Consider the following 72,089-nt stretch of genomic DNA (forward strand, 5'->3'; position numbering starts at 1 on the left):
TTTTTATATTACAAGTACCCCATGCCATGCTAGTTAGGGTGTAAACCTTGGAAAATTCTTATTTGCATGAATATTAGAGAAAACATAGATCCAAGGTTTATAGGGTTGCATGTACACCATAGGAGTGTTAAAATGCTCAAAACCCGTCAGTGGTATCAGAGCCTAGGCTTGTTTTCTTGATATTTGATGCAAACTGCTTGAAAAAGTCGAGAATTTTGCAATCTGTACAGTTAACTTGCCGATTCCATGGGGGGACTCGATGAGTCCATGACAAAATGCATCCTACTCGTCGAGTAGGTTCTTGAACTCGACGAGTAGGAGCCCATGTGTGCAGAATTTCGAGTTTTGCTGCTGGAAATGGACTAGAATCATTACCCTAAACTATTTTGGACTTATACAACCTGTTTTTTGATGTGGTAATGATTATACTAATCCATTTTCAATGGTTATTATCAAATTTTCAAGTTTTATGTATGTTTATATGATTCTTGAAATTGTTGATATGAATGTTCATGCTTATGAGTTTTAGTAAGATCATAGAAATTATTTGCAAATTGTTTGTTTGTTAATTGTTGATCTAAATGTTTTTTAATGGAGTCCATAATTTGTCCTCAAGTTATGGATTACCAAAAGTCATTTCTTTTAAAGATCCATTAAAGAGTCTTACATAATTGAAGAGTCTTTCTCATAAATAGTTTTATGGACTCCATAACTTGTCCTCAAGTTATGGATGTTCAAGAGTGTCTCCATTAAAAGTTTTTAAAACCTTAATTAAACTCATAAGTTATGAAAATCCAAAAGTTTTTGAATTGTTCAAAACTTGCCCTCAAGTTTTGGAATATGTAAAGTCACTTTAGAAAAACTTTAATTCCAAACCCTAGAGTTTTAAAAGTTAAAATTCAACCCTTATACTTTATAGTATTATAAGTTAATAATGTATATATGTATAACAACAAGTCAGTCTTACCGTTAGTAGGCCTCATTCACGAAGCCGGTCTATAAGGGGGGTATAAGGTTGTTGCCTATAAAATGGCAGCTTAATGGGTGTCCACTCTCACCCACCGCTTCCTTGACTGGTGGAGGGTCGTTAGTCGAACGGGTTTGACAGGACTATAATTCTCCCTTCATTAAAAGTATAATGATAAATACTAAGTAACTAAACACTTATAAATTCTCAATCTTAGTTACTTAGGAAAATGTGAATTTGGTGCTAACCCATGAAATTGCACTTTGTACCTTACCAAGTCATTGGTGGAGCGTGTGTGGGTAACCGGCACACTAACTTGGACTAGTAAGAGTGTCAAAGGGTGACTTAATGTTTATCATAGATCGGTGGAGCGCGTGTGGGTAACCGACACATCGATTAGGTGATAAAATTAAGGGTACCAAGTTAATTTGCATGGTTACTTACACCTTGTTTGTGATCCTCGGCATCCCAGTCACAAACTTGAGAGGGCACAATCGAGATTTAAACATGCCATTGAAAAGTTCAATGAATCTCAAAAGATCTAGGAGTTTCAATCCAACTAAAACCTAAATTCCCATTTCGTTTTTCATGGTGAAAACTGGTGAATCGTCGTTCGCCTACCTTCAAATATTTTGTAGCTTGGATTACAACATCCCTCTTCCAAGTTATAAAATATTGTGTTGGGTCCTAGCCTTAATATTTCATATTGGGTGTTCTATTAAGGACTTAAATCAACTAACTTAAATTTCTCCCATTGTAGATGCTTAGATCAGACAACTATGATCTTCCCAAATCTCTTGGAACAAGCTTTCCTAATGAAGATGATGTCCCACGATTGGATCATGGAAATCATACTTCTCTTCCTCCACCTCCTCCAATTATTCTCCCTGGCCCACAAGCTCAAAGACTTGAAAAGTTCAAGGTCACTCAAGCCCTACTTGCAATGAAACATGAAGATGGAAGCCCTGTGTGTTCTCACGTCTTAGAGATGAAGTCACATATCGACAAGCTGAGAGTGTTGGGTGTCGAAGTCTCAAGGAAGTTGGCTGTTGACTGGGTTCGTCAATCACTTCCTGAGTCGTATAGTGAGTTCATTAAGAACTACTATGTGACAGACCACGACATGACCCTTATTGATCTTACTTATTTGCTTGTTGTTGTTGAATGAGAAATGCTTTGGCGCACTGGAAAAGTAAAATTGGGTGGAAGATCTACTTCTCAAACTTTCATGGACATTGACAATGGTAACATTGGAAGTCCGGAAAAGCTTTCTCTTCCCAATGGAAAAGGATCAGCCTTAGTCAACCCGGTTGACCAAAAGGTAAAGGGAAATGCTAAGTCTGTGATAGTCCCGTGTACCATTCCCAAAGAGTCTATATGTTTTTATTGTAAAGAGAAGGGGCATTGGTTGCAAAGCTGCCCTGACTACTTGAAATATCGGAGAGAAGGAAGAATCAAAAAGTTTGACTCTGCTTCAGGTAAGTACACTATCAAACTCTGTTAAGTTTCTAATTGTTGATTCTTAATACATGATGTGACTAGGTTGCATTTTGATGTTTGGCAGGATCAAGCAAAGGTAAGGAAACTTAAAGGAAGAGTATGCTGAATCTGATCGCGAAGATGGATTTTAATCGCATGGTTCGAAGATCGGATTTTTGAGCTGCTACTTAGGAGTTATGATAGATTGCTAGGAAATATGTAATAGCATAGTTTTCATTTAAAGTTTCATTGTAAGGAAAAAGTTTTTTTCGCATTTTATAAATAAATAAGATTTTGTTTTATTTTATTATATCTCATTGCAACGACATTTATGAAAAATTGATGTTTGTATGTTTCTAGCAATATTGAAAATATGAATTTGATTCCTTATTTTTTGGTAGTGTCTAAATTTACCAAATAAGGAAAGATTCTCTTCACGCAAGTTTCAATTGGATAGAAACTTGGAATCATGCAAGTTGTATTGTATGATGCATGAGAATTTTCATCTTTGGAAAATCAAGACTAATTCCTTGTCCACATGTATATGTGAGTCAAGTCAAGGACTAGAGGATCGAGTACACACTCTTGTGCACTGGTCAAGTCCACCACAAAAGATTGATAAGACTATTCGTCATGATTTACTAAAGTTTAGTAAATATGGTTATACTTACAAGTTTAAGTATAATTCTGAAACGTTGGAAAAGTTTCAGTGTATGGCAGAACGAACGAGAAGAATCAAATGAGACAGAAAGATAAAAGTTTCTCAAAATCTAAAAAGATGGGAGAGTACTTTAGTATCATGTTTTATGATCATTTTAATGATTATGAAACCATATCAGAATTGATCCTCTAAGGACATCTTAGTGCATTCTTATGGCTAAGAAGTGGAGTCATGAATTATTGAAATAGTTAAATTAAGAAGATGAGTCATACTTCGTTCCAAAAAAATTCTTAGAGTCATACTCCAAGATTGTAACTTGAGTGACATATCTTAAAGAAGGTTTAAAACACTTGTCAAATGTAGAGTAAAATGTTCTCTACTCTTGTGCATTTGAAATGGGCAAGTTGTGATGTTTTGGATAAAGCAAAGACCAACTAAGGCCAATTGTGTGAAGTGTTCATATTGATAAGTATCCGCACTAACTCTTAAATATTTGTTTTGTCAAGGAATGGTTCTTGACAAGAGAGTCTTATATGTCAAGAGGACAGTGGGAGTCTTAAAGATCCTGAAAGAGTTTCAAGAACGAATCAAGAATAAAACCTGTAGTTTATCACTAGCACACGACTTGAGGTTTATAGCCTATCGTGGTGACATATTGTAGTTTTTGTGCCCATTCCAGTTAAAGTTGGCTTTGCATATGAGTTCTGAGAGTTCTCAATTGGTTGCATAACAACCTGGAAGCAATGGTAGACCCTTGTGCTGCCAGGTGGCAAGAAATTAAGAATGAACAAGTTCAGTCCATATGAGTTTGAATTTGTCACTAACCTTGTCTTGTGATTTTGGTTTTGGCAATTTCACATGGATAGGAACACATACACCATAAAATCTAAGTGTCATTAGGTTTCTCTCCGATTCATGAAAATGATGGTGAGGAAACGCTTTCACTAAGTAGATTTTAAGTAGATAGCAATTGTGATATTTGCATTCTCAAAGTCGTTAGTGGAGCGTGTGTGGTTAACCGGCACACTAACATGGACTTGTGAGAAATGGCAAAGGTCTAAACAATTGAGACTATGATTACGACATCCCTTTTCATAGTTCTAAAAATTGTTTAGACACACATGTGAGCTATCTAAGGAAAGGTGTATGATTTTGATAAAGTCTTATCAAAGCATCTCGTATCATAAATCTGAACTTTGGTAAGAAAGTCAATAACGTATTAATTTCTAGAAGTCCAGCTGATTTATGGATACATGTCAAAGCTAGTGGGAGCATAAGCGTTATGTTAATAGTAATTATTATGCTAGTGGGAGCATAATCAATTATGATAGGTGTTGCAAGTTAGCAATGTTAGTTATAGAAAAAAAGGCTTCAATTGGAAAAAGTTGTTTTGCTATAATTAAGGGAGAGGAAATTATACTTCATTTCAATTCTAAAAGCTTAGATTGAGATTTTAATCATCTTTAGTCAATGATATATGAATTTTATGTTGGAATGGTTCAACATAAGCAAATTCTATATATATTGCGTTCTCAAAATTCGATTATGATTACGACATCCCTCTTCATAGTCAAATCATGAAAACATGGAAAATAAAAAAATATTGTAGCAAAAGACTGGTCTAGGATCATGTCTTTATGTGAGACATCATGAATCGTTTCCCATATGCTTCGGATATAGGATCGATTACATGTGCTATAATATTCATCATTTCTAAATTTTCAAAATTCCTAGGGCATTAAGAGGGGAAAAGGTCTAGAAATGGATATGACTAAAATGATTAAGCAATTGTTGAGGACAATTTGAGGTTTACCGAAGATTGGTTACTCATGGATAGTTGGAAGTATGGTGTTAAATTTTGGAGAGGAACCATACTGACATATTCTGAAAGGAGGCGACTCTTGTTCAGAAGTGATAGTCAAAATGGAATATGGAAATGTTTCCATAGGTGGAAGTTATTCATTAAATCTGTGTAAGATTAGAAAAACTTAAAGCAGGAAGGATGTTCAAAGGAATGTACTTTGAATTTGAGACTTCGTTTCCATGGAATTGATCTCCATTGGAATACTCTGTAATGTATGTTGACAAGTCTTTGTGACTTTGTGCATAGTCATTACAAGAGGATCAATGCATATAAGCTTGGAATGTAACAGATTTCGGTAAATGGTAGGAATTTGGAATTCTCACATTTACGATAATGATTTAGATTGTGAAATAAGCATCATTGGAATCATGTTCAATTGGTCTATTTCACAAAGTAATGATCAGAGACAAACATAGTGTGCATGCTTGGAGCATGACATGACTATTGTTTTAATTCAAGTATTAGGTTGATAAATCGAAACATTATACAATGAATAATGTGTAATCAATATGGTGTTTAAATAAAAGGATGTTTTATTTACTCTCAAAGGTGCTTGGGGCCATATAGGATTAGTATTATTCTTGTGTTTCACTTTGCATGTTTTGACTTCCCGAATAACTAGTTTATTCAAACTCTCCACAGTCAGTCATATGTTGGAAGTAGATATGAATCAAGACTGTCATGAATTGGGTTTGTTGATGTCTAAGATGTTAGACATGGCAAAATTTGCTACAACATTCACGAGTGCTCATAAGTTCTAAGTATTGGATTCAACCCACGCTCACTTGTATCACTTCATGAAATTTATCTCGAGTGATCGTGAGACGGTAATATCATATAAGTCTTCAAACCTAGAGATATGAGTTGTTGATTATGAGTTGGTTGTGCATTGATTGTACGAAAACGAATCGGTAACTCGATGTTATAAAACGTACCTTTGTGTATAATTCAACAAGTAGTAGAACAAGCATATGAGTCAAAGTTTATCTGTTCCTTCTAGTCCTTAGAGGATTAGAAGCGATATATGGTCCCCTCGATGATTTTGTTTTGACCTATGTACCGGGCCCGGTCAGAACCAAATTGATGTGTTCAGTTTAGTTCTATGTCAAACAAATCGGAAATCGGGAAACAAACTGCTGGACAATAAGTACGACATTGTTCCATGTATTTTTCCGACTGATATCTAGAACAGAGGATTATATGGTCACTTATATTAAATGGTGCATCATCATCATAGTTCTGCGAGACTTTGAAAGAGTTACGATTGCTGGTCGGTTCTTGAAGTCATACATATAGTTATTAGACTTATCCAAGTGGGAGACTGTTGGATAAGGTGTCTAAGTCCATAACTATATTTAGTATGTACTTGACCCGATTTGGCATGGTCCATTTGGGTTGCATCTTCATCTCAGCTGTTGGATAGACAAAATGAGAATAAGGACACTTATGGTTTGTTAATATATTATAAGTTCTAATATATTAATATGAAATCATGTTATTTAATTAGTATTGATCAAGAATTAATTTGGAATTGATTATGTGATCAAAAAGAGACTAATTAAATATATGGGGATTGATTTGTAAATCATTCATTCTCATATAGTGGGCTTATGGTCCATGATTCACTAGATTGGGTTAGGACCCATTGGGTGCTCCATGGATGCTCCATGGAGGTTAAAACCCATCGATCATGGGAGAAACGAAAAGCCATGCACATTAGGGTTTACATGGTATAACCCTACATGTGTCACACTATATAAGAAACCTCATAAGGAGCAAAATCGGGACACTAAGACAAGAATAAGAGGGCTAGCCGATTTTGAGTGAAAGTGTTCTTCTCTCAAGTTATTCCAAGAGTTGTGGTGTTGTGTGAAACATTTGAGGTACTAGGCTCACAAGGTCTTAAGGAATCCAAGCAACTACAAAGGTATGTCATTACACTAGTTTTTATATTACAAGTACCCCATGCCATGCTAGTTAGGATGTAAACCTTGGAAAATTCTTATTTGCATGAATATTAGAGAAATCATAGATCCACGGTTTATAGGGTTGCATGTACACCATAGGAGTGTTAGAATGCTCAAAACCCGTCAGCTTTGCATCAACAAAACCCTCTGGCTGACTCATGTAAACATCCTTAGCCAACTTCCCATTAAGGAAAGCGTTTTTGACATCCATCTGCCATATTTCATAATCATGAAACGCAATTATGGCTAGCATAACCCTAATAGACTTTATATTCGCAATTGGTGAGAAGGTCTCATCATAGCCAACTCCGGGAGTTTGAGTAAAGTCCTTCGCAACCAATCACGCCTTATAAGTGTGTACTTTCCCATCCATGTCGGTCTTCTTCTTGAAGATCCACTTGCACCCGACCGTCTTACGACCCGGTACATTTTCAACCAAATTCCAAACTTGGTTGTCATACATGGACTGAATCTCGCTGTCCATACCCTCTTTCCATTTTGCAGACTCCGGGCGTGCCATGGATTCCTTGTAGCTGCTAGGTTCATCCAAATTTACTAGTGTACTATCACTAATAAACGTATCACCTTCAGTAGTAATAAGAAAACCATAAAACTCCGGTGGAACAGTAACTCTACTGGAACGTCTAAAAGGTAGGGACTCGTCAACAGGTTCAACAGGAGTTTCCTCCTCAGGTTGAACGCCAGTGTTGGAGGTTCCTTCATCGTTCGATTCTTGAAGCTCTTCAATATCGATTTGCTTCCCACCGTCTCCTTGGCTTATGATTTCTCGCTCTCGGAAAACCCCTCTCCTCGCAACGAAGACAACATTGTCACTCGGTCTATAGAAGAGATATCCATAGGACTTCTGTGGATAGCCGACGAAAATACACCACTTACTACGAGGTTCGAGTTTGTCGTGAGTCTCTCGTCTTACGAAAGACTCGCAACCCCAAACCTTGATATGTGCCAACGAGGGAGCTTTCCCTGTCCACATCTCGTGAGGTGTTTTGGCAACCTTCTTTGTAGGGACTAAGTAAAGGATATGTGCAGCAGTCTCTATGGCATACCCCCAAAATGAGATAGGTAACGAAGCATGACTCATCATGGAACGAACCATGTCCAACAAAGTTCAATTACGCCTCTCAGCCACACCATTCAACTGCGGTGTCCTAGGTGGCGTCAATTGCGAAACGATTCTGCATTCCTTGAGGTAGTCGTGGAATTCAAGACTAAGGTACTCACCACCTCGATCGGATCGGAGCATCTTAATTTTCTTGCCTAGCTGATTCTCCACTTCCTGCTTAAACTCTTTGAACTTTTCAAAGGTTTATGACTTGTGCTTGATCAAGTAGATATAACCATATCTGCTATAATTAGGCCTGGCAATGGAGCGGGTTTTGACCCTGATCCGATCCAAACCCTTAACAATTATACGGGTTTGGAGCATAGTTTTTGATCCGTTTACCCATTAACGACCCGTACCCGCTAACCCTTTTATTAAAAGGGTCGGGTATGGATCATCACCGATCCGCTCCATTTATAACCCGCCCCATATAAACTTTAGAATTATACATTTATATTTTATACTGCCTAAATTTTACTTTAAATTCCAATCAAAAGTCCAAAGAGAAAAGGCCAAAGACTAAACTATTTATACATAGGACTCGGGGACTCAACTTCTAGACTTCCAGTCTTCTCCCAAGAATCATGATGTCATTTCATTTATATGTCATCATGTAATCACCAATTTCATTTATAAATCAATAAATTCATTTATCAACTGGAAGAAAGTTTGTAATTGTTATTCTCTATCAATGCAATCGAGGGTCAAAAACCAATTGGAAGTAACTACAATAATGATTTTAATTCTAATCGAAAGTCTTCGAGTACATAATGTGTTTTCTAAATTAACATTTGTTTTATTTAACAAATGTGATTTTATGATTTAAGTAAAATGTGTTTGATTATTCAAAAAACCTACGGGTTACGGGGCGGGTTTGGATATCTGCTGATTCGGTGGATAAGGGTATGGGTTTGATTATTCAAAACCTTGCGGGTTATGGAGCGGGTTTGGATCGGGTTTTGGAATTTGTTAAAAGGGTTTGGATCAAGTTCGATTTGCTCCAAACCCGCTCCATTGCCAGGTCTAGCTATAATCATCAGTGAAAGTCACATAGAAGCGGCTTGCATCCCTTGTGGTGGATCTAAAGGGCTCACACACATCGGTGTGTATGAGATCCAATAAACCCTCACCCCTTTCACATGTACCCGTGAAGGGTGACTTGGTCATATTTCCAAGTAAACAAGACTCACACACTCATCGTCCCTAAGGTCGAATGACTCCAATACTCCATCCTTTTGGAGTTGGGCTATGCGTTTCTTGTTGACATGTCCAAGACGACAATGCCACAAGCATGCTTTATCCGAATCATTGGAAGAATCGATATACAACACATCATTTCCTAAGTTGTCTACAACCATCACAGTTTCATATATTCCATTACAAGGCAATGCTTCAAAAAAGAAAACACCATTAAAGAAAGCATTAATAGAACCCTTTTCATTATCAAACGAAAATCTAAAACCTTGTTTACATAAACCATGAAAAGAAATGATGTTTCTTGCCTTTTCTGGCGAAATAACAACAATTATTCAACTCTAGTCCTAACCCACTACTAAACACTAAAGAGTAAACACCAATCTTGGTGACATGCGACACTCTTCTGTTCCCCATGATCAAGTTTATCGTCCCATGATCCACATCCCTACTTCTTCTTAGGCCCTGCAAATCTGAATAAATGTGAAAACCACATCCTGTATCGAGAACCCAAGAAATAGCATGTGATGAGTTATTAGATTGAATAGTATAAGTACCTGCGTAGGATGGTTTTATCTTTCCATCCTTGATGTCCTGCAGATACTTCAGGCAACTTCGTTTCCAATGCCCTTTGTCATGGCAGTAGTAGCACTCTGCATCCTTCGGGTTGGAGGAGGGCGCAGTGGAACTAGCCTTGGTTCTACTAGAAGAGGTGCTATATTGGGACTTTCCCTTGTGGTGGCTCTTGGAAGGAGCCTTCCTCTTCTTACCCTTCCCCTGTCCAATAGCCAAGACGGGGGCAGCAACAGTAGGAGTTGATGCAACAGATTTGTCATTGAGGTTGCTCTCAGCAGTCCTCAGCAGGCTTTGAAGCTTGCTCAAAGTGACATCCTCCTTGTTCATGTGGTAGGTCATGCGGAACCGGTTGTAACACGGAGGCATGGAGTGAAGAATGATATCAATCGCCAGCTCCTCATCAAAGTTAACATTTAACTTCAGCAGGCGGTCGACATATCTCTGCATTTTCTACAGATGGGTCGTGACGGACTCTCCGTCCCTCATCTTAGTAGTGATCATCGAAGTGATAATCTCATACCTCTCCTGCCTGGCACTTTGGTGGTACCTGTCCAGCAAATCCTGATGCATCTCATAGGGGTATAAGTCCTCGTAGGACTTTTGGAGTTTGGCAGTCATAGTCGCGAGCATGATGCAATGGACTTTGGTATCATCGCGCTCATGTGCCTCAAAGGCAGCGATCTCCTCGGGAGTAGCAGTGTTGACATTCACTTCATTCAACTCCTTGTCGAGGACATACTCCTTGTCCTCGTAGCGGGTAACCATTCGAATGTTGTGGATCTAATCATTGAAATTGGTCCCATCGAAAATTACCCTCCCACACAAATTCAAAGTGAGAATGAGCCCGAAGAGTTCGAGCCATAAGCGTTGTTGTTGTTTGAGTTAGACATCTGAAAAAGAAAAGAGACAAAGCTTGATTAGATAAAAATCCCCAATTAAACACCCAAATGAGAAATTAGGGCTAGGATCCAACAACATTATTCACAATTTAGAAGAGGGATGTCGTAATCTAAATCGCAAATACTTTGAAGGTAAGTGAATGACGATTCACTAATTTCCACCATGAAAAACGAAAAGGAAATTAAGTTTTAAATGTATTGAAAACTCCTAGATCTTTTGAGATTCATTGAACTTTTTAATGACATGTTTAAATCTCGATATGCCCCTTCAAGTTTGTGACTGAGATACTGAGGATCACAAACAAGGTGTGAATAACCATGTAAATGTACTTGGTGCCCTCAATGTTACAGTCACCTAATCAATGTGTTGGTTAGCGACACACGCTCCATTGATCTATGACAAACATCGAGTCACCCTTTGCCACCTTTGCTAGACCCAAATTAGTGTGCCGGTTAACCACACACGCTCCACTAACGTCTTGACAAGGGTATAAAGTGTAATTTCATGGAATAACATCATTTTCACATTTTTTCCTAAAGTAACTAAGATTGGGAATTTTATAAAAAAAACATTTAGTTACTTTATTAGCCATTATACTTTTAATGAGGAATTAGTTGCTCTATCCTACCCGTTCGGCTAACGACCCTCCACCAATCAAGGAAGCGGTGGGTAAGAGTGGACACCCATTAAACTGTCATTTTATAGGCAGCAACCTTATACCCCCTTATAGATCGGCTTCGTAAATGAGGCCTACTAACGGTAAGACTAGCTTGATCTTATACACATATATAATAATTAATCTAATATTATTATAATAGTATAAGGGTGTATTTTAAACATTTTGAAATACTAGGGTTTTAATCAAATTCAAAATTTTCGAAAATTAATACCTTTTAATTTTAAAATCTTAAATATTGAAACTTTGACTTAATAATTATCCAAAATTAAACAAATAATTTAAATTATTAAATCTTGGAGGATTATCCATTAAATTAAACAATTAATTTAACCTAATCCCTTTATCCCCTAAAATTCGAAAATTTGGGATGAGATAATTCAAGGATCTTTAATTATCTATTTAAACAATTAAAGGGATAATTACAAAAGATGACATTATCCTAATCCTAAAATCTTGGAATCTTATCTTGGGGGATAAGGCATTTTCGAAAACCCTAGGGTTAGACAACCCTAATTTCGAAATTTTGATGTCAATGGAAAGGGTTTAAGAAACCCTAGCAAAATTCGAAAACTAGGGTTTTGGAACCCTAATTTCGAAAATTCAAGCCCTAGGGTTTATTAGCCATAAACCCTAATTTGTCAAGTTCATACTCTTGTATCAAATCCAATTGAAAACAAAAACCAAAGGCTCTAATACCACTGATGGGTTTTATACAAACAATCCTATGTTTGCATGCAACCCTAATTGGATCTATGTTTTCACTATTAGACATACAAATTTATGAACACAAAAAGAAACCTAGCATGCATCTATTATTTTCGAAATTCACAAACAAGAATAGAATACATACCTTTTGTTGCTATAAAGTAATAACAACTATGTCACAACTCGAAATTTTTGACTCAGCAAAGCGTAAACCCTAACCTAGTACAAGCGAAACCACAATGTAATCCTTGTTGCATTTTATCATGTATAGCCTTAGGGCTTCTTTAAAAAGTTAACAAAGAGGTATGAATTGAAATCTTAAGCTAAATTAGGGTGTTATAAATGAAAATAGGTTGAAAGACTAAGGGTTTAAAACATAAATAACCCCATTAAATGAGTTTTCACCAATAAATCAATGCATTAAAGGAGTTTACGCCCCAAGTATTCGATGCATGTATGGTTTACGGTTTGGATTTAATTCCAAAATTGTGTTTTCGTTTGCCAAGATCCGAAAACACATTTCCCTTTGACCCAAATCCAAAAACACCTTTTCCTTGTTGACTTTAGGGGCGAAAACTCAATAGGAAGCCCATTAGTGAATCGAAAACCCAATGCCAAAGCCCTTTAAGGCCGTAAACCCCAATTATATATAAGTGTTTTAGGCGTAAACACTTTCATTTCACTCATTTTCATTCGTAAACACTCCTCAAAATCCTCTCAACTATCATCTGTGAACCTTCAAAACTTCATAGTTTTCACCCAGAATCTTCAAATCTTCAACCAATTCCTCAAGAACATTCAAGCCATCTTCAAATCTTCAAGGGATCTTCAAATCCTCATAATCCTCTCAAGAACACCAAGCCTCAACCGTAAACACCATAACCCTCATCCGAAAACCCCATTTCTCAACCGTAAACCCATTTCAACAATTCCAAATAATTCCTATTTAATTGGAAGTCTCCTTGTATAATTAATTAGTTATTTAATACAATATTTAAATTAGTTTCTTATTAATTTGAATACGACGTCGTAAATAATTATTTTAGGATAACGTTATTTCGTATATACGCTAGCCCGAGGATCGCTTCTACCACTTCGCTATCCCAAACTCAAACGCACATACAAGGTGAGTTCATACCCCTACATTTTAAACGTTTTTAATATTTTAGGGGGAATACAAGTAAAACACAAGGACTATTGTGTTTATACAAATATTTTTAAATATTTTAAAAACCTTTGCAATTGTTTCAAAATGAGCCTTCGCTACACTTCCTAAAAATATTTTATATATTTTAACCCTTTTGTAATATGTCGAGCATAAGGGGGATTACTTATACAATTAAATTGCAAATGTTTTTATTTCACTACGAAACATACATTTACACTATAGTCGGTATAGTTGGGATTCATTACAATATTTTACTAAGTACAATACACGAAACAAGGACGTAAAATCAAAACTATACTAGGTATAGTTTGGCAAACACTACTCTATTTCACTACTACAAGGATACACTACTAAAATAATTATTTAAGTATAATTATTTTACACTACAAAGTAATACATATAGTTTCAATTACAAGAGAACACTATAAAATTACACGTAAACTAGTTACTACAGGGTTGTGAGACACTACTTAGAGTACCCACCAGGGTACAAGTTCAAGTCCTATAAATTATAACCAAAGTCTTCTGGATGGAGAGCGTGAGGTTTGTGTATAGATCTATACGAGACTGACAATCCCACATCCAAACTGCTAGCTACAGTTAGGCAGACATGCATGGGGGTGACAAATGTCATAAAATACCGACGACTGAAGAACGTCGTAGAGGCCACTAGGTCATATTAGCATGGTTAATGAAACTCACAATAGTATAAACAAGGTTTACGGGATTAACACTACTTCAAAGATTTTATTTTAAGATTAGATCTTCTCTACACTGCTTTCCTAGTACAATACACTTACATTTTGGGAAATCATTCATACAAATGTTTTTGATAATTAATCAAACTACAATACACTACTTCTGGTGGATTTCATGCACTATTACAGACACTACAGTACACTACTTTACACTACATCTGGTGGATTCCAGGCACTATTACAGACGCTATGGATACTACAGACACTACTACGGTATAAACACTACTATTGGCACTACTGAAATTCACTATTTTCTAGCACCAAGTACACTGATATAATTTACAATTTAAGTACAAGTACAACCAAGATCACTAAATACAAGTACAATTTACTACTTTTTAGTACAAAACATACTTTTCCGAAAGAGCTTCTAACTAGGGGAATACATACAAATAGAGTTGCATACATACACAATAGTAATACATCATTTTTATAAGTACGAATCAGTAGAACATACATTTCATTACAACAGAAAATATAGGATTTTCTGGAAGAACAAACTAAGGTTTTCAAGGAACAAAGAACATACTTTCCAAATACAAATGCTTATGAACTCACCAACTTTAATGTTCACTCTTTCAAAACCACTTGTATTCTCAGGTCACTAGTAGACAGGTACACGTACAGAGTTCCAGATGACGGAGCATAGTAGTTTCAAGTCTCGTATTGCTATTTACTTTTGGAGTCAATCATATGTGATTCAAATACAATGTAAATACTATATTATCAATACAATGGTTGTTGTTACTTTGATTACTATGATTCAATTGTTGTGATACTATACATGATGTCCTCCACCCCCGAACGTTTCCGCCGTTCCAGTTTGGGGGTGTGACAAACTAGTTCCTTGAATTTCCTTAGCTCTTGAGATCAAGTACCACAAGTGTAGTACCTCTAATGGCTCACAAACACACTTGAGTGATAGGATGAATATAAGAGAGAGGAGGGAGGGTAAAAAGCTCCAAAATTTGGCTCTACTAGGGTTTCTCCAAGGTGTGTCGAATTCTAGTGCCTTAGGGGGTCTATTTATACTTGAGGCCAACTAGGGTTTCAGGGTGGAAACCCTAATCCCTTAGCTTAGGGTCTAAGCAAGTCCATGGACCTCCTATCCTTTAGCCTTGGACGGAAACTCCTAGAGCCTTCTAGGATTTTCGGCCCTTGCCTAACAAGATGATCCATTGGCCCAAAGTCTCAACTATCAAATAATTACAAAACAACCCCTGCACTTTTAATCAGTTCCTTTAATCCCAAAATTAATTCCAAATTAATTTCTGATTAAATACTAATAAATAATATGATTCCAAATTAATATATTATTCATATAATATATTAATAAATCATATTTATACCCCAATTTATTATTCTTAACAATAAATCAGCCTCTCTCCTCAACAGTCATCCTGTCTAGTCACCAGTGTGAAGGCAACCCAAAAGGACCATGCTACTATCGGGTCAAGTACATCCCAATTATAGTTATGGGCTTAGACACCTAATCCAACAGGTTTAGCTATAGCTAAAGACTCCTACGTTCTATTACATCTGAGGTTAATCTATGGCTAGGGGGAAAATGCCTTCGAGTTTGGCAGAATTTGTTGCCTCTGCTCCTCTCACGCCGCTCTTAAAACCTGACAAGGGAATACGACCTATTGTGGTAGGCACTATATGGAGCCGTTTGGTTTCTAAGTTGGCTATGAAAGGCGTTGGTAAAGAAATGACCAAGTATCTCAATGATTTTCACTTCGGGTTTGGGTTGTCGGGTGGTGCTAAGGCCGTATTACATAGCGCCAATAGGGTGTTGAGTGAGCGCTACGATGATGGATCTCTTTCCATGCTTACCGTGGACTTCTCTAATGCCTTTAACCTTGTCGACATATCCACATTACTTCATGAGGTCAGATTGATGTGTCTTTATATAGGTAACACACATATTTGGTCCATTATTGGGGTTCAACAAGGAGACCCTTGGGACCACTTCTCTTTGCCCTTGTGTTGCACCCGCTCTTGCATAATATTAGAGACAATTGAAAGCTTCTTTTCCATGCATGGTACCTTGATGATGACACACTTATTGGAGATTCGGAGGAGGTGGCCAAAACGTTGGATATCATTACGGTGAGTGGCCCAAAATTGGGCCTTCAGCTGAATATCAAGAAAACCGAGATCTTTTGGCCTTCGTGTGATGTTAGGAAGCTACGTGAAGGGCTATTCCCACCTGACATCGGGATGCCACCTTTTGGGGTGAAACTTCTTGGGGGACCTGTTAGTAGAGATGCTAGTTTCATTAGCAGCTTAGCCATAAAGAGAGCCGAAAAGGTTGTGAATTTGATGCGCATTCTTCCACAATTTTCTAACCCCCAGGGTGAGCTCCTTCTGCTTTAGTCTTGTATAGGTATTGCTAAGCTTTTCTTTGGGCTGAGGCATGCCAACCCGTTCACATAGAGGAGGCGACAATATTCTTTGACAATGGGTTGCACGGGGCGATTGAGGACATTCTGGTTTGTGGTGGCCATTTCTTTGGTGACATATAGTGGGGGATTGCTTCCTAACCCATCAGGTTTGGTGGTTTAGGTTTATACCCGACAGTAGAGGCTACCTCATATGCTTTTGTTGCCTTAAGGGCCCAATCTTGGGTATTGCAAGACCACATCTTACGGGATAGTGGCATATATGGTATGGATTCTGATTATGATTGTGCCTTGGCTTCTCTTCAAAACAAGCTTCCGCATATTGACCTTAGAAGTTTTACTACTAAAGACACCACCCCCTAAATCCCAGAATACACTGGCGAGTGCCCTTTTTCGTAAAATTGTCCAAGATATGGAAGTGCATCTCGACATGACGGCTCGACAGAAAGCGGTTTTCTAGTGCTTACGTGTACCACATGCTCAAGATTTCTTCTAGCTACCCCCATAAATGGGCTTGGCCAACATATGTCTCGTGTGGAGTATCGTACTATCCTCAAATATCGACTCATGATTCCAATATTCCCAACCGACGAGATATGTCCGGTGTGTCACAAGGCATGTTTGGAATCTTTTGGAGAGCATGCAGTTCATTGTAAAGAACTCCCGAGGTTCAAATACAAGCAATATATGGTTAGGGATATTTTGTTTGACATATTTAAGCGTGCCGAAATTTTCGCCAAGAAAGAGGCACCTGTGAATTTCTTGACTGACCCGACAAAAGGAAGGTCAACCTTTAGACCGGCTGGCATTTTGATTTTTGGATGGGTCGAAGGGAAACACACATGTGTGTTGGGGGTTTCACGGCGGGACAAGCTGCTTTAAAAGTTGCTACATGCAAAGTCACCAAACATGAGAAATCGTACATGGAAAATCAACACGTGTTCATACCATTTGCATTTGATACGTTTGGTTTCCTCACGCCGGATGCGGTGAAGCTTCTTAATAGAGTACACCGGATTATGCACAACAATGTTATATCCCCTAGATCTATGGATGTAGTTTTTAAAAGAATTAGCTTTACCATACAAAAAAGCTTAGCGGCGCAGCTAGTTGCCCATTTGCCATCTCACTCGTTGTATGATGATAATTAAATTAGCTTAACTTTAAATACATGTGCTTTGTAATTAAAAAAAAAAAAAATTCAAACTACGAACAAAATTTCAAAGATTAAAAAATGCAAACATTTTTTCTTTTGAGGGATGAAATATGTAGATCAATGAAAAGTAGAGGGATTTGAAATTCATCGTGTATAATTGCGACACTAGTAGAGTCCTCATCGACTCATCGCGTACCATCGGCTTATGACCGTTTAAAGAACATAAAGCTCGCAAACACCCAAAACTCTAGGGTTTTTGTCAAGGAAAAAGGGCACCAAAATTTCGAAAAAGGGGTTTATTCCATTTTCTCTAATTTTCCAATTCTGACAAGGGTTCTTTCTGGGCTTTTCTTCTTGATGGAATTTTTGTAGAGATATCGTATTATGATTCTGTTTTCCTTTGTTAATCAAGCTCATTTCGGTTTCGCTTGAAGATCAACATATATCTGAAGATGATTGCAGAAAAACCAAATTGGGTTAAACATGAAGGCATGCAAATCTTCTCAATTGATATACAGCCTGGAGGGCTTAGATTTGCCACCGGCGGTGGCGATCACAAGGTATCAGTAACAAATGCGCTTTCAATTTCTTGTTTTCTTACTGTTACTCTATAAAAAAGATCGTATTTTTTTTATGTTTGCTAGGGTTCGAAGAGAAATCACAATTGTATGAAGTTGTAAGAGTTGATTGACCTATAGTAACATTATTTCACGTTGTTAACATAAGTTATATCAGTTCCACTCTTACTCACATGCTTGTCTTCAATTACATGATAAATTTCGAAACTTCTGATCCCTAAATCAATGAAAAACACTTGAAGGCATACATCTTTTGCTCTATATGTCCATAGAGAACCAAGTACATGGGATAATTATAGGATATAATGCTATAAGATGTCTTTACATATGAATATCCTAATTTGTGCCTGAATATAGTTCTAGTGGAAGAATTTGCCAATTACTCTGGTCTTTGTGGATTTCAATCATAATTCTAATGAAATCGTAGGATGAATTTACATATCATGTGGTTGTGTTAGGAAGATTCTCATCACTCTCTATGCCACTTATATGCATGGCCATGACCTTTCTTCATCAATCATCATGTAGGTAAGGATTTGGAACATGAAATACGTTGCCAAAATCCTGCACTTGGATCCAGATAAATCAAAGTTAGAACTTCTTGCTACACTTCGTGATCATTTTGGATCTGTGAATTGTGTTAGATGGGCCAAACATGGAAGATACATTGCATCAGGTTCAGATGATCAAGTGATTCAAATACATGAAAGAAAACCTGGTTCTGGAACCACTGAATTTGGTAGTGGTGAGGCACCTGATGTTGAAAACTGGAAAATCGCCTCCACTTTAAGAGGACATACTGCAGATGTGGTAATTAACTAATTGTATCATCTTAAATTGAGCTGTTAACATTTTTCTAACAATGGAGGTTTTCTTTATTGTGCTTAGAGTAGGTGGATCTAAATTGGTCACCAGATGATTCAACTTTAGCCAGTGGGAGTTTGGATAACACTATTCATATATGGGATGTGACCAATGGGATTTGCACTGCTGTTTTAAGGGGTCACTCTAGTCTTGTTAAAGGGGTAACTTGGGATCCCATTGGCTCATTTATAGCAAGTCAATCGGATGACAAAACTGTAATTATTTGGCGAACATCTGATTGGAGTCTTGCACATAGAACAGATGGACATTGGTCAAAATCAGTATGTATTTCAAATTTTCAAAATTCAAATAAATGAGATTGTTTCCCACTTTCCCTTAGTATAGATCATTAGGTCCTAGTTTCTTTCTTATATGATTGTGCCTTTTGTACAACATTTACTTGCATAATGTTTTTCCCTATTTGCTATCTCCTTTTTGTTCCCCTTTTCTCTTTTAGACTTAGAGCATCCACAATGTAGAGTTCAATTAGAGAGTTGAATGAGGTGAGGTGGCAAGCCTAGTTGTCATTCAATGGATGAAACTCTACCATTGTGAGATGCCACATTGGCATTCAATGGCCAGTGAACCCTTCAATGGGAAAAGGAAAGTTTTATGATTCTTAAATAAATATTTAAATATGTTCCATTGAACTTTGTAGAGGTTAATGCATTGTAGGAAAAAAAATTAATAGAGTTGCATGGAATATAAAATGGTGGTGTGACAATCCATTGAACTCTATGGAGTATGCATTGTGGATGCCTTTATTGTTAGTTCCTGCTTTATGCTTTATTCCCTTATTGCCTGTTTACCTGCTTTATGCTTTATTGTTTTATTGTCTGTTTACGTGCTTTATGCTTTATTGCCTGTTTACTTGCTTTGTGCTTTATTGCCTGTTTACGGTTTACCTGCTTTATGCTTTATTGTCTGTTTACCTGCTTTATGTTTTATTGTATCTGTTTACCTGCTTTATGCTTTATTGTATCTGTTTACCTGCTTTATGCTTTATTGTTTGTTTACCTGCTTTATGCTTTATTGTATCTGTTTACCTGCTTTATGCTTTATTGTCCTGTTTACCTGCTTTCTGCTTTATTGTGTCTGTTTACCTGCTTTATGCTTTATTGTCTGTTTACCTGCTTTATGCTTTATTGTCTGTTTACTTTCTTTTGGCAGCTTGGATCCACTTTCTTCAGGCGACTAGGGTGGTCTCCTTGTGGTCATTTCATAACAACAACACACGGTTTTCAAAAACCAAGGCATTCGGCACCTGTTCTAGAGAGGGGAGAGTGGACTGCAACCTTTGACTTTTTAGGACACAACGCCCCTATTATTGTGGTGAAGTTTAATCACTCTATGTTTAAAAGAAATCCAACAAATACCCTTGAAGGAAAAGCTACTTCGGGTGGATGGGCTAATGGTTTTTCAAAAAATAATGGAAAAGAATCACAACCGTATAATGTTATTGCAATAGGAAGTCAAGATCGAACCATTACTGTGTGGACTACTGCAAGTGCTCGCCCTTTATTCGTTGCCAAACACTTCTTTTCTCAAAGTGTTGTGGATTTATCTTGGTAAATCACATTATTTACTCAAAAATTAAACACAAGTTTATGTTTTTCTTTTGTTTTAGTTTAGGTAGTGTTTGGTATGCAGTAATCAAAGAAAGAATGGAATCAAGCATTCCCATAGAATGTGATTCCTCCTCCTTCTCCTTAGATGTTTTTCCTTCCATGAGGGAGGGTTGTTTTTTTATTTTATTTATTTTTTTCTTATTCCATGGTGGAATGGAATAATACATTAAAATCACAAGTTACTTTTGTTTATATAATCTTCAATAACACTAGAGTTCTTGAAAAGATTTCCAAATTCCAACTAAATTAGTTTTTTTTTTGGGGGTTAATTTCATAAAAGACCTTATATTTTGTGTTTTTTCCGGATTAAACCTCAAATTTATTTTTTGCCTGAAAAGGACCTTGAAATGTTTCATTTTTTCCGATCTGGCCCTTTTAGTCATTTTTTACAAAAAATTGTAAAATGCGAGGGATTTTTCGAGAAAAACTAAAAAAGTTGAGGGTTTATTTGAAAGCATTTAGAAGGTTGAGGTTTTTTTTTTTCGAAAAAAAAAACAAAGTCGAGGGGTTTTTCGTAAAAAATGAAAAAATACAAGGTCTTTTTCAGGCTAACAATAAAGTTGAGGCTTAATCCGGAAAAAAAACACAAAATACAAGGTCTTTTATGAGATTGTTTGTTTTCAAATAACCAAAATTATTTTTTATTATAATTCTATTTCAAGGTTTCATGATATTAATATTTTATCTCTCCAACACCGTTTATTTTTGTAAAAGAAAACATTCTTTTCCTTATACATCAATCTAACATCATTCACTTTTCTTCATACATAACAAACACGTTTAATCCAATCCAATTCAATGATCCATTCCATTCCATTCCCTTGTTCATTCCATTCCATCATATCAAACAAACCCATAAATCTTTTTTTTCATTTCTTTTTTCAGGAGCCCAGATGGATATTCCCTATTTGCATGTTCTTTAGATGGAACAGTTGCCACTTTTCACTTTGAGGTGAAAGAACTCGGTCATAGGTTGACCGAAATCGAATTAGAAGAATTGAAAAAAAGCCGATATGGTGATGTCATCATCCGCCAATCAAATTTAGCAGAATCTCCCGCCCAATTACTCCTCGAAGCCGCCTCCAAAAAGGTCACCGGAGCCACCACAAACCACAACACCTCCACCATCAAATCATCATCTTCTTCAATAATTCCATCAAAAGCATCCGAATCTTTACATGAACTTGATAACAACACCAACACAACCACAAACACCAACAACATCAATATCAATATTTCTTCATCCACCATTAAACCTTCTCCCCGAGTTTCAAGTCCAGTGAAGCAAAGAGAATACAGGCGACCCGATGGAAGGAAACGGATCATTCCGGAAGCTGTTAGAGTCCCAGAAAACATCCCTCAAACGGTTGACTTTTCCACAAAGTCAACCGAAAATAATGGTGTAATTGTACATGACTCAGGGTTTCATGAGGGGCCTCCTAGTAAAAGAGCAATGGTGGGAGTGGGACCCGTTGATGTGAGGGAGCGATCTGGTGTGGCTGCACGTGCTACTGTTAGTGAGAGTCTTGTGATTGAAAAGGTGTCACCTTTAAATGATAAAGATGGGAATATTAGTGTTGAACAAATTGGAGGTGTGAAAAAGTTGGGATCTTTGAAAGGTATTTCAATAAGGGTGTTTAGTAAAGAGGGAGGTGACTCACCACATGTTTGTTTGGAAGCTCGACCTAAAGAACATGCACCAAATGACCTTGTAGGGGTAGGAACGTCATTTACTATGAAAGAAACAGAAATTTCTTGCACGAAAAATGGTCAAATGATTTGGTCAGATCGTATTTCTGGGAATGCCATGGTTTTGGCGGGAAATGCAAATTTTTGGGCTGTTGGTTGTGAAGATGGTTCTCTTCAGGTTAGTTTTTTTAATAATTATTTCATTAACAAAATATATTTTGAATATTTTTCTTGAGCAAATTACATAAAAACCACTATATTTTGGGTGGTTTTGTGGTTTAACCACTAATACTTTTTTTTTTTTTTTTTTTTTTTTTTTTTTTTTTTCCAATTAAGCTATAAAAGTTTCAAACTTTTTCTAAATTAGCCATTTTGAACTTGGGATCTTGATCCGAGGTCAAATTGGTCAATTTGAAAAAATTTGAAAAAAGTGCAACATCATCTTTTTTATGGTGAAAGAATAATGGTCACAACTTGAAAAATTATGATTAGGTGGAAAAAATAATGGTTAGTATGTTTAATTGTAAAAGTGTTTTTATTTTTGTATGATTAGTATGTTTAATGTTAAAATCTTGAAAAGGTTTATATTTTTAATATTTTTCATGAGTAAATTACATAAAAGGCACTATATTTTGGGTGGTTTTGCGGTTTAACCACTAATACTTCTATTTTTTCCAATTAAAAACCATAGAAGCTCCAAATTTTTCTAAATTTTAACCCTTTTGACCTAAGATCTTGAATTCTTGATCCGAGGTCAAATTGGTCAATTTGAAAAAAATTGAAAAAAATGCAACATCATCTTTTATATGGTGAAAGAATAATGTTCACAAATTGAAAATTTGTGATTTAGGTGGAAAAAATGATGGTTAAATTGAAAAAGTGTTTTTATTTTTGTATGATTAGTAGTTGTTGTGTTTAATGTTAAAAATCTTGAAAAGGTTTACACAAAATGTGGGAGAAGATCTATGCCAACTATGATGATGGGGTCCACACCTGTGTTCATTGATTGTGATGAATCTTGGAAGTTGTTGCTTGTTACAAGAAAAGGGGCATTATATGTGTGGGATCTTTTTAATCGAAAATGTATCCTTCATGATTCATTGACCTCTCTTATGGCTTCTGACCCAAAGTCAACGGGTAAACATTTAAAGTCAAACATGAAAAATTTACATAGTGTTCGGTATGCAATAATCAAAGTGGGAATGGAATCCACCATTATGGTGGAATGAAAACGAAAAAAATTCATGTTTGTTTGCCACATCGGAATGGAATGGAGCATTCCGTATTTTTTTTTAAAAGTTTTTCATTTCTTTTATACTATAGTTATAAATTACTTCTATTTATATAATTTATACTAATAATATTATAATAATGTCGCAAAAAGTTTCAAAGCTTCAATTAAATTATTTATTGTAGTTTCCGAAACATACCCTATTTATAATTCTATTCTAAAATTTAATGGTATGGGATTTTTTATTTTTGTGAAACATTTTTTTCTTATGTGATTAATAATTTTTTTTTCAACTAATTGAAATACATAGAGTATATATTTCAAAGGGAAATCTCCGATAAAGTCCCAATATTTTGGACCAGTTTACAGTTTAATCCCAACTCTTATTTCATGAACAAAAAAGCCCCGATTATTTTATATTTTGCCCAAATTAACAAAACAATCCTTATTTTTTTTCAACAGAAAATGACATAATTATCGTATAAACTAAATAACCGGGACTTTTTTTTTGTTTTCAAAAAATTAAAATGTTGGGATTAAACCGTAAACTGACCCAAAATATTGAGACTTTATCAGAGATTTCCCTATTTCAAATAACAGAAAATATGTTGACAACATATGTAATTAGTGATACATAATTATTTGATTAAAGCTTAATTTTTTCTACTAATGTATTTTTTCTTTATTTATCAACATGTTTCCGATTCCATTCCATTACTTTGTTCATTCCATTCCTCTGTGATTCCATTCCATCATACCAAACAGACCCTTATAAGATTTTCTCGTCTCTAACCTTATAAATTATGCATTTTTTTAATTTTTTTTTTCAGGCACAGTTAAAGTGATATCCGCAAAGCTGTCAAAATCCGGATCGCCACTTGTCACTCTAGCAACGCGCCACGCGTTCATGTTCGACATGAACCTCATGTGTTGGCTACGTGTTGCGGACGATTGCTTCCCTGCTTCCAATTTTGCAAGTTCATTCAATTTAGGGTTTCCCCAAAACGGTGAATTGGCAGCTTTGCAAGTCGATGTCAGAAAGTTTTTAGCCAGAAAGCCTGGCTGGAGCAGGTTCAAATTCAAATTCAATCCCTTGAAATTTCATAATTTACATATTTGGTCTCTATTCCTATTCGGGGGTATTTACGTCATTTGGCTTTGCAGAGTGACTGATGATGGGGTGCAGACACGCGCTCACTTGGAATCTCAGTTGGCGGCTGCGTTATCCTTAAAGTCTCCAAATGAGTATCGACAGTGTCTCCTTTCGTATATACGTTTTCTTGCTAGGTTCTTTTCTCATCTTTTCTTGTTATTTGGATTATGGAGGAAGTTACATTTTTAGTCCTTAAGTTTGTTCAAAAATTTCAATTTTGGTCCCAAATAGTTTCCTCTTGCATTTTTGGTTTTTATTTTCAGTTGTTTTAACGATTTTGTTCAAAAAATGTGTTTTCAATAGTTTCTTCTTGCAGTTTTTGTGCCTGTAGGGACCAAAATTGTTACAATAATTGAAAATAGGCACCTAAAATTGCAAGTGGAAATTATGTGGGAACAAAATTGAAAATTTTGAACAAACTCAAGGACTAAAAAAAATTATCTTTCACATACAGAACCCAACTATTTTATTTTTTTTAGTTTATTAGTAACCCAACCCAACCCAATCTTTTATTAAAAATGTTAAGAGTAAATTACTAATTTGGTCCCTATGATTTACTCAAAATCGCAATTTTGGTAAAAAATTGTAAAATCTTCCGAAAGTTGTCATTAGTTTGCATTTTGTTGCGGATTTGGTCCGTGTGAATTTTAAGTATAATCACTAGTTTCTTCCAATTATAATAAGACTTGCATTTCGTTGTTAGAGGGACTAATTTGCAACGAAACGCAAACTTAGGGACTGACTTTGGAAAGATTTCAAAAATGGGACCCAACTTGCGGATTTGAGTAAAGCACTTTGACGAAGTATGTAATCACCCAAAATGTTCTTATTTATAACTTTTATCATTTTAAAGTTATAAAATATATTAAAAAGATTATTTCATTATAAAACAAACTAAACTCTTATTATTTGCCATGGTCTTTATTTGTAGAGAGAATAAGTTACGAGTTTTTCTGTATTTATAACAAAGTAACTTTTGTTAAAGAATATGACATGTGTATGAGCGACATCTGTTGAACAATTTTAAATATTTTTCATTTTTTAAATGTTTTTAATTTTTTGACTTTATTAGAGAAGCTGATGAGTCACGACTACGTGAAGTGTGTGAGAATTTTCTTGGACCTCCAACAGGAATGGCAGAATCTGCAACAAATTCATCATGGGATCCTTGTGTTCTTGTTGGTTTTTTTTGTCTCCTTTTTGATTTTATATACTAATTACACAAATTTTTTTTATAGATTATTTAAAAACTTAATTTGTATATATTTTATAGGGAATGAAGAAGCATAAACTTCTCAGAGAAGATATTCTTCCAGCAATGGCATCAAACCGAAAAGTTCAAAGGTTGCTTAACGAGTTCATGGATCTTCTATCTGAATACAAAACCACCACCACCACCACAAATCTTCAACCTCCCACCACCACCACCACCGGAAACACAAACTCACCACCACCATTACCAGATCAAACCGCCACTGAACCACCAATGACAAATCAAGTGGCTCAAGATTCAGGCTCACAACCCATGGATGAAGAACAACCAGGGAACAACAACAATCCAGCTACTTCTGATCAAATGGATGTGGACCCACCTGGAATTGACAAATCCGATGCAGTCTTGATTCCGATTCCGGTGGCTGATGAAATGGCATCTTGAATTCTGATGTGTTTGATTTAGTTTGTAGTAGTCACATTGTTTATGATCTTTGTAACTTTTTTTTTAATTTTGTTTCAAAAATTTTATAGGCTGTGTTTCTCAAACATTATTATATGGATTTATATTAGTCACTCCATTGTTCTTGTATGTCTCCTTTCAAGAATGATCATGGTAAAACCATATTTTTGTTAAAAGACATTGAGATTTTGTGGGTTAAGTGATATTTTGGATTAGACCATTCTATGTACGACTGTCAGGTTCATACTTTGTAGTGGTGATACGGAGTCACGGACACACGTTCCGAACAGTTATTCCGGATTAAAAAAAATCAATTTTCCTCCCTTGTATACAAATGTTACCGCATGTCCTTAGATGTTTACTTCGGATCATTCGTAATTATCTCTTATAACTGCTTCAAAATGAATTTCTCAGAGAGTGAACACAAAGAAAGCTTTACCAAACTGTCTGTTTACCTACACAACTTTAGGCGAATCAACCCGTATATTTACACGAACATCAAAACTGATGTGATAGATCGTTTCCAAGTCTGTTTTGTGGCTATTGAATGTGTGGTATACTTTTTTTTCCATATTTTTATTGTTTCTTTAAAACTGATAAAGTTTTTACACATAAACTAATTGTTTTGTGTTCCCAAAAAAATACAGCTCCTAGCATTCATAGGTTGCTTGCTGTCGGTCATCTGTATAGGCAGTGTCCGTCTAAGAGGGGACTACCTAAAGATAATATTTGTAGTGGTTACTATGAACGAGAGATACCAGACCCTGTTGGATTAAGGTGTCTAAGCTAGTAACTAAATTGATATATTCTTGTAATTAGAAACAAAGTCCTTTTTAGGTTGCCTTCATAACTAGAACTTGATTAGAATGACATTTATAGAGAGAGGATGATTTATTAGATTATTATATGATTAATAAACTAATTGGAAATTATGAAGAAATGATTTGTTAATATATTATATGATTAATATATTAATTAGAAAGAGATAGTTGATTTATTAATTTATTATGTGATTAATAAATTAATATGAGATCAGTTGTTATAATAATTGTTTTGTTATTATATGGTTAATAAATTAATAGGACATCAATTGTAATTAGTTAATTATTAATCAGAATTAATTCGAGATTAGAATTAATTAAAGGTGCAAATGGTGAATTGTAATTGTTCAATAGTTGAACAAAAGAGACAATTCTAGAACCATCCAAGGGTGGACGATTTTGGGAGCCTTTCTAGGGTTTCTAGAAGTCTCCTAGATGATAATAAGGAAATGATTTGAAATGGAATTAAATCTATTATTTAATTATTCAAACTTTGCTTTGTCCTGTAGTTATCTAAACTATAAATAGAACCCCTTGGGCATCAGTTTTTGTGACTACTATTTTTTAGAAGCTTATGAATGAAATTTATACCTCTTTTCCCTCTTCTCAAGTGTCTTCTGATTCTAGGATTTGGGTGTGAGCCATTAGAGACATCATCCTTTTGGTGCTAGCTTTCCAAGCTCTTCAAAGGAAGGATTGAAGTAACTTGTTTGCTACAACAAGTTTGAGGTATGTATCTCTAGTTTATGATTTTCGAAATTACACGGATAAATATTAGGTATTTTGTTATTCAAAGTATGTTGCCTTAATGTGAATACATAGATCCTTTTAGGCTGCATGTGCCATTCTTAATTCTTAAATGTTTTTTTTTTCACATTATGTATATTGTTGTAACCTAGTAAACCTATTAGTGATATTAGAGCTAATTGGCGTGTCTAACATTGAAATCACATTAGTTGAATTGATTTTTTTTTTGAAAAGTTGTCTGTCATGATGTGGCATACCTTCTACCACGACGTTGCATTAGCCTAAAACCGATTCTAGGGATTTTCTGTCTAATTTGATTTATGTGATTATTATTTGGTAATTATCTGTTTTGATATCTGCTAAAATCTGATTTTCCTTGTCTTAGATGATTAAATAAAATCCCTAAATATTAGGAGATAACCTTAGACAAGATAATGATTGATTACAAGATGAATTAATATTATCCTAATGGATCTAATAATTAATTTAATTATAAGACCAATTAAAAGATAATTATAAATCCATGAATGGTTTAAATGATTAATTAATTAATTGATTAAATAATTAATTGTAAATGTTCAAATGTTTAATTAAATATTCAATTAATCTAGATAATTAATTTTAAACTTTGTATTTTGATATGTTTTGAAATACACCCTTATATATGTATTATAAGAATAATCACTATATGTATAAGAAAAGTCAGTCGAATCAATAATAGGCATCATTCACGAAACCATGCTATAAATAAGGTATAAGGAAACGACCTATAAAATGACCGTTGAATGAATGTATTTTTCACCCACCGCTCTCTGTGGTGGATGGCCGTCAGCCGAACAGGCTCGATAAGACATAATCAGATTAAAAGTAAAATCTATAAAGTACTAGAACCTTCTTTAAAAATCTCACTCTAGTTACTTTAGGAAAAATGTGAAATTGTATGCTAATCCATGAAAACGCACATCGTTTCTTTATGAGTCGTAAGTGGAGCGTGTGTGGTTAACCAGACACTAATTTGGGACTATAAAGATGAAATGATGAATAAATCGTGCTTATGATTATTGATGGAGCGTGTGTGGTTACCCGACACATCAGTGGGAGATTATAAATCGATCGAGGGTGTTTGAGCGGGGTTGCATGGTTATTCACATCTTAATTGTGATTCTCGACATCTCAGTCACAATTGGTAAGAGCATAATCGAGATTAAACATGCCATTGATAAGATTTAATGAATCAAAAGATCTATGAGTTTCATAAGATTGAAATTGGTAAAAGCCTTACCTATCTAAAATAGATTCAAATTTGATTACGACATCCCTCTTCAAAGTTCGAATCGAAAATATGGATCCTAGCCTTGATTTAAATTTTGGGTTAATAATTAAGGATTAAAATCAACTAACTTGAATTCTCTATTCTCCCAATTTTAGATGTATTATGAATATAGAGATGATCTTTTTCGTTTTTTTGGAAATGTTTTTCCTCAATCTTCTGGATACGGTATTCCACTTTCAAGCCAAGGTGAAAATGTCTTCCCTTCCTTAGGAAATGGTGGAATTGGACATCTTCTCTCTTCAAATCTTCCACCTCCTCCTCACGTGACTCTCCCAACATCATGTTTTCCTCGAGTTGAAAGATACGAAACTACTCAACCCCTATTGGCATGTAAACATGAAGATGAAAATTCTATGTGTGCGCACGTTCTGAAAATGAAGTCGTACATTGAATGGGTGTCGTATTCCCAAATTAGCAAGCCATTGATTTGGTTCTTCTTTCGCTTCCTAAGTCACATGGTCAGTTCATTGAGAACTTTCATATAAGGAATCTCGATATGACCCTAATTGATCTGACCTATATGTTGATGGTTACTGAAGCAGAAATGCTTAAGATCATAACTAAAGCATAAATGCTTATAGGGTCCAATTCTAAGAATTCCATGGACATTGACAATGGTAACATTGGTGATCAAGAAAAGATTTCTCTTCCCAATCGAAAGGGATCGACCAAGATTAAACCGTTTGATCATATGGTAAAGAGAAAGGCTCGTTCTAACATCGTTCAAAATGTTGACCCCAATGAGTCAATTTGTTTTTATTTCCAATTAAAGGGACATTGGAAGCGAAGCTGCCCACATTACCTGAAAGATATTAGAGATGGTAAAGTCAAGTCGTGTGACTCTACTTCAGGTACATCCATTATCTAATTCCATAAGTTCCTATTCTTAGACTCTTAATACATGACGTGATGATTACATTTTGATGGTATTGAAGGATCTAAAAGAAAGAAGGAAGCTTAAGTGAAGTGAGATAAATATGATGATGGGAAATGGACTTTGATCGTGTGGTTCCATGGTCAGAATTTGGAACTACTTCTAGGGAGTTAGAATAATTGAATAGATTGTTATTACTCTTCGGATATGTTTATAAATATAGTTTTTAATTTTATGCATTGTAAGGACAAGTTCCAAAATTTCATTTATCTCAATAAAAGCGAAGTTTTGGTGTACTTAGTTGCGTTATCTTATTTCCTTGCAATGACATTAATGAAAGTGTTAGTTATGTTTCTAATAATAGCAATATTAATTATGGATTTGATTCTTATGATACCACTTGTGGTAAATCTCATCACCAACTGGACATATACTTGGTGTCGTACAAGTCGTATTGTATAATATTTGAGAATCTTGTTCATTAGAAAATTATGATTTAACTCATTGTTCACATGCTTATGTGAGGCAAGTGAAGGACTAATGGATCTAGTACATGTTGATATGGACTCTTTTGATCCACCACAAGGTACGATAACTCTACTCGTCATGATTTACCGATGTTTTAGTAAATATGGTTTTGTTTATAAGATTAAACATAATTCTAATACTTTTGAAAAGTTCATGAGTAGCAGAACGAATAGAAGAATCTATTAGGTGGAAAGATAAAAGATTCTCCAATATGAAAAGAAAGGAGAGTGCTTTAGTATCATGTTTCATGATCATCTTAGTAATTGTGGATTTGTATTACAATTAATCCTCCAAGAACATCTTAGTGCAATTGAATGACTAAGGGGTCGTTTGATAGTTGTTGACTTGGTTAGAGCTGACTGGGTTAGAAATGCTGATTGGGTCCACATCTGACTGAGTTTATGCTGTTTGATTACTTCTCTGACTAATTGTGCTGAATGATGAAAATGACCATATTACCCTTAAGTTGTCTCTTGTGCGGAATAAAATAATTATAAAAATACAAACTATCACATAAAAGCCAAATTAAACATACATCATTTAAAATTCAAATACAAAGTGTCATACAAAATCCAAATACAAATTGTCATACAAAATCAAAAAGTACATAATAAATTACATACAAATTTAACGCTAACAATATGAAAGTAACTGATTAGCAATTTGGTCACGCAAAGTAGTCATATAGTCAACGACTTTTGAACCCCATTCTGTCCACAACAAATTTATGATATTTTTTCAGTTTCTCCGCGACTATAGCCCACGAGCTTCCTTTTAGGCCACTGCCCGCCCGACCATTTGTTGTTAGTTCGTGGATACATGCTTCCAAAATAGTTTTATCCACAATATCCGAAGCCCAACTTTTTCTAGTTCTTTTATCTGCCATGTCTATTATAACCAAAAAGATAAATCATCCAACTTAACACACATATACAACATAAATTTTTGATTTCATTCGAATAAATTCTTATTTCATAACAAGATCATACAAAATTTCAATAGATTCTAAATTCATACAGAAATCATACAAACTTTCAACAATTTCTGATTTAAGAAGTAAATAGAGGTATACAAAAATCATACAAACTTTAAACATAAACATATACCAAATCAAATTTCATACATTAAGAAGTAGTACACATCAGAATTCATGTTACATGTATCATATATGAACAATAAACAAGGAAGAAATCAGAAAGTATCAAACAAGTAGCAAATCAATAGTAGCAAAAAGTTATTAGATTTCACACATTTTATTGTAAAATGTAGCATATTTTGACATCATCATAGGAAACAAAATAAAGAAAAAAAGGAAGAAACAAATTAGAAAATAAAAAACTAAAAATTCAAACTAAAAATCGTATGAACTGAAAACAGAAAACAAGGAAAATGAATTCCACCAACATCAATTATCAGTTTATAGAAGTCTCCTGGATGATAATAAGGAAAATATTTGAATTGGAATTAAATCTATTATGTAATTATTCAAATCTTGCTTTGTCCCTAAGTTACCTAAACTATAAATAGGACCCATTGGGCATCAGTTTCCGTGACTACTCTTTCTTTGAAGATTATGAATGAAATTTATACCTCTTTCCTCTCTTCTTAAGTGTCTTCTAGGTCTAGGGTTTGGGTGTGAGACATTAGAGGCATTATCCTTTTGGTGCTAGCTTTCCAAGTTCTTCAAAGGAAGGATTGAAGTAACTTGTTTGCTACAACAAGTTTGAGGTGTATATCTCTAGTTTATGATTTTTGAAATTACTAGGATGCATATTAGGTATTTTGTTATTCAAAGTATGTTGCCTTAATGTGAAGACATAGATCCTTTTAGGTTGTATGTGCCATTATTAGTTGTTAAGTGTTTTTCCGTATTGTGCATATTGTAGTAACCTAATAAACCCATCAGACCCTCCCTATAGCATTTGGTCTGGGCGTGGAAAATAATGTCAACTCTTGTTCCTGGTTCCTGATGAGGTTAAAGGAAACTCTTAGATAAGCTAGAGAAGTATCGTTCATAACAAATATGGATGATGTCGTTAGTTCTTGCATAGGTAAGGTATTCCCTGATTCTAATCATGGGCATTGTTCTATGAGTACATTGATATATTTGCGAACAAGAATTGGTGAGAACAAACAATTCGTAAATTGGTTCTTCCCTGCATGCAAATCATATACAATGTCTGATTTTCAACAAACATTCAGTCAACTCCCGCATGCTGCACATGAGGTGCTTGCCATCGTCAATGCGAAATGGGCAAGACCCTATTTCCCTAACATCCGTTGGAATGTAATGGATATTGATATTCTATAATTTCTATTGGTTTTTTCGGTTAATTAACCCAATGTACCGATATTAACGCTTACTGAGGCAATTCGTGAGTAATTCAACAAACTTTTGTTGAATGCAGTTTCATGGGAGGTAAAATACCATAAAATATTGAATTATTTGTCACCTGTACAATAACCGTAAATGATAATATTTACTCCCCGTATGCAGATATTATGCTTCAGAGGAGGATGAAAAATTCTGTTCGGTGGAAAGCAACAAAAATCCGGCCCGAGATCTCGCCTCTGTTCACGTCCGACATTTTTCGAGTTTTTGGTTTTAAAAAACATGTGTTGTAGATCTGAACCGCCATACATGTTCATGTGGGAAATGGCGCAGTTTGGGTATGACGTGTGGTCATGCTATTGCGACATTACGTTATTCAAACATCACTAAATTAGTTGATATGGTTCATATATATTACTAGACTGATGTGTTTCGAACTACTTACCACACACAAAATGTGCACCCTTTTCCCCCTCAATCCGAATAGGAAATACCGGACCCATTGATGGTCATTTTATTGCCTATGTAATCACAATTAGTTATGTTTGTAATCAATTTTTCGCGACTAACGAAAAATATTATTTCCCTAATATTTGTTACATATTACAAAGATAGAAAAAACATAATGTATAAGCACCATAACCTTATTAGAGCTAATTATAACAAAATACATAATTTAAAAATATATGATATTTTTTAAAAGATGCCAAGCATGTTGGTATGGAAAATCAACCCCGTTATGTTTATGTCTGTATTCCACCCTTGCTAGCTGCAAAATTACTTGTTCATCTTCATCCAGTAACTCGTTGTCGATCTTGTGATAAATTTTGATAAACGTCTTCACCTTTTCCCAAATGTCTTGAAACTTAATCTTCACTTCGATACTTTACAACATATACATAATAGTGAAACATATTTTTCAATCGGACCCAACGTGAGGCGTACATGAGATGTGGCAGACCGATGACAACCTTGTCATCCATAATGGTTATCCAAGCCTCAACGAGCGCAATCTCTTCTTGTCTAGTCCACGGCTGAGGTTCATTTAGTGCCATTCCGGAGTTCTAAAGGTTCTACAATTCCATTATGTTATTTATAGTGGTTCATTCTGGATTACATGTCATTTCAGAATTCCATTCCGGACCGAAATTCCGAACATCATATTAATCATTCATGTCTAGTCAAATCAATCATACATGTCATAGATTCTCGACGCACAGAGCCACATACATATATTCCGGACACATATTCCGGAGAACACATTTCAGACATAACATTTCAGACACTCATTTTGGCCATAGTAAATTTTGTTACAAATTCACCCTATTAATATGCAATAGCATGCATCGTAAACGTAGAAAAAACTTTAGAATTAGTTCATATAAGTTTGGTGTTTGGAATTTTGAAGAAGAAGATTGCTATGTTTGTTCAGATATTAACCCGTTTTCGGAAGACCCAGATTTCCCATTCCCGGATAAAATGTCTGATGACATTTTTCAAGCTATAAAGGCTGCTGAAGGAGTAAACGAAAGGAACTATGGAATAAGTCAGACACTAAATCCACGTTCATACGATCTAGCGAAACAAGTAAATGAAAAAGAAAATGGGTTGCTGAAGCTATGAAAAAAGCCAAAGAAGTTGAGAAGTGGATTCAAGATGCAAATTCAGAGATTGATAAGCTTCGTGTAGAACTTGACCGTCTAACAGATGTTGTTAGAATTATAGGATATTTTATTGACCGCCAACAAAATATGCATCCATTAAAATTTCCAAATTGGTGGAAACCGATCTAATTTGTGGAAGATGACAAGGACAACTTATGTTCACAGTCAGGATAAGTGTCCTTGCTGAATAAAGGAGCAGTAACATGGAAAAGTTCCAAGCAAAAGACCGTGGAAGAATCAACGTGTGAGTCAAAGTATATATTACAGCTAGTAAAGTGATAAATGCCATTTTATGCATCTTTTAGGGTAGTTTTTATCAGCATTTAACATCATAATTTGTACATTTGCATGTCATTAGTTTATTTAATTTTAAGTTCATGTCTTTTACCAGAATTCTCGTACTGCTAACATTTTTGTGTCGTTTTTAGATAATTCGAGTGGAGCGGTACTTTGGGAGCAGCTGGATGCATATTTGGAGCCTAAATGGAGTTGGAACTGAAGAAGGATGTTGAGGAACGAATTGGAATGCTTAAACTGAAGAATCGCGTCCGAAACAAGCTGAAAGTCAAATATTTGATCGTAGATTTGGACATCTGTGATCTTATAAATGTGTGGAGGATTTGCAAGGTCGAAAAAGTCATGTGGAAGAAAAAAAACAAAATCTGCGATCGCATATCCTATTTCTACGATCCCATTTATGTGACGCAACTCCAAATATGCTGAAAATAACATCGTACTTCATTAACTATCAAATCTGGAAAAAAATACTATTTCTTCGATCGCATATCCTGTTTCTGTGATCGCATTTTCTGATAACTTGTTCCGAAAGGTTCCTGCTTGCATATAAATACGACCCTCCTGATCAGATTCAGAGGTGAGACGGTTCTAGACTACCAAAAACCCTTCTGAAGACGATTTCTGATACTTTTAAGCACTTTATGAAGATCTGAAAGTTGTGAATCATCTCCTACACTTAGTTTAGCAAGATTAATCAGTTCGTTTCTCTTTTTATTAGTTTTAATTCGTTTTTAGCCATTTCTGGCTAAAACCCTAGTTTCAGTTCTGCAATAGACTAGTACTTTTCATGTGATCAGTTATCAGATTTGGTTTTCAATGTATGCTTCTATCTAGTTGTTAAAGTTTTGAACTTAATGAATGTTTGATTTTTAATTCTTGTTAGTCTGATCACCTAGCTAGGGTTTAATAATTCCAATTAATCAGTTAATAGAATTTGTAATTGTTCTTGTCAACTGGTAATAAGTAACAAGTATCAGACTGGTTCCGTGTTAGGGATTTAACTACGATATAAACTGAAATTTCATACCTTTACACTTCTGAGTTTGAGATAAATATTGGGTATTGCTGGGAATTTTACACAGATCTTAATGCAACTTTTTTGATCTTAATCAAGAGCTTATATAACTGGACAATAAAAAGTTAGGGTTAACTGAAGAGCTTGTTTTGGTTAATTTAACTAGGTAAAAGAGATTATACTAGAGCTTGTTAGTTTTTCTCAGTACCAGCTTAGATAGAATGCATTTTGAATAACCAGATCTGGGCTGATTGCATGATTAGGAAAGTCGCAACATAACTAAATTCTTTTTTATTATTGAGTTTTATTTAGTTTATTTTCACTGCAATTTTAGTTTTTATTTGATAATCAAAACCTTTTTTTTATTTTCTGTTTTGACTACTATGTGCCTTATGTAAAAAGGCATTGACTGTTAGGCTATGTCCTTGAGTGCAACCATCAGTGATTATTTTATTTGCTTAAATTGTGCGCGACATCGGTTTAACAAATTGGCGCCATTGCCGGGGACACGGTGATTCTACTAGTTTTATGCCAAGAACTTTTCGTACAGGTACACCTCTAGTTTTTGATCAATAAATTGAAAGAACTACAAGAAACTTGAAGAAAGAAGCAACAAAACAGAAGCAATCAGCTGGTTTCTTTGGTTCATCCTCTTCAGTACCACCAAAAAATCACCACACCGAAAGGCAATCCCTTATGGAACGAACCAGATGCGACTTTCCCATTTTCCCGAAAGTACCCCCCATCTTCGCCTTCAAACAACCCCTATAAAACTTACTCCCCACCACCCTCTGAAAAATTTAAAACACCAGAACCTTCAAAATCTGAAAAATCAACCATGAGTGACGTAGGAGACGAAGTAGAAAAGACTCTCAAAGAGTGGGCCACCCAAGATGTCAATCAACAACCTATTTATATCACTTTTCCAGAAGCCCAAAATTTCGAGCTTAAACCTGGGTTGATACATCTTCTTCCCACATTTCAAGGTCTAGCAAACAAAGATCCACATAAATTCCTTAAGGAATTTCATGTGGTTTGTTCTGGAATGGAACCACATGCTGTCACTGAAGATCAGATAAAGTTAAGGGCATTCCCCTTTTCGCTTCAAGGATTCAACAATAGAATGGTTGGAAGAGCTCCCATCCGGATCGATCACCACTTGGACAGAACTCGCGAAGTTATTTTAGAAATATATGTTCCAGAAACGCGAGTTTTGAGTCTTAGAAGAGAAATCCTTGGTATCAAACAAGGAAGAAGATAAGCCTTACACACCTACTGCGAGAGGTTCAAAAAGCTGCTGGTTTGGTACCCACAACACGAGATCAATGATTATCAGTTGTACAACTGCTTATGCGAAGGTATGACACCCATGGAGTGAAGGCTGATAAATGCTTTGAGTGACGAATCCTTAGGTGACATGACACCAACTGAAAACTGTGAGCAGATTGAAAAACTTGCCATTGAGGCAAAGCATTCGGAAACAAAGACTAGTGGTGTACGAATCAACCACGAGGTGATAAAGAAGTGAACAACACTCATCTAGAGTCCCAGATTTCTAAACTGACAAAATCGGTATTGTTGCTGACGAAAGAAAAAGTAGCTACAAAGAAACAATGTGGAATCTGCTTAAAGACAGGCCATCCAACTGATATGTATCCCTTACTGCAAGAAGACAGTGCTACGGTAAAAGCTGTTAGGGGGGTATCAACATAAAACTTTTTATCAGCAAAATAATCAAGGCTAGAACGGTAATTTTTAGTAGAAACAACAATTTCAGCATCCGTCTGGATTTCCACAACAGTCGAATTTTCAGCATCAGTAGAACTTTCAGAATCAACAACAACAAAATTATCAGAGTTCGAATTTTATGAACCAAGCTTCGAATCAGCAAGCCAGTAGTTCCAGTGTGGCCTTAGAGGATATTGTAAAACGTCTTGCCACGAGCACCCAAGCGTTGTAGAATGAAACCGGAGCTAGTATCAAGAATCTGGAACAACAGGTGTCTCAACTTGCCACTTCTGTGGGTCGGCTAGAATCTCAAGGAAAGTTACCGGGGCACACTGAGAACAATCCAAAGCACAATGTGAGTGCTATTTACTTGAGAAGTGGGAAGAGTTATGAAGACCCAAGAAAATCTGAACCAGAAAAGGAGGATGAAGAAGAATCTGAAGAAGTTTTGGGTGACAAAGAAGCGGAAAAAGATAAAGGAATAGAAACTCCAAAACCAGTGAATCCGAATCTGAAGGAGTACAAGCCATTTGTACCATTCCCATCACGACTGAGAAGCATGGAGCGCAAGCAAGAGGATGAGGACATCATGGAAATCTTTCGCAAGGTGAATGTAAATATTCCACTTTTAGATGTTATAAAACACATCATTCGTTATGCCAAAACTTTAAAGGAATTATGTGTTTCAAAGAAAAAAATTTAAAACTAAAGAAACATTAAAAGATGGTGAAAATATTTCAACAATTTTGCAAAAGGGTTTACCTCCAAAGTGCAAGGATCCGAGAGTTTTCTTAATTCCTTGTAAATTGGGTGACCTTAATTTTCCAAAAGCCATGCTTGACCTAGGAGCTTCATTCAATGTCCTTCCCTTTTTTGTTTTTGAAAAATTAAAATTGGGGACTTTAAAAAAGACCGAGACTATTATCCAGTTGGCTGACCATTCAATAGTACACCCAAAAGTTGTACTGGAGGATGTTCTTGTCCAAGTGAATGATTTGATCTTTCCTGCTGATTTTTATATTTTTTTCCATGGGTAATTTGGACATATCAGATACAAACTCTATTATTTTAGGCATGCCATTCATGAAAACTGCAAAAACAAAAATAGATGTTTTTAATGACACAATTTCAATGGAGTTTGACGTGGATGTGGTTAATTTTAAAATGAATGATGATGATTTTCCAACTGATAAAGTTTCTGTTAATTATGTGGGTACCAGCAGTCCTTTATCTGAGGACTGTTGTGAGATTTCTAATGTTTCTATGCAAGATTTATTTTTAGACAGAAATTTATCTGATAATACCTTAAAGGAGCTGAAACAAAATAAACTTGGGGAAGAAGATGAGAAACTGATTTTTGCTAAGGAAAAATCAGAGAAAAAATTGAAAAGAAAAATGCTTTTGGAAAAAGAAAATGTGGGAGAGGTGATTTCTGATGCGAATCTGAAAAGAAGAAAATCTGAAGGGAATGATGAGATTACTGGGAAAAAGAGGATCAGAAAAAGAAAGAAATTTAAAAATCAGAAGAAGGACTTATCTGATAAAAATCTGAAGCTTTCCAGCTTGCTGCACAAGTTCCAGATCCACCAATCTTGCCATATCTGAAGAGATCTGGAGTAAAAAAGAAAAAGATTGAGCTAAAGGAGAGCCCCACTATGACATCCCCATATTTCTCGGCCAGAAAAGACCGATTTAGTTTATGCTTTTAAAAAAAATCAGAGTAATCTTCCAAAAGATGTTGCGGAATTTGTCCCCAAAACAAAATATGATAAAAAAAGATTTATCAAAGCATTTCTTAAAGAAATGTATTTTTATTATATAACAAAACCTCGGGATGTCATAATCCGCTACAGACCAAAAGCTTAAACAGTATATTATAAGTCTTACAACAATTATTTACATCTACTGGCGTATAATTCAAAATTCCCTCGTCATCATCCAACTATGCTCGGGGTCCACTACATGTAATATAAAAAGCAGAGTGGGTCAGGCTTGGGAGCCTGGTGAGCATATAGGGTTTTCAACCCACAAATAATAATAAATTTATTAATTTCATCAACCAACAACAAATTTATTAATTTCATCAACCAACAATAACCCTGATTACCCGTTCCCGTTATCCTCACTTTACGTCCCTAAACACCTATCATAAGGGGCCTAGTCTAAGGATTTTCATCGGGGTGACAACACTGCTTTAGGGATTCCTCAGCAATTAATGTCAAATAAGGCAGCCATGAGGGGGATGGAGTACACCAGCAAACATATAGTTCACCAACACCTACAGGTTGCGAGCCTGCTAGCATTCCACTAGACTGTCTACAAAGGTCCGTGGTTGTCATCTATACTTCGCTAGATGACTACAACAACAACAACAACAACAACAACAACAACATCGAGGTCTCTCATCATTTCAACACACATCAACTATTTCATCTACCCATGTTTTACCTAACATATTTGTAGATAAAAATACATATACAGTTTAAAACTTGTATAAAACATCTATTCAACACCCATCTCAAATAAACAAACAATATAATTACACATAACAAGTATTTTATAGAAAATACTTCATATCTATGTGTAAGATGAAAGTGAATACAAACTCACCTGATAAAACGGCGGTTGGACATCACTTCGTCCCTTAAAATAATCTTTTTCGATGAAACCGGGATGTTTTCTTAAAAACCGGGCTTCACGCGGGCACAGTTTCGTCTTGAAAAACTCTTTTCTCGGGATCTTCGGGCTCTCCGGGCTTGCTTCGGGTGTTAGGGATGTTCACGAGGCTTTGGGGGGTTCAGGATAGGCTAAAATTGGTATAGAGAGTGAGAGAGAATGAGAATTGTAAACCATTTCCGGAAAGTCTCGCATCCTATTTATAGGAGGCTGATGCCTCGCATTACGCTGGGCGTAATCTTCATGTACGCGGGGCGTACTAGCTTGTGAGCCACTACGGTGGGCGTAACTTCGTACGATGGGCGTACGAAGTGGATCAGATCGGACGCATCAAGGCTACGACACGTGTCTCTCATGCGAAGGAGTAGGGAGGGTGACGGACTCCGGATCACTTACACGAGTACGCTGGGCGTACTCCTTCGGACCAGCCTCGAAGTTTGTGCCCAAAACTTCAAAAATTCTAACTTTCGCATACGAACTCCGTTTTTGACGTTCTTTATATCCACGCGTAGGTGAAATTATGCTCTACAACGTTCGTTTAGACTCCGTCGGCTAATTTTGAATTAAATTTTAAAGTTATATTTTTAACAGGTCGGGACAGGAAAAGTCCGTTAAAAATTCATAACTTCTTCATCTGTTCGTCTGTCTTTTTTACCGTTAAACTACTATCGACGAGATCTTCAATTATAGTTTAGGTTGTTTCGCCTAAAAATCACTCGATCTAAATTTCGAGTTTCGGGCTTCATACTACTAAGCCGAAACTTAGAAAAATCATAACTTCCTCGTACGAAGTCAGATTTGGGCATTCTTTTTATACACGCTCTCGGTTTAACGAACACTACGACTTACGTTTAGATTACTAATGCTAAAAAGCACTTTATTGTAAATTCACTTTTTACGTCACATAGCGTCGTGTCGGTTCTGTCCCGAAACTTCGACATGTCATAACTTCTTCCTTATAACTCGGATTTCGGTATTCTTTATATCTCCGAAATCATTGTTTCGACCACTAAAACTTTCTTCATAGATATCGGCTTCATCTAACATTTATTTTCGACGCTTATTTTTATCCTTAATTTATTAAATCATAATATTTAAGTATAAGACACATAATAATCAAATAATACATCTTATTATTTCAAAACAAGTTACAAATGTTGGCCTAGACTATTACATCATCATCATTGCCTACCCTAGAAACACGGGCGTTACACCCACATTTACCAAAAATATGGTTGGGCAAAGTCGAGCCAACAAATTTAAAAATGGCGGGTTTCTGGGAGGCAACCCGATAAGTAGTTTTTAGTTTTTTTATGCTTTAAATAAAGAGATGGCCGCAGTTCCAAGCAAGCTTGGGGAAATCAGAGGATCTTCAAAGTTGTTGAAATTAAGATTTTTCGTCAACATCTTCGTCGAAATCAAAAATTTATGTAAACTTATCAGGTACCTTCTTTCCTAGCTGCACCCAGTTTTCTTTTATATGCTTTATTGAGTTGGTCAATCCTCTCTTAGCATTGAGGGCAATGCATCATTTTAAGCTTGGGAAGGGAATTAGTAAAAAAATTGCATTTTTAGTTAATTTTTTTTTTCAGTTTTTTAGTTTAATTTTTCCAATTTTAATTTCCATTTTGCATTTTACATTGCATTTGCATTTAAAAATTTTGACAAATCCAAAAATATTTTAATTTCATTTTTTGTCTTTATTTTCTGCATTCATAAAAAAAACCAAAAAAATTTTATTTTCTAGTTATTTTAGTATTTATTTTCTGCATATAAAAAATTAAAAAAAAATCGAAAAAAAAAGAAAAAAATAATTACATGCTATGATGACTTTCTTGCATTCGATAGCTCTGTATAAATGGAAAATGAAAATCCGAAACGATCGGATCGATAATGGTAAGTTTAGTAATAGTTATCATAACTAGGAGTCGCAAAACACCGTGATCCGAGACACCGACTGTAAAAAAATAACAAAAATGGCGTACTTAAACATTATGTGGGCGGAAATAATAGTTCCAAATTTTTTGCTTTGGAATGTTTAAAAAGAACTTTGCTTAAAAAGTCTAGACCCACAGAACACATACCTATTTGTTGACACACGTTACCTTCGCAGTAACAAAGAGCCCTTATATCAGAACCATACAGTAAAAAAGAAAGGAAGCGTACAACTGTCATATCTGATACCCAAGTCAAAGCTCAAGTACTTAATCAGATAGATCTCAAGCATTTAAAAAAGTTGATTGAAGAACTCCAGCTGAAGATAAAAATACAAAAACTCAAGATCAATCTATTCATAAGCCATCTCAAAGTAAAATCTAGCACGAATGAAGAATTGTGTGATATGATATTTATTGTTGTCAGAAAAGTGAAAGCATAGGAGCTGGGACCCTACGGGTGTGGCCCACTGCTTCAACAAAAACTGATTTGACATGACGGGTTCTTAAGGATGCGTCGAGCTTGGTTCTAAATTATGTAGTCTTGAGGACATGAAATTCTGAAATATGTTATTTTCGCTTGCAAGGCTAATTAAGGTATAAAGTTTAAATAAAAGTAACAATTGGTTATTGGTTCTCATCATCAAGTTTCTTCTTGACTTTGGGAATCTGTGAAAGATAGAAGTTATCGTGATGATTGTCTATGTAGTGATTTCATTGAAGCTTCCCTCGATGTTAAGTCTGATCATGTGAAAAAAAGGAGTGAAGTATTTTTAGTTCAAGTTTTTTAGTTTCTTTCATTTTATTCTAAATTCTTTTTAGGTCATCTACATGTTTCCATTTGTTTACAATGTTTAATCTTTTTATTACTTGAGGGCAAGTAAGGTTCACGCTTGGGGAGATTTGATAGATGTCATTTTATGCATATTTTAGGTTAGTTTTTATTAGCATTTAGCATCATAATTTGTACATTTGCGTGTCATTAGTTTACATAATGTTCTGCTTATGTCTTTTATCAGAATTCCCATACTGCTAGTGTTTTTGTGTTGTTTTCAGATAATTCGATTGGAGCTGTACTTTGGAGCAGCTGGATGCATATTTGGAGCCTAAATGGAGTTGGAACCGAGAAGGATGTTGAGTAATGACTTGGAATGCTTAAACTGAAGAATCGCTTCTGAAACGAGTCGAAAAGTCAAATCTACGATCACAGATTTGGATATTTGCGATCGTATAAATGTGTCGAGGATTTTCAAGGTTGAAAAAGTCATCTAGAAGAAAAAAACCAAAATATGCGATCACATATCCTAGTTCTCCGATCACATTTATGTGACGCAACTACAAATATGTTGAAAATAGCATCATACTTCATTAACTGACAAATATGGAAAAATCACTATTTCTGCGATCACAAATCCTGTTTCCGCGATCAAAGTTTTTGATAACTTGTTCCGGAAGGTTACTGCTTGCATATAAATACGACCCTACTGATCAGATTCGGAGGTAAGACGGTTCCAGACGATGAAAAACACTTCTGAAGGCGATTTCTGATACTTTTTAGCACTTTATGAAGATCCGAAGGCTGTGAATCATCTCCTACACTGAGTTTAGCAAGATTAATCAATGTGTTTCTCTTTTTTGGTTTTAATTTGTTTTTAACCATGTCTAGCTAAAACCCTAGTTTTCAGTTTTGTAACAGACTAATACTTTTCATGTGATCAGTTATCATATTTGGTTTTCATTGTGTGCTTCTATCTAGTTGTTTCAATTTTGAACTTAATGAATGTTTGATTTTTAATTCTTGTTAGTCTGATCACCTAGTTAGGGTTTTATCATTCAAGTTAATCAGTTAATAGAATTTGTAATTGTTCTTGTCAACTGGTAATAATTAACAAGTATCTGGTTTCGTGTTAGGGATTTAACTATGATATAAACTAAAATTTCATACCTTTACGCTTCCGCGCTTGTGAGAAGTATTGGGTATTGCTAGGAATTTTAGACAGATATTAATTCAAATTTTCTTATCTTAATCAATAGCTTATTTAATTGGACAGTACAAAGTTAGGGTTAACTAAAGAACTTGTTTTGGTTAATTTAACTAGGTAAAAGAGATTATACTAGAGCTTGCTAGTTTTTCTCAGTACCAACTTAGATAGAACACATTCTGAATAACCAGATCTGGGTTGATTTCATGATTAGAAAGTCGTAGTAAAACTGAATACATTTTTATTACTGAGTTTTAGTTTATTTTCACTGCAATTTTAGTTTTTATTTAATAATCAAAAACCTTTTTTTTATTTTATGTTTTTACTAGTATGTGCCTTATGCAAAAAGGCACTGACTGTTATGCTTTGTCCCTGGGGATTCGACCTTGCTTCTCTTTGATACCCAATAGTGCAACCAACAATGATTATTTTATTTTCTTAAATCGTGCGCAACGTCAGTTTAACATAAAGCAACAAAGGAGGCTACATGGTTAAATAACTTCATCAGTGATCTAGGAGTTGTACCAAGGATTAAAGAACCTTTAGAGATATTATGTGATAATGAGGGTGCCATCACGTTTACGAAAGAGCCCAAGGACTATGGGAAGTCAAGACACATACTCATAAAATACCATTATTTTTTGAAAAAAGTTAAGTATGGCGACATCATCATGAGTAGAGTATCATCTGAGGAGAATCCTAATGATCCTTTCACGAAGCCATTATCAAGAGACAAGAATGATGGTCACACTAGGACCATTGAGACGAGACTTCCTGATGAATTGGTGCAATTATTTAGTTGTTAGTTTTATTATTTTTGAAACATGTAATAGTATGAATTGTAACTGATTTGATGTTTATTTCGTGGTGACTTAATAAAGATCTTGTGTTGCTATCAAAGTTGTGTTCTTTCATTTGTATTTTTCACTTTTGCATGTTTTGAGCCCACTTCCAGAATAAAGATATTCAAACCTCTCGGTCACACTTTAGGAAGTGACTTATTGATTTAAGATTGTCATGAGTATTATTACATTGTCCATATAGAATTGACATTGCATAGTGATTGTGCTAACACACATGGGTACTTGAAATGGAGATTTAAGTATTGAAACTGCAACGCCAAAAAATTTCTATGTAAAAATTTCATTTTTAAACCAACAGAAACATCATTCATTCATTTTAAAAACTCCTCAAAACATGATAATGTATAAACTAGTTATAAGAGTACAAATCAAATCATAAAATGCGAAATAATGGTGGATGCGGTGCGATCATGTCGGGCCCTTCCCTTTCGAACGGGAAGTACCTAAAACCATAAACATAAAACTGTAAGCACAAAGCTCCTGAAACCATAAACATAAAACTGTAAGCACAAAGCTTAGTGAGTTTCCCCAAAATACCCCATACCATACATATATAACAGTCAAAACATAACTGGGTCTATTTCAACCCCCTTCGGTCTCTATCAACTGGTATTGGGTCTATTTCACCCCTTTCGATCTCTTTCAACCGGTACTGGGTTTATTTTACCCCTTCGGTCTCTTTCAACCGATATTGGGTCTATTTCACCCCCTTCCGTCTCTTTCAATCGGTGTCGGGTCTATTTCACCCCTACAGCTAAGCATACAATCACATCAATAAGAATTACAAATATAACAAGCACATACATGTATATGATGGGTTTTGAGCATAACAAAAAAAACCTATGTGTGCATGCAAACCTACTTTTCCGATCTATGTTTTCTCTGATTGAACATACAACATTTGAACATAAATTAGGAAACCCTAGGAATCCTATATTATCTTCCAAATTCACTAATAGGGTTAGTAAACATACATTCGATTGTTATATGGTAATAACAAGAAACCCTTGTGTTGTTGAAGCTTAGAGAGGAAGCACCACAAATGTCGTGCCTCTAATGGTTTACACCCAACACTAGCAATAGGATGAGAGAGGAGAGAGGAGAAAGAGAGAACAAAATTCCGGCTTCCTCTTCTTAAGATACGATTGCCGAAAATATGAGAGGTCAAAGCCCTTTATATAGGTGAGGTAGCTTAGAGCCAAAACTAGGTTTTTAGGAGGAAACCCTAATTCCTTAGCTCAAGGACCACACAGCCCATAAACTCCCATCCAAGAGCCCTTGGACGAAAATTCTAGGGCCTTACTATAGGTTTTCGTCCAACCCCTTCTAGGGAGGTTCAAGAGAATGTTTCCTTAACTATCAATAAATTGCCAAACAGCCCCTCCACTTTTAGTCAATTCAATTAATCCCAAATTTAATTCCAAATAATTTCTGATTAATTATTAATTAACTAATATGATTTCTAACTAATATATTATTTACATAATACATTAATAAATCATTTATTTCAATTTATTAATCAAATAATAAATTCAACATCTCTCTCCAAAAGTCATCCTGTCCAATTACCAGCCTTGAGGCCAACCCAAAAGGACTGTGCTACTATCAATTCTAGTATATACCAAATATAGTTATGTGCTTAGACACCTAATCCAACAATCTTCCACTTGGATAAGTCTAATAACTAAAGTTGCGAGTATAACTTCAAAAACTGATTAGCAAATTGTAGCTATCAAAAACCGCTGACGAACTATGACCCAGTCAGTTACGTGTCCTAAGATAAGTGATAAAATATTCCTCCATTCAATAAGATATCATACATATATGAGACATGGATTATAATCAATCTCATTGTCCAAGTTTTAATTCCCGATTTCTGATTTATGACGACTGAAATCAGACTACCAATTGAACACATTAATTCAGTCTAAGCTTGGCCAAACACTTTAGATGTCGACATCAAATCATCGAGGGGCCCACATATATCTCTTTTCCCGTTAGGGCAAAAGGAACAGATAAACTTCGACTTATATGCTTGCACTATTCACTCATCAAATCACGTACAACAATACGTTTATAACATCAAGTTACTGATGCGTTTACGTATTATCAATGCACAGCTGACTCGTAAACAACAACTCATATATCTCCGTTTCAAGAATACAAGATGTTATCATCTCAGAATTACTCGTGATAGAAGCCATGATGTAATTCTCTGAGCCTGGGTTTATCCAATACTCAAAATCCCCATTTTCCTTCTCAGTACACAAGACATTTTGAAAAATCAGAACAAGTGAATATTATAGCATATGTAAACAATCCTATATCCGAAGCATACATGACTCGACACATAATGTCTTACATAAAGACCTGATGTCTGATCAATCTCTTTCTATAATATTTCCATATATCGCATTTCCTATGTTGAACCATTTCAACACGATATTCATATAAGACCAAGACTAAGTTTTATTAAAACTTCAATCTAAACTTTTATATTTGAAATGAAGTATGAATGCCCTCTCCCCTAAATCTTTCTGTAGCGAAACAATTCCCAAACTTTGCAATTTGCAAATTTGAAATATATGTTTCCTATAATTACTATTGCCAACTTGCAACACTTAGCATAACAATTATGCTCCCACTAGCTTTGACATGTACCCAGAAATCAATGGGACTTCTAGAAATCAATACTTTTTGACTTTCTTACTAAACTGTAGATTTCTGATACGTGATGCTTCGATAAGTCTCCATCTAGACTTCTCAAGCTTCTACACCTTCATTATATAACATATGTGTGTGCTTAAACCCTTTCAGAACTTATAGCTATAAGTCCTGAACGTTCGAACTGTACCTTGCCATTTCTCACAATTCGAACTATGAAAAGGGATGTCGTAATCATATTGTGAATTTGAGAATGCAATTATCACAATTACTAACTGTAACGACCCAATTTTCAAAAGATTTTTTTCAATTTTAAACAGTCAAAAACACTTTCCATAAACCATAAAATCTCAAATACATTTGTTTTCAAATTCATAACAATAACAATATTATTCCAATCATCAGAGTGTCCCATAAAAACTCCTGAGAGAGAGTGCATGTCGTGTCATCAAGCCTTGCCCTTTCCCTTAGGCTCAGATGTACCTGAAACAAATCCACAAACTGTAAGCTAATGCTTAGTGAGTTCCCCAAATTATACCCTACACAATCCATATAATCACATAACCATATTAGCTATAAAAGCTACATAACCACATAAGCCATGCATACAAATATATAAGGATGCCATGGGCTCCCCCACATGGTCTTACACCGAAGTGTCATGGGCTCGCCCCATGGTATTTAGCTGACAAGCCATCGGCTCCCCCACATGGTTTTTTATCCAAGTGCCATGGGCTCCCCCATGGTCTTTAGCTGACAAGCCATGGGCTCACCCACATGGTCTTATATCCAAGTGCCATGGGCTCCCGCCATGGTCTTCCCTGCAAGTATCGCATAATAACTAGCATACCACTTAGCATGTAGCTAACTATCATACCATATATCTCTACATCAGCTAGTGTACCACATATCACATAATGGGCCGACCTTGGTGCCTTAGACCCATTGCTATGGTAAGGATACTCACCTCTCAAGAATGCTGAACTGATACGACAAGATCAAATAAGTCCCAACACGCAGCTCCAACTTAACTGCCTATAATCATCTTGTGATTAACTTGTCAAAATCCTGAAATACCATAAATACCCTCAGAGTTAACTCTGGTCAACCCTGGTCAAAGTCAAGGTGAATAGTCAAGGTCAACAGTCCATGTTGACCCCAACTCGTCGAGTGCATCCAACAACTCGTCTAGTTCCTTCAGAGTCCAGAAAACAGGGACAAACCCTAGCCAACTCGTCGAGTTGTCTCATCGACTCGACGAGTTCACTCAATGTCCAGTCAGACGGGGAAACCCGATCCAACTCGTCGAGTTGCCAGGGCAACTCGTCGAGTCCCCCCTGTTTGCTTATTCCGATGATACGTCGAATGCAGGGACTCCAACGCTTAGATCTGAAACCTAAAGGTGTTTAGAAGGATAAAGTTTCCAACTTTATCCTCTAGAACCATTCTGAATGCTCTAAGGCCCTTAACAAAGGTTGGAAAGCTCAAAATCTTAGCCATGTGGTCCAAGACTCTAGGGATGCGGAATCCCTCCTTTCCAGAAGAGATTCTAGTCCTCAAAAAGTTCCAAAGATGGAGGCTTTATGGACATGCATGTCCAATTCATGTCTTGAAGTCAAAATGGCCAAAAAGGGGAAATATACTCTAAAAACCCTTGCATGGCATCCTTGCTTGACCAAAAGCTAGATCTAGCCCACCTTGGGACCATTTTTCCCTGGAGATTCATAAAGTTGCAAACTTTATGAACCCCATGCATGCAATCAACACGAATGATAGGAAATGAAGAGTAAAATCAAGATCTAGCCATATTCTAAGATAAAAATCGAATCTTTAAGACTTACAGCAGTCCACAAGATGGTGAAGCTCAAGAGTGAGGGCTTTATTTGCTGGATCTTCTCCTTCTTCTCACTATCTTCTTTTTCTTAAGCTCCACAAGTCACTCTAGCTCACAATATGAGATAAAATGGGGATTAGGGTTTAACACAGACGTTCTTAGGGTGTGGAGGCTGACGGAAGGTCAGCCTCAAGGTTCTTAAGGAGATTATATAGGGTGCAAACCCTAAAATTAGGGTTTTTTGTTAACAACACCTACTCGTCGAGTTGGGCCTTCCGACTAGTCGAGTAGGTCTTAGATCCCGCGTCCTCATAAATGATCTCTACTCGACGAGTTGGAGCTCCCCAACTCGTCGAGTCCCAACACAAAACCCTAAAACTTAGAAAATTAAATAATACCTGGAACAGGTGTTACAAATCTCCCCCACTTGAACTAGACTTCGTCCTCGAAGTCTGCTGACGCAAATAAGTCCGGGCAGTGATCCCACATCTCATCCTCCGGCTCCCATGTCCATTCGGAGCCCCTTCGGTGCTGCCATTGCACCTTTACTAACGTCACCTCCTTGCTTCGAAGAACCTTGCTCTTTCTATCCATAATCACAAAAGGCATCTCAGTGTAGTTCAGGCTCTCGTCCACCTGAATTTATTCCAGAGAAACCACCGCGACCTCGTCTGTGACACACTTCCGAAGCTGAGACACATGGAAGGTGTTGTGTATCTGACTAAGCTCGTCCGACAGATCCAAGCGATAGGCCACCTTTCCTACCCGGGCAGTAATCCTGAACGGGCCAATATATCGTGCCCCTAACTTGCATCTCTTCCGAAACCTGATGACTCCCTTCCATGGCGACACTTTTAGTAACACAAAGTCCCCCTCCTGGAACTCAAGATCCGTCGCTGCCGGTCAACATAGGTTTTCTGACGGCTCTGTGCGACTCGCAGCCGGTCGCGCACCTGCTGAATCAGCTCAGTAGTCTTGAGCACTACTTCGGTGCTCCCCATGACTCGGTGTCCAACCTCGCTCCAACAAACCGGGGTTCTACACCTCCGACCATATAACATCTCGAACGGTGGTCGGTCGATACTAGCATGATAGCTATTGTTATATGAAAACTCAGCTAGTGGGAGGTATGTATCCCAACTCCCTCCAAAATCCAACACGCATGCCCGAAGCATATCCTCAAGTGTTTGGATCGTCCACTCACTCTGGCATTCTGTCTGAGGGTGGTATGTCGTGCTGAAATTAAACTGAGTGCCCAGTTCCCCGTGGAACTTCTTCCAGAATCTAGATGTAAATCGAACATCTCTGTCAGAGACTACCGACACTGGCACCCCGTGTCTAGCCACACCTCTCGCACGCAAATATCCACTAATTTCTCAGCGGAGATGCTCTCAGAGATCGGAATAAAGTGGGCAGTCTTCGTCAGCCTATCCACGATAACCCATATGGCGTCCACACCCCTCGCTGTCCTTGGTAACTTCGTGATGAAGTCCATAGTGATCTCTTCCCACTTCCATATAGGAATGGGTAGCGGCTGGACCTTGCCATGCGACCGCTGATTGTCACAACTGGAAATTTCCTAGAACAAACTAGGTCTAAACTTTAAATCATGTACTAGTAGATTCACAATGTAATTTGATACAACAGGATTATGACTTTCATGAACCATACTTATATGGGTTATATTTAAGTATATGTGGTGAAAACCCATGTTAATTTAAGTTATAATAACTTAATACAAGTTAACAAGACATTAAGGAGTAAAAAGGTTCAACAAAAGTCAAAGGAATTACATTGTTTTAGTGAATTCGACTTTAGACATTCTACCCTTGGGTTTGCGGTCACATAGGACCGAAATCTACTTCTTGGACTCACACATGACCGAAAACCCAACCTTTTGGGACCGAAATCCTGTCCTTAAGATCCATTAGGACCGAAATCATCTCTTTGTGAATGATTTAGGATGATTTCGGTCATGGTTGGCAGCAAACACTTCCTTTTGGCCACAAACACCTTCAAATACACAGTAAACCTCCTTAAATATCTTGATATCTTATCTTGATTCAACTTCCCAATGTGATATAATTCAATTACCACCGTAACAATCACCTCAACTGCCTACCTTTTTCCTTCTTACCTAAGATACAAATGGGATTCATTTAACACATACAGTAAACACTTTTAATCTCATATGCTCTCAAATATCAAAGCCTCATTTTCCTTTCAATTCAAAGAACATCTTCAAACTCATCCCAAAAAGTAGTTCTTCAAAGTTTTCTTAAGGATTCGCAGTAAGCATCCTTCATTAATCTAGTGACTTATATACAATACTTTAATATTCATTTACTAATATGAACACAATATTATGTGTTTGTGTATTATTAGGAATTCGGAAAATATACGTATTCTAATCTAAAGATCATCGCAACCACACCGTACCTAACCAAAAACACGCACTCAAGGTGAGTTCATACCCCTATGTTTTCATGATTTTCACTGTTTTAGGGGGGAATACAAGTGTAACACAAGAAATTTTGTGTTAATATCAAAATGATTTCAAATATTGTCAATCACTGTCGTTTTAAAAACATATATATATATATATATATATATATATATATATATATATATATATATATATATATATATATATATATATATATATATATAAGGTTCAACAGGCTTAGAATTGATAATTTTGCTCTATTTCCTGTTCCTTGTTTGGTTGTGGGCTTAGGGTAGAATTATTTATTCGACTGCATTTTTAATCATAATTATATAAATAGTATATTTATATAAGTATAAAACCATTTAAAACTTGTTAAACAAAAATATTATTTTTGCAATCTATTTTAGTACCATTTGGACATAAATGTTAAATTTCACGGAACAACTTTATCACAGATTTTACGATTTAAACTTGCCAAATAATTAACAATACAAAAGTTATTCGATTCAGTAGAACACATAAATATAAACTATAATAGGTATAGTTTATGGAACTTACATATCATTTAACACAGTTAAGATACAATACGGAAAACAAACATATAAACTATAATATGTATAGTTTATGGATCATATGCACTATATTACCAAGTTCAGAATACACTACAGAAAACAAAGATATAAACTATAATAGATATAGTTTATGGAACTTACATACAGTTATTTATCATAAAAAGGACTTTTCATTATTCTACACGTAACCGTCAATATAGCATTTGTGAGACACACTTCACGTACTTATTTAAGTACCAACCAAGCCCTGAAATTATAACCATAGTCTCCTGGAGGGAGAGCGTGACACTTGTGTATAGATCTATACGGGACTGACAATCCCACACCTTAACTGTTCGCTACAATGGGGTGACAAATGTCGTACCGATTGTGACTCCTGAAGAACGTCGTGTTCAGGCCATCTTAGGTCATCAAGCATGGTTATGATAACTCACAATTTGGTATTGAACTATACGATTAGTGTATGAATAAGTAAACAACTTCACATAGTTTTATTTATAATGAAACTACAATATAATATTTTACAATACAACTGGTGAATCCAGGCACTTACAATTACAGAGTTTTTATACAAGTACAAATACAGAATACTATTCCTAATACAGAGAAAACATACATTTTATGGTTTTATGTGAATTAAAACTACATTATACAATTTCAGAGTACAATAACATTTACACGTTTTGGTGTTAGGGTATTAAGACTACAACACAGTTACAACAGAAAATATAGGATTTTCTAGGAAAACATACTTGCATTTTCAAGGAACAAATGACAGATTTCAATTACAAACATGCTTATGAACGCACCAACTTAATTGTTGACACTCTTTTCAAACCTACTTGTATTCTCAGGAAATCAGTAAACAGGTATCCACAGGTTTTGAGAAGATGGAGCTTCATAGACTCATGTATTTTCGTTTTTGCTATACATTTTGGGGTCAAGTATACATTGATTTGGGCACGAATGTAAAACTATACTTTATCATGTAATGGTTGTTGTACTTTGATTACTATTATGCAATTGTTGTGATACTGTACATGACGTCATCTGCCCCCGAACGTTTCCGCCGTTCCGGTTTGGGGGTGTGACACTGATGTTCGGCCTTGACCTTCCTGCAGGTCAAGCACCGCTCCACGAACCAAGTGATCTCCTTCTTCATGTAGGGCCACCAATAGATCAGTCTCAAATCTCTATACATTTTTTGTAGCCCACATATGTATAGAGAACTTGGACTTGTGTGCCTCCTCCAATATCTTCTGTCTCACTCCCCCAGTCACCGGTACCCACACCTGGCCACACTGTGTCAGGAGAACTCGACTATCCCGAACAAACAAGGGGTACTGACCCCGAATCCGCTCTATCTTCCAATTCTCCTTCTTCACACCCTCGACCTGAGCTTGTTTGATCCTATCTAACAATGGAGAGATCAACGTCATCCTCAATCAAACGTTCCCAATCGGGGAACCCGCCGTCTTGCGGCTCAAAGCATCGGCCACCACGTTGGCCTTCCCTGGATGGTACAAGATCTCGCAATCATAATACTTCAGTACATACAACCACCTCCTCTGCCGCATATTCAGGTTCTGCTGATCCATCAAATACTTCAAATTCTTATGATCGGTATAAGTAGTGCACCGTACTCCATACAAGTAGTGCCTCCAAATCTTGTGGGCAGGCACCACTGCCCCCAATTCCAGGTCGTGAGTGGGGTAGTTCGCCTCATGAGGCTTCAACTACGTTGAGGCGTACACGATCACATGCCCTCTCTGCATAAATATAGCGCCAAACCACGTGATAGACGCATCTTAGTACACCACCAAATTATCCAACCCATCGGGTAATGCTAAAATCAGGGCCTCACATAACCTCTGTCTCAAGGTCTCAAAATCCAACTGCTGATCCGGGCCCCACCTAAAAGTTACATTCTTCTTGGTTAACCGTGTCAAAGGCACCGCAATCTTGGAGAAATCCTGAATGAATCTCCGATAGTACCCTACTAGACCCAAGAAGCTATGCATCTTTGATGCATTCTTCGGCACTTCCCACCGCATCACTGCCTCAATCTTGGCTGGATCAACCAAAATACCCTCTTGGTTGATGATGTGCCCCAAAAACTGTACCTCTCGCAGCCAGAAATCACACTTGGAGAACTTGGCATAAAGCCTCTCCGCTCTTAGTGTCTCCAATACCTCCCTCAGATGCTGCTCATACTGTTCCTTGGTCTTATAATAGATCAGAATATCATCAATAAAACGATCACCAACCGATCTTGATCGTGAAAAAGAAGGACGGGTCACACAGGATGTGTATTGATTATCGAGAGATGAACAAACTAACGGTGAAAAACCGTTATCCGTTACCGAGGATTGATGATTTGTTCGATCAGCTGCAGGGTGCGTATTGGTTTTGCAAGATTGATCTTCGGTCGGGGTACCATCAGATGAGGATTTGGGATGAGGATATACCGAAGACAGCTTTCAGGACTCGGTATGGGCACTATGAGTTTGTGGTGATGCCATTCGGGCTCACCAATGCCCCAGCATCGTTCATGGGTGGGGTTGCACCTGATCCCACTTCGACTAGGAAGGAGAACTAAGCATCGCCTAATAAGAGGTGTGGATACCTTCCTTGTCACAATGCGTTTTAAAGCCGTGAGGGCAGCAGATCCCATAATAACTCTACAGTTAAGCGTGCCCGGGCGAGAGCAATCCAGGGATGGGTGACCCCGTGGAAAGTTTTCGCGCCGGGAGCCCAAAGCGGACAATATTGTGATACGTGCCATAGGGGGATGTTACAAATGGTATCAGAGATGGGGCACGGTTCGATGTGTTCGACCGGGACGTCGAACCCTATAATGGGGGGGGGGGGTGAAGGTCACAACACGTTTTAAAGCCGTGAGGGCAGCAGATCCCATAAGAACTCTGCAGTTAAGCGTGCCCGAGCGAGAGCAATCTAGGGATGGGTGACCCCCTGGGAAGTTTTCGCACCGGGAGCCCAAAGCGGACAATATTGTGATATATGCTAGAGGGGGATGTTACAAATGGTATCAGAGATGGGGCACGGTTCGATGCGTTCGACCGGGACGTCGAACCCTATAATGGGGGGGGGGGTGAAGGTGGGGTTGCACCTGATCCCACATTGACTAGGAAGGAGATCCCATAAGAACTCTGCAGTTAAGCGTGCCCGGGCGAGAGCAATCCAGGGATGGGTGACCCCCTGGGAAGTTGTCGCGTCGGGAGCCCAAAGCGGACAATATTGTGATACGTGCCAGAGGGGGATGTTACAGTTTTCTAAACCCTAATTACGGTTTCCAACCTAATCACGTGCCCATTAGTCCAATGGTTAGATTTTAAGACCATGTGGGGAGCCCATGACTTTCCTATTAAAGACCATGGGGAGAGCCCATGGAACTTCGATGTAAGACCATGTGGGGAGCCCATGGCTTTCCTATTAAAGAACATGGGAGGAGCCCATGGCACTTAGGTGTAAGACCATGTGGGGAGCCCATGACATCCTGGAGTAAGACCCTGGGAGGAGCCCACGACATCCTTATATGTTTATATGCATGACCTATGTGATTGATATGGTTTATGTAGCTAATATGGATTATGTGGTTATGTGGATTATGTGGGGTATGCTCTGGGGAACTCACTAAGTTTCGTGCTTACAGTTTTGTTTATTGTTTCAGGTATCATTGGTTTGGAAAGAAAGGGCCCGGCTTGATCGCAACGCACATACCCATGTTTTCCGCAATGAATAATTTTGGGATGAACTCTGATAAATGTTTTAATTAGCGATGTTTTGGAATGTTTGGAATAAATGATATCTATATTTTGGCTATGATAAAAATGAAATTTTTACCCTTGATTTTTGGGTCGTAACAAGTTGGTATAGCAACTTGTAATGACCCAATTTTCAAAAGAAAACTTTCATTTTTGAATAGTCAAAAACACTTTCCATATACCATAAAATCTCAAATACATTTGTTTTCAAATTCATAACAATAACAATATTATTCCAATCATCAGAGTGTCCCATAAAAACGCCTGAGAGAGAGTGCAGGCCACGTCATCAAGCCTTGCCCTTGCCCTTATGCTCAGATGTACCTGAAACAAATCCACAAACTGTAAGCTAATGCTTAGTGAGTTCCCCAGAGCATACCCCACACAATCCACATAATCACATAACCATATCAGCTATAAAAGCTACATAACCACATAAGCCATGCATACAAACATATAAGGATGCCATGGGCTCCCCCACATGGTCTTACACCGAAGTACCATGGGGTCCCCCATGGTCTTTAGCTGAAAAACCATGGGCTCCCCCACATGGTTTTTTATCCAAGTGCCATGGGATCCCCTCATGGTCTTTAGCTGGCAAGCCATGGGCTCCCCCACATGGTCTTATATCCAAGTGCCATGGGCTCCCCCCATGGTCTTCCCTGCAAGTATCACATAATAACTAGCATACCACTTAGCATGTAGCTAACTATCATACCACATATCTCTACATCAGCTAGTGTACCACATATCACATAATGGGTCGGCCTTGGTGCCTTAGACCCATTGGTATGGTGAGGAGACTCACCTCTCAAGAATGCTGAAATGATACGACAAGATCAAATAAGTCCCAACACGCAACTCCAACTCAACTGCCTATAATCATCATGTGATTAAGTTGTCAAAATCCCGAAATACCATAAATACCTTAAGAGTCAACTCTGGTCAACCCTGGTCAAAGTCAAGGTCAACAGTCCATGTTGACCCCAACTCATCGAGTGCATTCATCAACTCATCGAGTTCCTTCAGAGTCCAGAAAACTGTGACAAACCCTAGCCAACTCGCCGAGTTGTCTCATCGACTCGACAAGTTCACTCAATGTCCAGTCAGACGGGGAAACCCGATCCAACTCGTCGAGTCCCCCCCCCTGTTTGCTTATTCCGATGATACCTCGAATGTAGGGACTCCAGGGCTTAGATCTGAAACCTAAAGGTGTCTAGAAGGATAAAGTTTCCAACTTTATCCTTTAGAACCACTCTGAATGCTCTAAGGCTCTTAACAATGGTTGGAAAGCTCAAAAGCTTAGCCATGTGGTTCAAGACTCTAGGGATATGTAATCCCTCCTTTCGAGAAGAGCTTCTAGTCCTCAAAACGTTCCAAAGATGGAGGATTTATGAACATGCATGTCCAATGCATGTCTTCAAGTCAAAATGGCCAAAAAGGGGAAATATACTCTAAAAACCCTTGCATGGCATCCTTGCTCGACCAAAAGCTATATCTAGCCCACCTTGGGACCATTTTGCCCTGGATATTCATAAAGTTGCAAACTTTATAAACCCCATGCATGCAATCAACAAGAATGATAGGAAATGAAGACTAAACTCAAGATCTATCCATATTCTAAGATAAAAATCGAATCTTGAAGACTTACAATGTGACAACCATCAAAATTGAGTCAAGTCAAAGTCAAACAAAGTCAACAAGTCAAAACCAATCGACTCAATTAACCCTTGTATATTAGGGTTTACACTATGTAATTACTGTACAATGCAATATCTTAATGAGAGAAACATCATTTGGAAAGTTTGTGTGTTGAATTTCCTAAGTAAACATTGAACCAAAACGATAAAACATTATTGCACACTCATCGGGAGTGTGTACGACACTAAAACACGGTTTAACGGGGTTTACGAACCTTGCGATGTGAAGCCGGACACTCAAATTAATCACAAACGAAACCTCTCTAAATCGTTTTCACTCTATCTCTTTCTATTTGAAATCTCTCCAAAATCTCTCTCAAAAAGTTACTTTAACTTTTTGTAATCATTTGGGTCATATCGACCCTTAACCGGGTCAAAAATCGCTTGAAACGTGGTAAAAACGGGTAAAATAGCCTTAAGGACCTGGAACTGAAGCTTCAGGACCGAAGCCTCTCATCCGAGGCCTCGGATCCGAAGCCTCTCATCAGGACCGAAGTTGAAGCCTCTCAGGAGACCGAATCCGAAGCCCTCAGACAGCAGCCTCGCATGCGAGGGTCCGAAGTCTCGGCCCCCATCCGAGAGGTCTCGCAGACGGCCCCTTTTTACCGGTTTTTCGACTACGACTTCGTTTTAACTCCGTTTTTCATTATTTTAACGTGGGATTTTCACCCAAAACTTTATTTTATAAACTAAGGCCCCAAAATATATAAATCTCCAGGGTTTTTATAAAAATATATTAAAAGAATTAGTGGTTGAACTAATTATTGAGGGAATATTTGCTTTTCCTTAATTTATGGCAAAAGCAAACCACCACCACCTCACTCTATGATTAGCCACTCTTTCCCACTACCCCTTGTCACCTTAGTGGACCTTTACACCCAATCTCCAGCTCTTCCCACGTTCTAAGAGCTGGAGAATTGGTCATCTCTCCTCATTCTCATTAACTTCTTTCATTCTACACTTAGCAACCAAAGAACACTCTCCAAAATTCTCTCATCTTTTCTCTCAACTTCAAGAACTTCAAGGCTTTCACCAGGGATTTCTTTCTTCAATTAGTAAGTATCTTCATCATTCATATAATTATTACACTCCATTCTACTCAAATCATTGATATCTTACACAAATTCCATCTTATTCGGTGTTAGATTCTCGAATCATCAAGACATCTTCTTAGTGTTCTTGGGTTGAACACTTCCTCTCTCTTACTTTCATCTACTGAAACCACATAGGGTGAGTTCATACCCCTACATTTACATGGTTTTCTTAAGTTTTAAGGGGGGAATACAAGTAAAATCATCAAGAACACAATTAAACTTTTTCTATCAGATTACATCAGAAAAGATGAACTTCGATCACGGACTGTTTTGGTCAACTTAAATATTTTAGTTTTCAAAACTGTTCCAGGTGCAAGTAGTTCAAACTCTTAGCTTTAAAATGGATACTTTCACATCTCCATATGATTTTTCTACAATTTATGGTGATTTTTACAAAACTGCCTATCATTTCAGAGGCAAACCTGGACCAGTCTGTGATTATGAACATTTTCACCTCTGTTAGAGATCACTAAAAATCATGATAAAATTTACGAACAAACTAGACTCATATTCCAAACTCTCAGAATTTGCGGATTTGGATTTGGAGCTTTGATGATTTTTCTATAAATTTTCTAAGAACAGTAACAGAAACTGTATACAATAAAAAGTTGCTGTCAATTTCATTTCACCTTGTAACATGTTGAGCGAGGTGTATATCTTTATGTGATTATATGTTATTGCAATATATGACATTTTATCTTAATATTTAGACACACATCAGTTTACAAATGGATTTGGACATATAAAATATAAAGAATAACAAGTGATTATAATCAAAGTACAACCGATACATTCAAACATTTAATAAACTATTTTGAATATAGTTTGCATACATTACTACGTACTACCCTTGGTTGATAAACTATAATAGGTATAGTTTATGATACATTACATAACACATACATTTAAAAAGGGTACATTTATACAAAGAATATTTTCATTAAGCAAGGTACGGCCATACGGTACCAAGTTTTCATAACACGTAATTCCGTTAATGACTTTATGAAACATTACATAACACATACATTTAAAAAGGGTACATTTATACAAAGGATATTTTCATTAAGCAAGGTACGGCCATACGGTACCAAGTTTTCATAACACGTAATTCCGTTAATGACTTCTGTGAGACATTACATAACACATACATTTAAAAAGGGTACATTTATACAAATGATATTTTCATTAAGCAAGGTACGGCCATACGGTACCAAGTTTTCATAACACGTAATTCCGTTAATGAATTTGTGAGACATTTACTTCAAATTACCATTAAGTCCTGTATTGTAACCAGAGTCTCCTTGAGGGAGAGCGTGATAGTTGTGTATAGATCTATATTGGGTTTGACAAACCCACACCTAAACTGCATGCAACAGTTAGACCGATAGGTCTGGGGTGACAAATGTCATAACATTTCCGACGCCTGAAGAACGTCGTTTTAGGCAACCTTGGTCATAGTATGGTTATAATAAACTCACATAAAGTATTAATAAACATTGGAATTTACGGGAACTTCATTAAAATTTAACGAGTTTATGTCGATTTAAACTTGCATTGTTTTACTATAAATATGACAAATTACTTGTACATTTCGGTCTTTGGGTTTTAAGACTACATTTACACATTAAGGAAAATATTGGATTTTCTAATACAAATACTACTTTTACAAACGAAAGGCTTTTAATAATACCAAACAAAAGCTTATGAACTCACCAACCCTTGTGTTGACACTTTTTCAAACAACTTGTATTCTCAGGAAATCATTAAACAGGTAACCAAGTGCATTTGAGGATGGGACGCTAAGGCGTCTACTATTTCATATTTTGTCAACATAATGTAATTGATTCGTAAACATGTAATTCATACAATGATGTAACTTTTTCAATTATATATATGTTGGTTGGGTTTGCTTGAATTACTATTACAATTGTTGTTATGATACTATACATGAAGTCCTCCACCCCCGGACGTTTCCGCCATCCTTGGTTTGGGGGTGTGACAGATTGGTATCAGAGCACAGTTTATAGTGAATTAAGTATATCAAACCACATAAGATATACAAACTATAAACACAATTGGGACTAATAGTCTCTGATTTGTGCATTTTTCAAATAAATATACTTTTAGAAAATGAATGGTTTCTTATTAAAAGTATAAATACATGCATACATGCTCACATAGTGTCATAACTAGAAGAACATAAAGTAAAAGAAGAGGAGTTGTACATTATGGGTATGCCTTGGTATATGTAAATCAAGTCTGGGAAGGATATAGCCTGATCAACTATATCTGTCCGAGGAGTGACTTGCATATACTGGGGGATAGTCATAATGGGCAACAAATCTAACAACCTAACTACACCCTACAGGGAATACTTTAAGAATCGAATCTAAACACCTAAAAATACTATAGGAGTATTTGGTGATACTATAACCAACTTATGTGAAAACTAAAGACCTCTATTAGTAGGCCTATGATAACTGAGTGCATACTCCAAGGTTATACATAATTAAAGATATTATAGACTCAGAATCTATGACTATTGCTCTACTTCCTGTTCCTTGTTTGGTTGTGGACTTAGAGTAGAGTCATTTATTCGAAAGTCTATTCTATCTCAAATTATGTATAACTGATATGCACTACGTGATTATAGACGTAATTAATAAGGATCACCCCTATAAGTAATTATAGGATTAGGCGTCTATTAATTATCTCTTCTACCCCTATTCTCGCACGAGCAACATGATGTGTAAATTTTAACGGCCGTACAAAACCTACTTCTACCCACTACCATAACTCCGTCTCCAAGACGTTAACAGAAACACCAAGAATAGTTCACTAAAGTGCGAAATTATACATGTGTATATAAATGGTAAGGATATTTACTAAAAGGTTTATCAATGAAATAGGCATGTATTTTATTTCATTGAATCTCACTACTTGGTATTACAAACAATTTACAACTGGTAACTCTAAGATTCTTTAGGTGTACCTCGAAGTTATGTGTAATTAAAAAATGATTGACCTAGAAATGGTGAGTCCGCCTTAGGACCTGTTCCTTGTTTGGTTGTGGACTTAGGGTAGACTCATTAGGATTAACAGTCTAATAAAATTTTAATTACACATAACTGGGGGCATGTCAAGTGAATCTTAGGAGTGGATCAGACATGGAACAAATCACAAGATTATAATCAAGTTATTCCTCCTAAATTCATAAGTCTATTTATATAGACCTCTGGTATAGAGTCGTCGGCGTAGTCGTGTCAGCAATCTAGAATATGGCTAAATACATAATACAAACTATAATACCCAAATTATACAAAATTTTCTGCATTAAAAATCAATAGACAAATACATAAAATGAAACTAAAAAGGGTATCAAACTATCAAGAGAAAAACACATACAATGTAGATTAAAATCCACTAATTATAACAAAATGGCTAAGGATTGTTAAGTCCTCTCTTCTTATAAATAGCTTTGAAGCAAGCTTGCCTAAGCTTCTTTGTTCTTTCTGTCAATTCCATACCTGGCAATTTCTCCATCATCTTCTTGTGCCCTTCTAACGTCTCTATCTCCTCCTTTAATCCCAACTCCTAAATTTTTTTGAAAGGTAGATGCAATATATTTTTCATGTGAGTTCACAAAATTTACAATGAGTTAAGTTTATATAAATATAAATCAGGAGATCGTAGTAAATCAATTGATTTGATGTGGCATATGCCTAGGACCTATGTTTAGTTATAAAGAAACTAACAATTAAAATTTTAGAAAATACCAAAACTACTTTGGTTACCAAGTGCATGAGTAATGTATAGAAGGTTATTATCATAATTTACCTTGGAATTTTCAATGAGGGATTGAAGGCTCTTAAGTTTTCTATGAGGCCATCTGTTTATGTTTAGCTCTCTGCATCTTTTCTTCAACACTCTTAAACTTATCCCTAGTTCCTTTGCTGCTATGATTATCGGCATCTCAAAGTACTTCTCTATCTCTTCAAACTCCAATGTTCTCAATCTCTTTGCCACCTTCCGGCCACCGTGATCAGTGGTGGCAGCACTAGAACTACATGTAGCCTCACCACCGGATTTACAGTCTTCACTGAAACTAACCAATGGTAAATTACCATCCTCCCAACAATCCCATAAGCTTATATCTTCAAGGGGATCAAGATCGTGAAACTCATTTCTAGAAATGATGTTTTGATCTTTGTTAAGTACTGTGGAAACGTTCTGATCGAGCACTTCATGCAATTTTTCCGACAACTCGTAATCATGATGGTTGAGCATGTCACCACTGCAAAAATCAAAAAAAAACTCAAGATAACCAAATCCAACACGATGAAAGACTCTTTTTGATCACTACAAATCCAAACCATGTTTTGATCAATGTCGACAAAATCACTTTTCTGTGCGTAAGATGGTGTAATGAGTGACGTTTATATATACCTGAAAAGATCTTGATGATCAAAGTACTGAAACCAATCGAGGTCATCTATGGGGTTTTGATGATCTACAGGTGGATCCATTTGTGAGGGAGAAGTTAAAAGTCGCGGTAAGAATGTGATGATTTATATAAGTAAAGTGGGAGAAGTAATTAATAGCAAATTGTTGGGAATGCAACAAAACAAGTTAAGCACTTCTGAAAAATTGATAAATGATTTCGGTAACACTCGCGGAATATAAACTAGTGAAAATTACAAATGAAATTGAATATATATAGTCTATGATGTTATGGTTATTGTGTATCTAACAAATGAAGAGAAAATGAATATATATATATATATATATATATATATATATATATATATATATATATATATATTCTTTGAGCCGTAACCTTCTTCTTCAATTCACACACATATACGTATATGTTGCTGCAAATTATGACTTGTGTGCCTCATGCATTTAATGCATCACATGCCTACTGCATATTCTTGACTTTGGAGCTACGTACCAGTTTCCAATTTCCCCAGTAGCACAGTTTTCATTAGAAAGTACTCCAAGTCTTCACACATGAACCAGTTAGAAAGTACTCCAAGTCTTCACACATGAACCAGTTAGAAAGTACTCCAAGTCTTCACACATGCAAATTAGGAATTGTGTGTCGCTATAGGTATGTCGTTGGCTCTTGTTAAAAACCTATAGCGACAACAAGTCATCGTAATAGATTAAACCTGTGGTGACGATAAGTCGTCGCTATAGGTAACTAATAAAACTTTATTTTTTTAACCCCGAAAATATGATTGACAAAATCTATCCGACGAGACCCTCATAATACCACTCGACGAAATCGAAGTTAACAAAAATCTCCACTTCGTGGAAGAACCAGTCAAAATCATGGATCGGGAAATCAAACGAACGAAACAAAGTCGTATTCCCATCGTGAAGGTCCGTTGGAACGCTAAACGAGGGCCTGAGTTCACCTGGGAACGCGAAGATCAAATGAAACAAAAATACCCACATCTTTTCCCAAACTCTTGATGTCCCAGTCAAATGCAAATTTCGGGACGAAATTCCTTCTAATGGGGGGATGATGTGACAACCGTCAAAATTGAGTCAAGTCAAAGTCAAACAAAGTCAACAAGTCAAAACCAATCGACTCAATTAACCCTTGTATATTAGGGTTTACACTATGTAATTACTGTACAATGCAATATCTTAATGAGAGAAACATCATTTGGAAAGTTTGTGTGTTGAATTTCCTAAGTAAACATTGAACCAAAACGATAAAACATTATTGCACACTCATCGGGAGTGTGTACGACACTAAAACACGGTTTAACGGGGTTTACGAACCTTGCGATGTGAAGCCGGACACTCAAATTAATCACAAACGAAACCTCTCTAAATCGTTTTCACTCTATCTCTTTCTATTTGAAATCTCTCCAAAATCTCTCTCAAAAAGTTACTTTAACTTTTTGTAATCATTTGGGTCATATCGACCCTTAACCGGGTCAAAAATCGCTTGAAACGGGGTAAAAACGGGTAAAATAGCCTTAAAGACCTGGAACTGAAGCTTCAGGACCGAAGCCTCTCATCCGAGGCCTCGGATCCGAAGCCTCTCATCCGAGGCCTCGGATCCGAAGCCTCTCATCAGGACCGAAGTTGAAGCCTCTCAGGAGACCGAATCCGAAGCCCTCAGACAGCAGCCTCGCATGCGAGGGTCCGAAGTCTCGGCCCCCATCCGAGAGGTCTCGCAGACGACCCCTTTTTACCGGTTTTTCGACTACGACTTCGTTTTAACTCCGTTTTTCATTATTTTAACGTGGGATTTTCACCCAAAACTTTATTTTATAAACTAAGGCCCCAAAATATATAAATCTCCAGGGTTTTTATAAAAATATATTAAAAGAATTAGTGGTTGAACTAATTATTGAGGGAATATTTGCTTTTCCTTAATTTATGGCAAAAGCAAACCACCACCACCTCACTCTATGATTAGCCACTCTTTCCCACTACCCCTTGTCACCTTAGTGGACCTTTACACCCAATCTCCAGCTCTTCCCACGTTCTAAGAGCTGGAGAATTGGTCATCTCTCCTCATTCTCATTAACTTCTTTCATTCTACACTTAGCAACCAAAGAACACTCTCCAAAATTCTCTCATCTTTTCTCTCAACTTCAAGAACTTCAAGGCTTTCTCCAGGGATTTCTTTCTTCAATTAGTAAGTATCTTCATCATTCATATAATTATTACACTCCATTCTACTCAAATCATTGATATCTTACACAAATTCCATCTTATTCGGTGTTAGATTCTCGAATCATCAAGACATCTTCTTAGTGTTCTTGGGTTGAACACTTCCTCTCTCTTACTTTCATCTACTGAAACCACATAGGGTGAGTTCATACCCCTACATTTACATGGTTTTCTTAAGTTTTAAGGGGGGAATACAAGTAAAATCATCAAGAACACAATTAAACTTTTTCTATCAGATTACATCAGAAAAGATGAACTTCGATCACGGACTGTTTTGGTCAACTTAAATATTTTAGTTTTCAAAACTGTTCCAGGTGCAAGTAGTTCAAACTCTTAGCTTTAAAATGGATACTTTCACATCTCCATATGATTTTTCTACAATTTATGGTGATTTTTACAAAACTGCCTATCATTTCAGAGGCAAACCCGGACCAGTCTGTGATTATGAACATTTTCACCTCTGTTAGAGATCACTAAAAATCATGATAAAATTTACGAACAAACTAGACTCATATTCCAAACTCTCAGAATTTGCGGATTTGGATTTGGAGCTTTGATGATTTTTCTATAAATTTTCTAAGAACAGTAACAGAAACTGTATACAATAAAAAGTTGCTGTCAATTTCATTTCACCTTGTAACATGTTGAGCGAGGTGTATATCTTTATGTGATTATATGTTATTGCAATATATGACATTTTATCTTAATATTTAGACACACATCAGTTTACAAATGGATTTGGACATATAAAATATAAAGAATAACAAGTGATTATAATCAAAGTACAACCGATACATTCAAACATTTAATAAACTATTTTGAATATAGTTTGCATACATTACTACGTACTACCCTTGGTTGATAAACTATAATAGGTATAGTTTATGATACATTACATAACACATACATTTAAAAAGGGTACATTTATACAAAGAATATTTTCATTAAGCAAGGTACGGCCATACGGTACCAAGTTTTCATAACACGTAATTCCGTTAATGACTTTATGAAACATTACATAACACATACATTTAAAAAGGGTACATTTATACAAAGGATATTTTCATTAAGCAAGGTACGGCCATACGGTACCAAGTTTTCATAACACGTAATTCCGTTAATGACTTCTGTGAGACATTACATAACACATACATTTAAAAAGGGTACATTTATACAAATGATATTTTCATTAAGCAAGGTACGGCCATACGGTACCAAGTTTTCATAACACGTAATTCCGTTAATGAATTTGTGAGACATTTACTTCAAATTACCATTAAGTCCTGTATTGTAACCAGAGTCTCCTTGAGGGAGAGCGTGATAGTTGTGTATAGATCTATATTGGGTTTGACAAACCCACACCTAAACTGCATGCAACAGTTAGACCGATAGGTCTGGGGTGACAAATGTCATAACATTTCCGACGCCTGAAGAACGTCGTTTTAGGCAACCTTGGTCATAGTATGGTTATAATAAACTCACATAAAGTATTAATAAACATTGGAATTTACGGGAACTTCATTAAAATTTAACGAGTTTATGTCGATTTAAACTTGCATTGTTTTACTATAAATATGACAAATTACTTGTACATTTCGGTCTTTGGGTTTTAAGACTACATTTACACATTAAGGAAAATATTGGATTTTCTAATACAAATACTACTTTTACAAACGAAAGGCTTTTAATAATACCAAACAAAAGCTTATGAACTCACCAACCCTTGTGTTGACACTTTTTCAAACAACTTGTATTCTCAGGAAATCATTAAACAGGTAACCAAGTGCATTTGAGGATGGGACGCTAAGGCGTCTACTATTTCATATTTTGTCAACATAATGTAATTGATTCGTAAACATGTAATTCATACAATGATGTAACTTTTTCAATTATATATATGTTGGTTGGGTTTGCTTGAATTACTATTACAATTGTTGTTATGATACTATACATGAAGTCCTCCACCCCCGGACGTTTCCGCCATCCTTGGTTTGGGGGTGTGACAGATTGGTATCAGAGCACAGTTTATAGTGAATTAAGTATATCAAACCACATAAGATATACAAACTATAAACACAATTGGGACTAATAGTCTCTGATTTGTGCATTTTTCAAATAAATATACTTTTAGAAAATGAATGGTTTCTTATTAAAAGTATAAATACATGCATACATGCTCACATAGTGTCATAACTAGAAGAACATAAAGTAAAAGAAGAGGAGTTGTACATTATGGGTATGCCTTGGTATATGTAAATCAAGTCTGGGAAGGATATAGCCTGATCAACTATATCTGTCCGAGGAGTGACTTGCATATACTGGGGGATAGTCATAATGGGCAACAAATCTAACAACCTAACTACACCCTACAGGGAATACTTTAAGAATCGAATCTAAACACCTAAAAATACTATAGGAGTATTTGGTGATACTATAACCAACTTATGTGAAAACTAAAGACCTCTATTAGTAGGCCTATGATAACTGAGTGCATACTCCAAGGTTATACATAATTAAAGATATTATAGACTCAGAATCTATGACTATTGCTCTACTTCCTGTTCCTTGTTTGGTTGTGGACTTAGAGTAGAGTCATTTATTCGAAAGTCTATTCTATCTCAAATTATGTATAACTGATATGCACTACGTGATTATAGACGTAATTAATAAGGATCACCCCTATAAGTAATTATAGGATTAGGCGTCTATTAATTATCTCTTCTACCCCTATTCTCGCACGAGCAACATGATGTGTAAATTTTAACGGCCGTACAAAACCTACTTCTACCCACTACCATAACTCCGTCTCCAAGACGTTAACAGAAACACCAAGAATAGTTCACTAAAGTGCGAAATTATACATATGTATATAAATGGTAAGGATATTTACTAAAAGGTTTAACAATGAAATAGGCATGTATTTTATTTCATTGAATCTCACTACTTGGTATTACAAACAATTTACAACTGGTAACTCTAAGATTCTTTAGGTGTACCTCGAAGTTATGTGTAATTAAAAAATGATTGACCTAGAAATGGTGAGTCCGCCTTAGGACCTGTTCCTTGTTTGGTTGTGGACTTAGGGTAGACTCATTAGGATTAACAGTCTAATAAAATTTTAATTACACATAACTGGGGGCATGTCAAGTGAATCTTAGGAGTGGATCAGACATGGAACAAATCACAAGATTATAATCAAGTTATTCCTCCTAAATTCATAAGTCTATTTATATAGACCTCTGGTATAGAGTCGTCGGCGTAGTCGTGTCGGCAATCTAGAATATGGCTAAATACATAATACAAACTATAATACCCAAATTATACAAAATTTTCTGCATTAAAAATCAATAGACAAATACATAAAATGAAACTAAAAAGGGTATCAAACTATCAAGAGAAAAACACATACAATGTAGATTAAAATCCACTAATTATAACAAAATGGCTAAGGATTGTTAAGTCCTCTCTTCTTATAAATAGCTTTGAAGCAAGCTTGCCTAAGCTTCTTTGTTCTTTCTGTCAATTCCATACCTGGCAATTTCTCCATCATCTTCTTGTGCCCTTCTAACGTCTCTATCTCTCCTCCTTTAATCCCAACTCCTAAATTTTTTTTAAAGGTAGATGCAATATATTTTTCATGTGAGTTCACAAAATTTACAATGAGTTAAGTTTATATAAATATAAATCAGGAGATCGTAGTAAATCAATTGATTTGATGTGGCATATGCCTAGGACCTATGTTTAGTTATAAAGAAACTAACAATTAAAATTTTAGAAAATACCAAAACTACTTTGGTTACCAAGTGCATGAGTAATGTATAGAAGGTTATTATCATAATTTACCTTGGAATTTTCAATGAGGGATTGAAGGCTCTTAAGTTTTCTATGAGGCCATCTGTTTATGTTTAGCTCTCTGCATCTTTTCTTCAACACTCTTAAACTTATCCCTAGTTCCTTTGCTGCTATGATTATCGGCATCTCAAAGTACTTCTCTATCTCTTCAAACTCCAATGTTCTCAATCTCTTTGCCACCTTCCGGCCACCGTGATCAGTGGTGGCAGCACTAGAACTACATGTAGCCTCACCACCGGATTTACAGTCTTCACTGAAACTAACCAATGGTAAATTACCATCCTCCCAACAATCCCATAAGCTTATATCTTCAAGGGGATCAAGATCGTGAAACTCATTTCTAGAAATGATGTTTTGATCTTTGTTAAGTACTGTGGAAACGTTCTGATCGAGCACTTCATGCAATTTTTCCGACAACTCGTAATCATGATGGTTGAGCATGTCACCACTGCAAAAATCAAAAAAAAAACTCAAGATAACCAAATCCAACACGATGAAAGACTCTTTTTGATCACTACAAATCCAAACCATGTTTTGATCAATGTCGACAAAATCACTTTTCTGTGCGTAAGATGGTGTAATGAGTGACGTTTATATATACCTGAAAAGATCTTGATGATCAAAGTACTGAAACCAATCGAGGTCATCTATGGGGTTTTGATGATCTACAGGTGGATCCATTTGTGAGGGAGAAGTTAAAAGTCGCGGTAAGAATGTGATGATTTATATAAGTAAAGTGGGAGAAGTAATTAATAGCAAATTGTTGGGAATGCAACAAAACAAGTTAAGCACTTCTGAAAAATTGATAAATGATTTCGGTAACACTCGCGGAATATAAACTAGTGAAAATTACAAATGAAATTGAATATATATAGTCTATGATGTTATGGTTATTGTGTATCTAACAAATGAAGAGAAAATGAATATATATATATATATATATATATATATATATATATATATTCTTTGAGCCGTAACCTTCTTCTTCAATTCACACACATATACGTATATGTTGCTGCAAATTATGACTTGTGTGCCTCATGCATTTAATGCATCACATGCCTACTGCATATTCTTGACTTTGGAGCTACGTACCAGTTTCCAATTTCCCCAGTAGCACAGTTTTCATTAGAAAGTACTCCAAGTCTTCACACATGAACCAGTTAGAAAGTACTCCAAGTCTTCACACATGAACCAGTTAGAAAGTACTCCAAGTCTTCACACATGCAAATTAGGAATTGTGTGTCGCTATAGGTATGTCGTTGGCTCTTGTTAAAAACCTATAGCGACAACAAGTCATCGTAATAGATTAAACCTGTGGTGACGATAAGTCGTCGCTATAGGTAACTAATAAAACTTTATTTTTTTAACCCCGAAAATATGATTGACAAAATCTATCCGACGAGACCCTCATAATACCACTCGACGAAATCGAAGTTAACAAAAATCTCCACTTCGTGGAGGAACCAGTCAAAATCATGGATCGGGAAATCAAACGAACGAAACAAAGTCGTATTCCCATCGTGAAGGTCCGTTGGAACGCTAAACGAGGGCCTGAGTTCACCTGGGAACGCGAAGATCAAATGAAACAAAAATACCCACATCTTTTCCCAAACTCTTGATGTCCCAGTCAAATGCAAATTTCGGGACGAAATTCCTTCTAATGGGGGGATGATGTGACAACCGTCAAAATTGAGTCAAGTCAAAGTCAAACAAAGTCAACAAGTCAAAACCAATCGACTCAATTAACCCTTGTATATTAGGGTTTACACTATGTAATTATTGTACAATGCAATATCTTAATGAGAGAAACATCATTTGGAAAGTTTGTGTGTTGAATTTCCTAAGTAAACATTGAACCAAAACGATAAAACATTATTGCACACTCATCGGGAGTGTGTACGACACTAAAACACGGTTTAACGGGGTTTACGAACCTTGCGATGTGAAGCCGGACACTCAAATTAATCACAAACGAAACCTCTCTAAATCGTTTTCACTCTATCTCTTTCTATTTGAAATCTCTCCAAAATCTCTCTCAAAAAGTTACTTTAACTTTTTGTAATCATTTGGGTCATATCGACCCTTAACCGGGTCAAAAATCGCTTGAAACGGGGTAAAAACGGGTAAAATAGCCTTAAAGACCTGGAACTGAAGCTTCAGGACCGAAGCCTCTCATCCGAGGCCTCGGATCCGAAGCCTCTCATCAGGACCGAAGTTGAAGCC

At 36.2% G+C, this 72,089-nt stretch overlaps 1 protein-coding gene across 1 annotated transcript; it reads left to right on the forward strand.

Moving 5' to 3' along the window:
- The first annotated feature begins 17,804 nt into the window (after positions 1-17,804).
- HIRA (histone chaperone HIRA-like protein) lies at positions 17,805-26,549 on the forward strand. The gene is made up of 10 exons (XM_079054800.1): positions 17,805-18,162; positions 18,709-18,990; positions 19,074-19,325; positions 20,215-20,612; positions 21,558-22,539; positions 23,300-23,498; positions 24,423-24,663; positions 24,757-24,879; positions 25,818-25,923; positions 26,019-26,549. Exons 1-10 carry the CDS (start codon positions 18,055-18,057, stop codon positions 26,400-26,402), a joined length of 3,075 nt encoding a protein of 1,024 aa, XP_078910926.1. The 5' UTR covers positions 17,805-18,054; the 3' UTR covers positions 26,403-26,549.
- Positions 26,550-72,089: the final 45,540 nt, after the last annotated feature.

The sequence above is a fragment of the Lactuca virosa genome, chromosome 6 (genome assembly GCF_052849685.1).
Source record: "Lactuca virosa cultivar CGN04683 chromosome 6, Lactuca_virosa_CGN04683_v6, whole genome shotgun sequence".
In the NCBI taxonomy this organism is placed as follows: domain Eukaryota; kingdom Viridiplantae; phylum Streptophyta; class Magnoliopsida; order Asterales; family Asteraceae; genus Lactuca; species Lactuca virosa.

Bases quoted from the DNA above. Each gene is read 5' to 3' on its own strand.
- HIRA (XM_079054800.1), top strand. From the start codon at position 18,055: ATGATTGCAGAAAAACCAAATTGGGTTAAACATGAAGGCATGCAAATC. The intron at 20,613-21,557 runs GTAAATCACATT...TTCTTTTTTCAG, and splicing joins AGTGTTGTGGATTTATCTTG to GAGCCCAGATGGATATTCCC. The intron at 23,499-24,422 runs GTAAACATTTAA...TTTTTTTTTCAG, and splicing joins TTCTGACCCAAAGTCAACGG to GCACAGTTAAAGTGATATCC.